Source organism: Hypanus sabinus, chromosome 9 (genome assembly GCF_030144855.1).
Source record: "Hypanus sabinus isolate sHypSab1 chromosome 9, sHypSab1.hap1, whole genome shotgun sequence".
NCBI lineage: Eukaryota > Metazoa > Chordata > Chondrichthyes > Myliobatiformes > Dasyatidae > Hypanus > Hypanus sabinus.
Genome location: NC_082714.1, coordinates 160,492,826 through 160,564,914, shown reverse-complemented (window position 1 = coordinate 160,564,914; position 72,089 = coordinate 160,492,826). Strand labels below are relative to the sequence as shown.

At 46.0% G+C, this 72,089-nt stretch overlaps 1 protein-coding gene across 1 annotated transcript; it reads right to left on the bottom strand.

Annotated features, from left to right (window-relative positions):
- Window positions 1–43,716: 43,716 nt before the first annotated feature.
- On the bottom strand, window positions 43,717–66,189 carry gdf5 (growth differentiation factor 5). Its single transcript, XM_059980983.1, has 2 exons — window positions 64,750–66,189; window positions 43,717–47,559 (listed from the first exon to the last, which is right to left on the bottom strand). Exons 1-2 carry the CDS (start codon window positions 65,204–65,206, stop codon window positions 46,688–46,690), a joined length of 1,329 nt encoding a protein of 442 aa, XP_059836966.1. The 5' UTR covers window positions 65,207–66,189; the 3' UTR covers window positions 43,717–46,687.
- Window positions 66,190–72,089: the final 5,900 nt, after the last annotated feature.

The following is a 72,089-nucleotide window of genomic DNA, read 5'->3' as shown; positions in this document are numbered from 1 at the left end:
CTACAAGGAGCTGCCAGTTCGTTGGTTGACTCCAGTGTGAGTAACCTTGTTTCATGGTTCTTAGGTTCTAGTTCCTACCAGTTCTAGGTCAAGCATCGCTCCTGGATATTGACTCCACATTCACTACATTAATAATGCCTCCCGACTCTGCCTCCATGCCTGTGTTCTGCAGTTGGGTTTGTTTCCACTGCCAAGTCCTTGCAACAGAGGAAGGCTTCGGGAGAAAACCCTGAGGGAAAAATCCAGAGCTGGAGTCCCCAAGGCTGTCCCTCGTTGACTTCAACACTGACTACATCTCCTGCGATGCTGCTGGTGCTGAACTGTATCAGTCTCTGCCGCTCCTTTGCGTCCACCAGATGTGTGGAAAGGGTGAGTCTGCTGCATAGACAACAGCTTGCTCTCCATATCGCACTTCTCAAGCTTGCATACCTAGATAGCTAGAACACAACATCCATGTTTGACCCCAAATGATAGGGGGCCTCTAAAGGCTGATAGTGTGGTTAACAGGATGAGTAAGTTTGTGAATTAAACCACAAATGTGGTGTAGTGAGTGGACAGTCAGGAAGACTATCAAAGCTTGCAGTGAGATCTGGACCAAATGGAAAATAAGTGCTGAAAAATGGTGGATGGAATTTAATGCTAACAAGTTTGCTAACTTACATGATAGATAATCAATGATAGGTAAGCAGAATAAGGTTTATTTTGGGGTGCCACAATAGTGTAGCGTTTAGCATGATATTAATAGAGTTTGGGGTATCTGGATTTGGAAGTTCCATTCTGGTGCCATTCCATGAGGAGTCTCTGTACGTCCTCCCTGTGGAATACATGGGTTTCCCCCATCTGCTCCGGTTTCCTCCCACAGTCCAAAACCATACTGAGTAGGTTAATCGGTCATTGTAACATGATTAGGTTAGCTTAATTAGGGTTGGTGGGGGTTGCTGGGGTGTGGTGGCCCAAAGGACCTACACTGTAAGTTAATAAATAACCACTGGCATATGTCATGAAACTTGTTGTTTTGCAGCAGCAGTACATTGCAATACATAAAATATATTACAATAGGAAATGTACATAAAATTAAATTAAATAAGTAGTCCAAAAATAGAAATTAAAAAGTAGTGAGGCAGTGTTCATGGGTTCATTGTCCATTCAGAGATCTGATGGCAGAGGGGAAGAAGCTGTTCCTGAATCGCTGAGTGAGTGTCTTCAGGCTCCTGTACCTCCTCCCTGTTGGTAACAATGAGCAGAGGGCATGTCCTGGGTGGTGAGGGTGCTTCATGATATAGGCCATCTTTTAGTAAACTGGGTCAGCAAATTTGCGAATAACCCCAAGATCAGGGACTCTGTGACTTCTTATCTTCTGCTATATTACACCTAGAAGCCAGCCTTCTTGTCCAAGTCCCAGACTGTCTTCCTTAAATAACACTTCATCTTGGTGCCAGTCAGCTTATTTTTATACTTAGAGATACAGCGTGATACAGGCCCTTCCTGCCTAACGAGACACGCCATCCCACCCTTTATTCGTTATGTGTCGTATAACGTGAGTGATCACAGTCTTTGCAGGACCATGTCTGTTTTTGGTAAATTTTTCTACAGAAGTGGTTTGCCATTGTCCCCTTCTGGGCAGTGTCTTTACAAGACGGGTGACCCCAATCATTATCAATACCCTTCAGAGATTGTCTGCCTGGTGTCAGTGGTCACACAACCAGGACTTGTGATATGTACCAGCTGCTCATAGGACCGTCCACCACCTGCTCCTGTGGCTTTACTTGGCCCTGATTGGGGAGGGGGAGTGGTGCTACACCGTAGACTAGCAAAGGGATAGAGACGTATCTCTACTCTACCTCTGTCCTCCTATTTAACCTGAGGTGTTTGCTACCCTGACTTAAACAGGGTGGATAAACCACCAAGGCCAACAAGGTGTTCCCTTGGACCCTGTGGGAGGCAAGTGCAGAAATCACCAGGACCCTAGCAGAGATATTTAAAACATCCTTAGCGATAGGAGAAGTACCGGAGGATTGGAGAATAGCCAATATTGTCCCACTGTTTAAAAAGGCACTAAATAGAGTTCAGGAAACTATAGGCTGGAGAGTCTGACATCAATTGTAAGGAAGTTATCGGAAGATATTCTAAGGGAGCAGACATTTAAGTATTTGGATAGACGTGGAGGGATTAAGTATAGCCAGTGTAGCTTCATGTGTGGTCGGTCACATCTAACCAATGTTATAGAGTTTATCAAGGGAGTTACCAGGAAAGTGGAAGAAGACAGGACAGTGGATGTTGTCTACATGGGCTTTAGTAAGGCAGTTGACGAGGTCCCGCAAGGGAGGCTGGTCACGGGGGTTCAGTCGCTCAGCATTCAGGATGAAGTAGTAAATTGCTGGCTTTGTGGGAGGAGCTGGAGAGTGGCAGTAGAGGGTTGCCTCTCTGACTGGAGGCCTGCGCCTAGTGGTGTGTCACAGGGATCGGAGCCAGGTGCCTTGTTGTTTGTTGACTACATCAACGATCTGGATGATAATGTGGTTAACTTGATCAGCACCCGGAGGAAACACACGTCACAGGGAGAATGTACAAACTCCTTACCGGCAGCAGCAGGGATTGAACCTGGTTCACTGGCTCTCTAATAGTGTTCCACTAACCGCTACACGACCGCACTGCCTTTACTTGCACCTGACCACACCCTGTAGGGTCTCCTGAGGTACTTTTCCTACATTAAGGGACATTTTTCTTCAATAATATCAATAGCTCCCTTGTACGATAAGTTGGACTCTTGACAGATACTTTTGTGAACAGGGAGTAAGGTTAGTAATTTGTGAATGAGAAACGTGCAAGGTTTTTAGTAATATGCAGTAAGTTGGATTACATATGGTAAAGTACACTCAAGGTGCACCACAATCACTGGCACACTGGGGAATCGGTTTGCCGGTGTTTACGGTGTTTACTGGGTCGGATCAGAAGCTCTAACGATGCAAGCCCTACACTCAGTGGCCACTTTATTAGGTACGCCTGTACACCGGCTCGTTACTGCAGCTATCTAATCAGCCAATCGTGTGGCAGCAACTCGATGCATAAAAGCATGCGGACATGGTCAAGAGGTTCAGTTGGTGTTCAGACCAAATGGGCAAGAAATGTGCTCTCAGTGACTTTGACAGTGGAATGATTGCTGGTGCCAGACGGGGAGGTTTGAGTGTCTCAGAAACTGATGAACTCCTGGGGCTTTCGCAAACAACAGCCCCTAGAGTTCGATGTGAAAAGCAAAAATAAAACATCCAGTGAGCAGCAGTTCTGTCTTGCTACTGAGAGAGGTCAGAGGAGAATGGCCAGACTGGTTCAAGCTGACAGCAAGGCGACAGTAACTCAAATAACCATAGGTCACAGCTGTGGTGTGCAGAACACCTCTGAATGCAGATCAGTGGATGGGCCATGGCAGCAGAAACCGTGACAAACACACTCAGTAGTCACTTTATTAAATACCTTCTGAACCTAATAAAGTGGCCACTGATTGTATGCCGGAATTGTGCAGAACACAGCATCAGGAATTGTGTTAAATCTCCAGTCTGTTGGGAGTGGCTGATCACAGTAAGAGCATCGCGGCCGTCTGCTCAGTGTTCCGACGGGGAAGGGTGGGAAGGACAGTTCACAATCTGGCTGGAAGTCTACGTATGTCTACAGATGCTGTGCATCCAGCTCAGTGCGCCTGTGCGTGCAACGGGAAACTGCTTCAGCTCTTCGGGGAGTCTGCGACTCGGGGTTACTGACAAAAAATTAGAGCCAGCTTTCTCAGTGAAATTAGGAAACTTCTCGACACACAGAGGCTGGGGTGCGTTTGGCTCTCTTTCCTGTTGCTGGTGGGTCAGGTGCCACTTTTTTCCCTCGGCACGTTGGGTGTTTGAAGGTCTTATTTTTTTGGGGGGTTCTATTGAGTTTCTTTGTTTGTGGCTGCCTGTAAGGAGACAGATTTCAAGATTGTATATACCATACATACTTTGATAATAAACGTACTTTGGTTTTGATTTTGAAGTCTGAAGCTGACAGATTGTAGCTGTTGACAGCAGCTATATTTCACTAGGAGTTTGAGGAGATTTGGTTTGTCACCTAAAAACGGAGATGGAGGTGGAGTAATGATGGTGCTAAGCGACGACTCCTTTGCTTGCATCTTCAGAAACAGCTCTATTTCCATCTTTTACATTTTATATTTCCTTTTCAAGGTTCTTTTGAAGACTCTGACCTGGAGTTACACACTGACTTCAGTTCTTTGTGGGAATGGGAAAGAAGGGTTTGACCTGAGAGTCCAGCTCAGATTTGGAAGTCAAAGATCTCGAGGCTCTGGAGACAGGGAGATTGAGGGTCAGTGTGTCATTGGGAGAGCTGGAAAATCTACTGCTGCTGTGGGCCCAAAGACCTGGGATCTTTGCCATCTTCTGGCACAGAGCTTGGAAAAAACGACATAACGGACTTTTAGCATCGTAAACCAACGAATCGTTTGTTTTGTCTCCCCACTAGCTGAGGAAAAAGTGGAAACACCTCCTTCTCCCTTTTTAGGGAGAGAGAGAAAACCTGTAGTGTGTTGAATACCGGGTATAACACAAAGTCTTTGGGGTAACTGCAAGTCTGTGTCTTTGCTATTGCTTCGCTCATGCTTGAGTGCTCGGTGCTTGCTTTTTTGTGCCAGTTGGGGGGAGGAGGGATTGTTGCTCGCTGACGCTTATGCGCGGGGTGAGGGGTTGCTGGGGAGATTTTGGGGTTCCTACTTATAACTGTCGTTCATTCTATGGGGCACTTCTCTGTTTTCGTGGACGTTTGCAAAGAAAAAGCATTTCAAGATGTATATTGTATACATTTCTCTGACATTAAATTGGACCTTTGAACCTTTAAAACACTCAAACTTCTACAGACATACCATGGAGAGCATTCTGGCCGACTGCATCGCTGTCTGGTATGGGGGTGGGCAACGGCACAGGATTGAGCTAAGATGTAGAAAGTTGTAAAATTAATCAGCTCCATCATCTGCCTAGCCTCTGTGGTATCCAAGACATCTTCAAGGATAGATGCTTCAGGAAGGCAGTGTCCACCATTAAGGACCCCCACCTTAATGGATATGGGTGTCCATATCCATGACCCCCACCAGCTAGGATATGCCGTGTTCTCATTGTTTCTGTCAGGAAGAAGGTACAGGAGTCTGAAGCAAACACCTTCAGTGATTCAGGAATAGCTTCTTCCCATCTGCCACCCGTGAATGGACAGTGAACCCATGAACACTATCTCACTACCTTCTTTCATTTCTGTTTTTGCACTACTTCTTTTTCTTAACTATTGAATATATATGTATATAATTATGGTAACTCAGTTTTTATTCTATATTTATCATCCATTGCATTGTACTGCTGCCACAAAGTTAACAAATTTCACCACTATGCCAGTGGTGTTAAACTTGATTGTGATCGGGAGGACTCGGGGCTGCAGCAGAAGGCAAAGGGTTTTTGATGCTCATCTCTGATCTCTGTGAACAGGGTTGGGGTTGAATGGCTTCACGCCACTCCACTGTTCCGTCATGTGCGACAGCTGAGATTCAAAGTCAAAGTTAAAGTTGGAATTACTGCTACATGTTATACACAGGTGCAATGAAAAGTTTACATGTAGGAGCATGACAGGCATGTAACATCACTTCAGCAGCACTCACAAGAAAAACATTAATTAAGCATGAATTATACACTAGTTTTTACACAAAAGAACACAAGCAGAACAAAAATAAAGCCCATCTTAGTGCTAAATGACCAAAGTGGCCATAGGATACAACAAACAACCTGCTTGTAGCATCGCAGCAACAGCATCTGATAAGCAGCGTTCACTAGAAAAACAGAAACTAATCATAAATTATACAACATTTTTATTACGAAGAACACAATTAGAACAAAACAAAGCCCACACTGAACTTTGATTTTAGTTCAAAGTAAAACTATGTTGCTACACTGTGGCGATTAGGTTTGTGCCAGTTGGTTCAAGAGCCAAGTGGTTGAAGGGAAGTAGCTGGTCTTGAACCTGGCTGGTGTGGGACTTGAGGCTTCTGTGCCTTCAGCTGTGAGAAGATGGCATGACCTGGATGGTTGGGGGCTTAGATGATGGCCATTGCCTGCTTGGTCAGTCCTGACAAAGGGTCTCGACCCGAAACATTGACTGCTCCTTTCAACGGATGCTGCCCGACCTGCTGAGTCCATCCAGCCTTTTTGTATGTCTTGATCTGACCCCAGCATCTGCAGTTTACTTTGTGTTTACTTCTTGAGGCATTGCCTGCTGGAGATACTACTGAGAGCGCGGAGGGATGTGCCCTCAATGCATTGGGCCGAGTTCACTGCTTTCGACAACTTTTCGTGTTCCTGTGCATCCGAATTTCCATGCCAGATCAGGGGGCAGCCGGTCAGGAGTTCATCCGTGGGAGTTGGTTGGGGAGCTTGGCCTTCACAGATCCTGTGATAGTCCGAGAGTTCTTGCTGCGTACACAGAGGCAGTGAGCGCCAAGACATCCCAGTGCACTCTGAGCTCTTCACCCCTTCCTTCCTTCCTGTTTTGTACCTGACGATAGCCACGGCTGCCTGCTATGGATTCCCGGAGCTGCAGCGTATCGCAGTACCCTCACAGTAAGAAGAAGGTTCCCTAAAAGTAGGATACAAGTTCTGTTTACAATCAGAGTCAGTTTTAATATCACTAGCATTTGTCATGAAATTTGTTGTTTTAGGGCAGCAGTGCAGTGCAATACAGAATAATAAAATTTATATAAATTACTACGAGAGGTGTATGTGGAGTCCAGGGAGAGGCAGCACCTCCGGTGAAGGGGCTTGTCGTGCCCATTCTGGGGCAGCTCACTCACCTTCGGTCCCCACCAGACGCTCAGCTCTCCCGTGTGGCTCCATGTAGCTGTTTGCATGTGACAGCGGCCACACCACTTCGACAAATCAGGTGAGGGTAGCCGGTGGGCCTCAAACCTCGGTGAGTTAGAGACATACCTGTGCTAGCTCTGGCAGACTGGGCAGATGAGATGTGAAGGCGGAACTGCAACGCTCCGTGGAGAGCGAAGAGCGTGACGGGGCACGGAGGACGTCAGGGTCATCCGCCGCGACCAGGGAAGACCCCAGTTTGTGGCGCTTGTTCGTACCACTGGACCCGGACTGAGTCGGGAGAGCAGCACTGTCCCAGTGCAACAGCTTTTCCACTTTTTAAAAACTTCCCCGCACAGTTTTTCTGCCTCGCCAGCCAGCCACAGCCACTATATATATATGAAGGCATTACTCTCCCAACGCACGTGCCAGAGGTGGGATGGTGAGGGGGTTGGTAAGTGTTTGAAGGCGGGTTTCTGTGTAGTGCGTGATAAGGGCAGCCGTAATCAGTTCAACTCTTTCACAGAACCGTCATGTTATACTTGTTCAAATGTTTCACAAATGGGGAACATATGTTCCCAATATCACCAGCATTGCTTCAATCTCCACACTTGCAGTCTGGATGAATAACATCACTAATTGACTGTTTGAGAAGTTCCATAAGCTCTATTTGTATTAAGTGGATGCTCTTTTTTTTTCAACTTTGGCAACATAATGTTGTTAGGCTTGAAGTAACAGTTTGCAGCTACACTTGAAGTGAAAGTTCTTCTGGAACCCCACTGGGGTGCTTGGAACAGAGGAAGTGTGTGCGGTTTCTGCTCCGGCAGACCTGTCTCAGACATTTCCAGGCTCATTGTATTATCTGCAGGTCACCCATGGCCTTTGGGGGATTGAATTCAAGAGCCACGAGGTAATGTTGCACCTTGGTAAAACTCCAGTTGGACCACACTTGGAATATTGTGTTCTGTTCTGGTTGTCTCATTATAGAAATGATGTGGAAGCTTTAGAGAGGGTATAGAGGAGATTTACCAGGAGGCTGCCTGGATTAGAGGGCATGTCTTATGAGGACAGGTTGAGAAAGGGCTTCTCCCGTTGGAACAAAACAGAATGAGTGATGTCTTGATAGAGGTGTACAAGATAATAAGAGGCATAAATAGAATTGACAAGCAGAGACTCCTCCTCAGGGTGAAAATAGCTAATATCTGGAGGCATAGCTTTAAGGTGATTGGGGGAAAGTATAAAGGGGGGATGTCAGAGATAGGTTTTTTACAGAGAGCGGTGGGTGAGTGGGACACACTGCCAGGAGTAGTGGTAGAAGCAGATACACTTAAGAAACCCTTAGGTAAGCACGTGGATGAAAGAAAAATGGGGGGCTATGTGGGAGAGAAGGGTTGGATTGATCTTGAAGTAGGTTAAAGGTTGGCATAATGTTGTGGGCCGAAGGGCCTGCATTGCTCTATGTTCCTCAGATTCCAGCTGTAGATCAAGGGACTACCCTTTCGCTTTAGTGTCTGGCATCGTGGGTTCCTATTTCATAATTAACACATGGTTTTTATGCAGGTACAGCGAGTAATTGAAAAAATAAGTGAACAGAATGTTTTAGATTTATTGTTTTGGGATACAAATACAAAAGTGAGAGGAGTGGGGAAGGGTATGGTTTAGTTATAGGGCACGTTGGTGAGATGACATCCTGCATCTGAAGCAGTCTGTATAGCATTCATAGAACAGATACAGCCCTTGGCCAACAATGTTGTGTCAAGCTGCCTAAACACCTACTAAACTAGTGCTACACAATGTCCATACCCCCTCCATGCTCCACATGTTCATGTGCCTGTCTAAGAGTCTCTTAAATGCCCCTGTTGTATTTGCCCTACCACCACTCCTGCCAGCACATTCCAGGGATCCAGCAGTCTTTGGGAAAAGAACTTGCTCCGCGCTTTCCCCTCTGATCTTAAATGCAAGCCTTCTGGTATTAGATGGGTAGCACGCTAGAGTACTGGTAATCGCAATGCTATTAATGCACAAGTTCAGTCCCATCACTATCTGTTCTCCCCATGCCCGCATGGGTTTCCTCCTGAAGCTCTGGTTTCCTCCCACTATCCAAAGACGTACAGAGTTGCTGGTTAATTGGTCACATGGGTGTAATGGGCCAGTGCAGGCTTGTTGGAAACAGAAGGACCTGTTACAGTACTATACCTCTAAACAAACAAACAAACAAACAGATAAATACATTTCAGTCCTGGAAAAAGACACTGTCTGTTTTCTCTGTCTATACCTTTCACAATCTTATAAACCAGTATCAGATCTCCACTTAGCCTCCACCACTCCAACATCCCAAGTTTGTCTGATGTCCCCTCATGCCTTTTGTAAGCACGTTGGAAACAGTTCAAAGTTTAAAATAAGTTTGTTATCAAAGTCCATATATCACCAGGTAATATCGTGAGATTCATTTTCCTGTGGGGGTTCACGGTAAATGTGAAAAACACAATAGAATCAATGAAAAACCACCCTCCACCCCCAACAGGACAGGTAGAAAAACAATGTGCAAAAGGCAGCAAAACGAAAGAAAAGAAAAAATAATTATAATAATAAATAAATAAGCAATAAATATTGAGAACATGAGATTAAGAGTCCTTGAAAGTGAGTCCATAGGTTGTGGGAACAGGGTGAGAGAAGTTATGTGAAGTTATCCCTTCTGGTTCAAGAGCCTGATGGTTGAGGGATAATAACAGTACCTGAATCTTGCGGTGTGTGTTCTGAGGCTACTACACCTCCTTCCTGATGGCAGCAGTGAGAAGAGAGCATCTCCAGGGTAGCGGGGGCACTGGGTGATGGATGCTACTTTCCTGTGACAGCACTCCGTGTAGATGTGGGTCAATGGTTGGGAGAGCTTTACCTGTGATAGACTGGCCTGTATCCACTATAGTAACTAGTTAATACATTCTCCACCACACATCTATAGAGATTTGTCTAGGTTTTAGATGTTATGCCAAATCTTCGCAAACTTCTAAGGAAGTAGAGGTGCTGTTGTGCTTTCTTCATAATTAGACTTGCATGCTGGATCCAGGACAGACCATCTGAAGTGATAACACCGAGGAATTTAAAGTTGCTGACCCTGTCCACTTCTGATCCACCGATGAGGACGGGCTCAAGGACCTCCTCTTCCTGGAGATAATAATCAGCTCCTTGGTCTTGCTGACATTGAGTGGGAGTTTGTTGTTGTGGCACCACTCAGCCAGATTTTCACTCTCTCTCCTGTATACTGATTCTTACCACCTTTGACTTGACCAATGACAGTGGTGTCATCAAAAAATTTAAATAAGGCATTGGAGCTGTGCTTCGCCTCACAGTCATAAGTGTAAAGTGAGTAGAGCAGGGGGCTAAGTGCACAGCCTTGTGGTGCACTTGTGTTGATGGTGATCGTGGAGGAGATGTGTGAAGAGAAAGAGAAGATTGGTATCTCAGATTGGCTGCTTGTTTGTAGAGATGTTTGCCGAGCTGTGGTTTAGCTTGGAGATGTTTCATCACCAGATGAGGTGACGTCATCAGTGCACAGTTGAGTGTTGCTTCTGCCAAGGGCTCACATTTATATTGGTCTGACTCATTATTCTGATTGGTATATGCTCAGTGGTAGGTCGTTTTGGGCAAGCTGTCATGTAGAAAGAAGAGCTGCTCACAATCGGAGGCTTCCCTGCAGGCAAAGTTCTCCCATTGCTGAGCCGTTGAGAGCCCGGAGTTGTTGGAGAAGATTGGTAGCTTGGGTTGGCTGTTCGCCGAGCCTGGAGACGCTCATGCCAACCTGAACTGAGAAGGGTCTGGAAATGAGGAAATCAAGGATCCAGTTACACAAGGAGGTATTGAGGCCTAGGTCTTGGAGCTTATTAATTAGTTTTGAGGGGATGATAGTACTGAATGCTGAGCTGTTGTCAATGAAGAGCATTCTTATGTATGCATCTTCACTTCCCAGATGTTGCAGAGTTGAGTGAACAGCCAATTAAACAGCATCTTCTGTTGACCTGTTTATTTATTTAGTTCAAGATATAGCATAGAGTATGTCCTTCTTGTCCTTTGAGCCAGCAACCCCTGACACCCTACTTAACCCAAACCTAATCACGAGACAGTTTACAATGACCAACTAACCTACCTGGTATCTCTTTGGATTGTGGGAGGAAACAGGATGACCCGGAGAAAACCCATATATTCCATGGGAAGAACGTGCAGAGATGCCTTGCGGAGGATGACAAGATTGAACTCTGAACTCTGACACCTCAAGCTGTAATAATGTTGCGCTAACTGCTGCACTCCATGGCACCTGTGCCTGTAGGCAAATTGGAGTGGATATAAGTTGCTGCTCAGGCAGGAGTTGATATGTTTCATCCCTAACCCCTCAAAGCACCTCATCATAGTGGGTGTAAGTGCTACTGGGTGGTAATCATTGAGGCAGGTTACCACAATCTTCTTGGGCACGGGTGTAATTGAAGCCTGCTTGAAGCAGGTGGGTATGTCAGATTGCTGAAGAAAGAGGCGAAAGATCTCAGTGAACACTCCAGCCAGTTGGTCATCACAGGTCTTTCGTGTCCAGCCAAGTTAGAAAGACAAATACCTGAAATAGTTAGGTTGTCTTAAGGAAAGGTTGAACAAATTGTACTTGTATTTACTGGAATGTAGAGCAACTAGTGAGATTCTGGAGAAATGCACTGGTTTGGCTGCATCTGTGGCGAAAAATAGGCAGAAGATATTTTGGATTGAGGCCCTGGATCTTGACTTGTGTCTCTTGGGCAACTATGGAACATGGGGACATGACCAGAGAGTTGTCAGCATGTACAGTGGGGTTTGCAGGGGCTGGTCTTCACTAGCTCCCATCTCCATGCCCTGACAACAGCACAGCTAAAGAAAACTGGAGTTTGAGTTAAGCAGAATTGCTGCCAACACAATTGGTCTGGACTGGCAGGTTTGCAGACATCAGACTTCTCACCCCCGGATAAGCTGACCTAGGGCTTCAACCTTTGGGCCTCTACCTCCAGAATTGCCAACCTCTGGACTTTGACCTTCAGCTTTGCCCTCAGGACTTTGCCAATCCTGGCTCTTTGACCTTCTGGCTTTGATTCAGTACTCACCAATCAAAGGTTTGACCTTTGGGCCTTGACTCCCAGAATCAGTCAGATCTCCAACCAACAGTCCCTCTAATTTTTTTGCAGCTGAGCAGGAAATTTTTAGCCAGCCTGAAAACTGTGCAGCACTTTAATTAGTTTTTTTTAAATATGCACATCAAAGAAACATAAAGCACAAAGTAAAATGTTTTGACTAGATGGCATAGGCATTCAGCGGGCTGGTGGTTTATTAACAAGAGCTACCCACTTCCATTCTGTGTTTATTGTTACAATTTGTAACATTGTTGCAACTTGAAACACAGACAATGTAAGTGCGCTGAAGCTCCGAAACATTTCAAAGGAAAGGTTGTAGTATGTTTATTATATTTAGAAAACTTACAGTGTTACGGGTTCATTAAAGCATAATTATTTAAAGGATATTTCACAATTATATTAACACAGACTTCAAAATTATATTAGCATAATTTCAAAATTATATCAACATTATATGAAAGAAAATTCCAGCTTTCTGACAACAAAGGCTACGTGTGCAGGAGCGTTTCAGTTACTGTGCAGTTGCGCACCCACGTAGCTTAGAGGAAACTGTGCCTCCGACCCTGCAGACAATTTACAGAACACTCACCTGCTACCATCCTGTACAATCCTGGACTGCATGCGTCCACCTACCTGCTCACTCTCTCTTCTCCCCCTCCTATCAGGCAGAAGATACAAAAGCCTGAAGGCACAGACCACTAGGTTCACAGACAGCTTCTACCCCACTGTTATAAGACTATTGTCTAGTTCCCTAGTACGATAAATTGGACACCTGGCCTCACAATCTACCTTGTTAAGACCTTATTGATTAACTTCACTGCACTTTCTCTGGAGCTGTTACACTTTATTCTGTATTGTTTTACTCAGCTATCCATTCGAGTGAGGCTGAGCTGTTGCCTTCTCCAAGTTTCATATCCACTTCTGTTTGCTTACTTTTACTGTTTGCACTATTTGTTTTTCTCTCTCTCTCTTCACATTGGAATTTGGCGGTCTTCTTTTTCTAAGGGTTCCTTTGGGTTTCTTTGCTTTTGGCTGCCTGTAAGGAGGCGAAGCTTGGGGTTATATAATGTATACATACTTCGATAATAAATGTACTTTGAAATGTGAATGTTGAGCTTTCTGCCTCAACGTACTGTGTGAACAGTACGGGAAAAGGGCAACACACACTCTAAGTGCTGGAGGAACTCAGCAAGTCAGGCAGCATCCATGGAGGGGAATAAACAGCTGAGGCTTGGTGTCAAATCCCTTCATGCAATCCGAGCTTTTCACTGTGTCTTGGTGCATGTGACAATAATAAACCAATTCCAATTCCAACACAGTACTGTGCCAGTCCTGACCTGCATTCACCTCTGAACGCGGTACAAACCCCAACCTGTACTTACACACCACAGACATAGTGTGCAAACCCTCGTCTGTATTGTCTTCAATACCTTGTTTAAACCTTGGCCTGTACTTACTTTCTATAATCCTGTTTCAACACTGGCCTTTATTCACTGTGCTTGGACCTGGCCTTGGAACTACTCTATACAGGCACAGGAGCGAAACAAAAATTGGAACAAACTGGGCCTTGTCTGAATTCGGCCCTCGTCTCACTGAACATCACAAAGTCACAAAACCTCCTTCAGAACTTGAAAGGGGAATGGAGAAAAGGGAAAACACACACAATTTAAAGCAGGAACTCTGGTAACTGGGACGTAGAGACAAGCTTCGCAGTTACAAATAAAGTTTCTGTGATGACTATGGGGGTGGGGCGGTGGGTTCATTCTCTCGGCCTTCACCTTTGGGACTGAGTACGAATCCAGCACAGATGGATGGGAGAAAAATAATCTCTCTTTTCTTGACGTATGTTGACTTTGGTCCTTGGTGAACTAGATTAGGGGCAATCTCTGTATTACACCCAAGAGGTATGAGTCCACAGTACAAGACTGCCTATAATTCACGACTAATTGCCACTAAGTTGGCACACAGGCTCAGTGAGGTCATACGATGGCTGGTGTGAGGAATGGAGACTGTCACAATGATGCCATACCAAGTTTCAGAGAAAGAAAGCAGAAATAGTTTAACCCTATCCCACTCACACTCTGCCTAAGTGGACTGCGATGTTGCTGGTATAACATTTACACCTTGATTTGACACAGCACAGAGGGAAAGTAAGATGACATTCAGCCCCTCGACTCAATCCCTGCTGACTCTATACCATAGCTCACCGCCATCTTAATCTGTATATTCATGTAATTTTAAACAGTTCAGCCCAGGAATAGGGCAGTATGGCAGTGTAGTGGTTATTGTAATGCTACTAAAATGCCAGTGACCCCAGTTTGATTCCCAGAACTGTCTGTAAGGAGCTTATACGTTCTCCCTGTGACCGTGTGGGTTTCCTCCAGGTGCTCCAGTTTCCTTCTGAATTCCAAAGGGTTTGGGTTAGTAACTTGTGGGCATGCTACGTTAACACCAGAAGCTTGCGGGCTACCCCAGCACATCCTTGAACAGCGTTGGTTGTTGAGGCAAATGACACATTTCACCGTGTGGTTCGGTGCCAACCTCCATTCAGGGCCCCAAACAGTCCTTCCAGGTGAGGCCACACTTCATCTGCAAATCTGCTGGGGGTCATCTATTGTATCCGGTGCTCCTGATGTGGCCTCCTCTACACTAGTGTAGAGTCATATACTGTGGGGCAGCTTTGTTGAGTACTTCCACTCTGTCAGTCAAAAACAGAAATTCTTGTTGGCCAAACATTTTAATTCCCATTTCCGTTCCCACTCCCACATGTTGGTCGTGGCCTCCTCTTATGTCGTGATGAGGCCACCCTCAGGGTGCAGGAGCAACACCTTATATTCTGCCTGGGTAGCATTCAACCTTATGGCATGAATATATTTTCTCCTTCCCCTCCCCTCTTCTTCTAAGAACATTGGAGGACAATAGCCTCTTACCTGTTCTCTACCTGCCTATCACCTCCTCCTCTTTGGTGTCCTTCCTCCTTCCCATTCTCCTATGGTCCACTCTCCTCTCCTATCAGATCCCTTCATCTCCAGTCCTTTATCTTCCCACCACCTGGCCTCACCTATCACCTTCCAGCTATCCTCCTCCTCCTCCCCCACCTTTTTATTCTGGTATCTTCCCCCTTCCTTTCCAAACCTGAAGAAGGGTCTCGGTCTGAAACATCGACTGTTTATTTATTTCCATAGATGCTGCCTGGCCTGCTGAGTTCTGCTAGAATTTGGTGTATGACACTGTATGTTTTGATGTAGGTATGACAAATTAAGCCAATCTTTGAAATAAATTATTTTATCTTACCATCTGTCTGCGTATCGATCTATCATGCCAGTGTACATTTGTGAGTTATGTGCTGTGAAGCATGAAGTGGGCAGTCATGGTCTTTCCATGACCATTACTGTTCTTAGCAAATTTTTCTACAAAAGTGGTTAGAGTTGGATTGGTGGGGGAGATGCGTCTCTACCAAAGGAGGTGTAAGGCACTCCTTCCCTCAGTTAGCCTGCAGGTCACCCTCGGTCAAGGTGTAGCATCGGCTCAGCTCCCGATCAGGGTCACATGAAGCCAGGGGAGCAGGTGGTGGATGGTCATATGAGCTTCTGGTGCAGATCACAAGTCCTGGTTATGTGACCTCTGATGCCAGGCAGACAATCTCTGAAGAGTATTGATAATGGCTGGGGTCGCCCGTCTTGTAAAGACAGTGCCCAGAAGGAGGCAGTGGCAAACCACAATAGTGTAGTGGTTTGTACAACGCTATTGCAGTGTGAGGGACATGAGTTTGAATCCTGCCACCGTCTGTAACGCGTTTGACTGTGTGCGTTTCCTATGAACTTTCTTTCCACATTCCAAAGTCATGGGTGAGTAGGGTAATCGGTCACATGGGTGTAATTGGGCGATGTGGACCCAGGCCAGAAGGACTTGTCTGCCTGTCTAGCCATCTGTCTGCCTGTCTAGCCATCTGTCTGCCTATCTAGTCATCTATCATGCTATTAGTTTGACAATAATAAACCAATTGGCCGATTTTGTATTCCATTGTCAAGGTCGTGTTAGGGTTGTACACATGCGTCCAAGATCGTGAAGGTTGTTGGGAAGTAGCTGTTCCTCACCCAGGTGCTGTGGGACCTCAGGAACATCAGGTCCAAGGTAAGCAGACTTATCAAATATGAAACAAAGACAACTGAGGTGCGGGATTATGTTCAGGAAGAAATGTTTCAATGCTTTGTGATTGCAAAAAGAATCACAGAGGCTGGTTGACAAATTAAACATCGAAAATTAATTAGATTTTGATTCGCATTCACTTACTTCTCACATACAGTGAAATGCGATGTTTGAGTTAAAAACCAACACGACATAAAGGTGTGCTGGGGGGAGCCCGCAATTGTCACCTTTATGTCGTGTTGGTTTTTAACTCCATCCTCCATTGGGCCTCCGACTTCCCCCGGGGGTTTGCAGACCCTGGTCTCTGGCCATCGGGCCTTGCCTTCCAGACTTCCTATCGACCTTCGGGCTATGACTCGCCAGTAAGGGAACCCCAAACTCCAAGTCTTAAACTCCCGACTCACTTAACTGGGCATCTAATTAGGTCAACCAAAACAAGAGCATTGTTACTTCTCCGTCGGGTAATGAAAGATCACATAACATTAATCAAAGAGGAGCAGGACATTTTGATTTATATTTTTGTCTTACTAATAAAAGAATCAGACAATCTACTCATTGTTACATTGCTGCTTTTTGGCACATGCCATGTGCCAACGGACTGTTGTGTCTGTCCAAAACAACAGCAACTACACATCAGGAATAAACACTTCACTGGCCGGAGTCTGTTTTGGGAAACCCTTGGGCTGTGAAAGACACAATAGCAATGAGACTCTCACTTTCTCCCACTCTCACTCTCTCTCCCTCTCTCTCTCTTTCTCTCTCTCCCCCTCTCTTCCCTTCTCCCTGTGTCCCTCTCCCTTTCTCCCTCTCTCTCTTCCTCTGTCTCCCTTTCTCCTTCTTACTTTCCTTTCTCTCCTCTCTCTGTTCTCTTTTTCTCCCTCTCTCCTTTTCTCCCTCTCTCCCCTCTCCCTCTCTCCTTTTCTCCTTTTCTCCCTCACTCCTTTTCTCCCTCTCTCCCTCTCTCCTTTTCTCCCTCTCTCCTTTTCTCCCTCTCTCCTTTTCTCCCTCTCTCCTTTTCTCCCTCTCTCCCTCTCTCCTTTTCTCCCTCTCTCCTTTTCTCCCTCTCTCCCTTTCTCCCTCTCTCCCTCACTCCCTCTCTGTCTCTTTTTCTCCCTCTCTCATCTTGGACTGATCAAGCTTGAGACCAGAACAGACCCCAAAACAAAGTAATCCCTTTGCTTCCAGTGGGGCACTTGCGGTGGTTGTTGCATTTTCTGACGCATATTGATGCAGAAGTGCATCACCAACAACTGGGATCCACAGGACTCAGCCATTCTGCCCATTATATTAAGGGTGGTGTTTAGCATTGCTGCACTTTGGGATTTTTAAATAAGCAAATTACACTTTGGCTGCAAAATCAGACTGGTTTTCTCGTCTGACATCAGCGTAACAGCAAAACAATGGCCCAAGCTGCCAAGCTTTCCTTTATACCCTTGCCATTCCCAGGGGGTGGGGTCCATTGAGGATGTTGATTGAGTAGTCCCATTCCGTGATTCCGAATTCACAGCTTTAGACAGAATTCCTTAGTTTCAGGGAACTCTGATCCAGCATCGAGAAATGATGCACGGTCTTAAAGCAGCAAGAAACTCAGGTTATTCAGGGGAGTTGGCAAGCTTAAAGAGTCAAGGTACGATATAAGAAGGTTGGGGCAGTGGGTAATTTGCAGTACAAACTTCCCTTCTTGTGATGTGAGCACGTGCGAATATCTGAAAGTCTAAAACCTCACTGTTGTTTTCTCTTTTGGGGCTGGGCAGTGGTGTAGTGGCATCAGCGCTGGACTTCAGGGCAGATTGTTGTAATGTGAGAATTGTTAAAAGTACGGTAATACTAATCGGGAAGCTGTTGGTAATGAGAGGCTGGTTCCGGAATCAGTGGGGTTTTTTACTCCCAGTATGCATTGTATATAGTTCCTCCACCCAGGCCGCACGAGGTACCTGGAAGCCTCTGTATTGTAAATATCATTTGCCGTCCCAGATAAAGATGCTCTTTTGGCCATCAAGTTGTCGAGTGGTCTTTTTGTAAAGTAGAAGTTACCACATATCTTTGGTGACGAGATAAACTGGTTTTGTGGACCCGTTTTCGATCAGGAGCTGTGAGCGGGTGAGGAGCCTTGTGTTCGGACGGCTGCGTTAGCAACAGTCGGTGTGTTCGACGAGCAAATCGAGGAGTGGCCAGATTTCGAGGAAAGGTTGGGCCACTTTTTCTGTGCTAATGGAATTACTGAGGAGGCTAAGAAGTGCTCTGTTCTCCTGAGTGTGTGGGGCAGGGAAGTACAAGCTGATACGGAATTTAGCTACACCGCGGAAACCGGGAGAAATTCCATACGGCGAACTGGTCAAGCTCCTGGGGAACCACCACAATCCGAAGCCTTCGGTGATAGTCCAATGGTTCAAGTTTCACAGCCATGTCCGGAAGCCAGGTCAGTCTGTGGGTGATTTTGTGGCGGAGCTTCGGCAGCTGTCGGAGCATTGCAATTTTGGAGCCGTGTTGGATGATATGCTCCATGATAGATTAGTATGCAGCATTAAGACGTACAACACCACTTGTTGGGGGAAACCCCACCGTTGACTTTCAAGACAACCCTAGAGATTGCTCAAGGCATGGAGATGGTTGCTGATAATGCCAGGGATTTACAGAAAGGATATGGGGGGTCGCAGTCGATGGCAGTGCTCCAAGTCAGGAGGGAGACTGGTGGACAGGAAAAGCGGGTGGAATGTTTTCGGTGTAGAGGAACACACTATGCAAGTGTTTGTAAATTCAAAGATACTGTCTGCCATGCTTGTAGCAAAAAGGGACATTCAGCTAAAAGTGCAGGGGCATAAAGGGTAAAGTTAAGCCTGGGCAGGGGAAAGCTCAACAGGCTCAGGCAGCCACACACCACCGAGGAGAAGCAGACGGAGAGGCAGCGTGTGCCTACAACATGTTTGGGGTGGAAACGGATGAGAGACCACCTGAACCATATTATGCCACAGTCACTGTCAGGGGAAAGGACATTAAGTTCGAGATTGATTCAGGGGCTACTGCATCAGTCATTAGTGAGGAGACCTACAGGAGGACACGGGGATCCAACCTGCCTCCCATCAGACTGTCTAAGCTCAAACTCAGGACGTATATGGGGCAGCCCATACCTCATTTGGGGGTGTTATATGTGGATATTTCAGCCAGGGGTCAGAAGGCTGAAGCCAGGCTGGCTACAGTGCGTATACAGTGGGCCCAGTCTTTTGGGCCGTGATTGGTTTCGCAAAATGCAGCTCAACTGGCATGAAATTAAGTATGGACACACGACGGAGGACATTCTGCAGCGGTATAGTGATGTTTTCAGGGACGAGCTGGGCACACTGAAGGGTGTGACCGTGAAACTCCATGTCAACCCTGAGGCCACATCACGTTTGTTTAAGCCCAGGTCAGTGCCCTATGCCATGAAAGGCAAAGTCGAGGAGGAGCTGGAACGTTTACAGGAGCTGGGCATCATTGAGCCCGTCCAATGGGAGGTGGGCAGCTCCCATTGTTCCAGTTTTGAAGGCAGACAAAATGCTTGTTGCAGTAAATGAAGAACAAGAGGCGCAGCAGGCAGATGAAGTCGCCAATGGCAATGTGAGTGACAGGCGTAGTCCGGACACATTTGAGAGTGAGCTCGCAGCACAGCTTGCAGCTTTTCAGCCTATGACAGGAGCAATTGAAGTTACCCCCTCGGCACTGAAAGCCAGCACACCACTTCTAGTACAGCGAAGCAGTGACCCAGCTCTTGTACCACCTGCCCAGTTACAGCCAGGTGCATCTCAGCCTGATGATCCCGCTAACAGGAACCTGCATGTGAAGCCAATCGTAACAGTAACAAACGGGGTACCTACAGACAATGTAAGAACAGAGCCCCCAGGACCACCAGACAAGCATTCAGAAAGCTCTCTAACTGATTTGACAAAGAAGGTAGAATTTTCTGGAGTTGGTGGCCCCCTGGGAATCCATGTGGTGCCCTTTAACTCTATGCTGAGTAGAAGATTCCTTGGCCTGAGTATTTGTGGTATTGAAGAGAACAGCCATTCAAGGAAAGAGAACCTGCTCCAGGAGAATGAATGTATCATCAACATCAATGACTGTGATTTAACAGACAAGACCTTTGTTCAAGCACAAGAGGTTTTCCGAAACGCATTGCAATTTCCTGCTGTTGAACTCCAGATAGTTCCAAGTTATAACAAGGAACTCTATGAAAAATTTACAATTGGGTCTATTCTGAGGTACGGTCATGACGATGATTCAAAAACCAAAGTTCCTGCTTCAGTGCGTTCCAAGCCAGGCGGCAAACCTGCAGATGCCGTTTATCCCAGTAATGCTGAGAATAGATCGCCACCGATTTCAAAGAAGCTCAGTAGTCCAAAACAGTTAAGGAGCAATGACCTCGTAATGCATACCAGGAAAGCATGTCCACCAGTGACTTTGTCAGAGGGAGAGACACTGGCAGAGGGGTCCGTGTCCCCTGAAGAGGATGGACATTCTCACGCAGACACACAAACCCCTCTCATCTCCCCAGCACCAGATCCACCCAAAACATCCTCACCAGCGGTGCCTGCTGGGTCACCGGGGGTAGTGCGTAGATCGCAGCGCCCTCGCAAACCTCCTGACAGACTGAATCTTTGATTGGATAGTTTCTTTGTTGTTAGATTGAATGTTGAATTTGTCACGTTTTTAAGGTGTTTTGTGTTGGTAACCTGTTGCTAATGATACCACTGTTTTTATTTCCCAGTTCTTCTATATTTGGGGAATGTTGGATTTTAAAGGGGGAGAAGTGTTGTAATGTGAGTATTATTGAAAGTAAGTTAATACCAGTTGGGAAGCTGTTGGTAACGAGAGGCTGGTTCCGGGGTCAGCGGGTTTTTTAATTTCCGGTATGCATTGTATATAGTTCCACCGCCCATACCGCACAAGGTACCTGGAAGCCTCTGTGTTGTAAATATCATTTGCCGTCCCAGACAAAGATGTTCTTTTGGCCATCAAGTTGTCGAGCGGTCTTTTTGTAAAGTAGAAGTTACCACACAGATGGTCCTGAGTTCGAGTATCAGTGCGGAAGAAAGGCCTGGCAATCTACTTCTGTATCTTACCATGGAAACCCTACGGACAACTACACTATCCATAGGGTCAACAATGACTCGACGGCACTCAACATGAACAACAATATATATATATATTCTCTCTCTCTCTCTCTCTCTCTCTCTCTCTCTCTCTCTCTCTCTCTCTCTCTACATGTATATAGTGTGTGTGTGTAACGCACTGTAAGGTTTCACTGCTTATGTAATGGCCTCTCTGTAATGTTTCACTGGTAATGGAATGGTTTCTCTATACCAGCCATGTTTGGGTTATGACTGGAGATAACAGGGCCTTTGGAATGTGAGCTATCGAATGAGGGGCATGTTGTTCCTTCTTGTGGATCTGGGAGCAGGGATTTCGCGGTCTTTTGTTGGCGAGAGGTGAAGAGAGAAGACGCGAATAGAAAGAGTTGGTATAGAAAGAAACCGGTGGATGGAGTGGACTCGGAGTGAGGGTCTGATGGTCAGCAACACTCGGAGGAGGTCGATGGGGAGTGAATGAACAAATACATGAGCTCCAACATGCACATTAAACTGTTTCATTAAAATGGGCTCTTTTTCTTTTTATTTTCTTCACTAACCCTATAGTCAGATTAAGATTGATGAAGTTCAATTGTTCAGTTGCATATGGTGTACTGTCTGATATCTTGTGGGATGGATTTGTAACTGGGCAACACATCAGGCAGCAACCACACAAACGAGATTTTTCAGTTTGGCTGGGCCAGAGACTGTTTTCCCCTAGACTAACGTGTGCTGCCCAGACCTAAGGGTTACATATTTATTCTCGTTGTGACCTGTTGTTTTTTTGTTATGTACTGCACTGTCCTGTTGCCTCATGGGCATCAGCTTGCTCTCCTTCTTGTACTGCCCTAGCTTGCGTATCTAGACAGCTAGGACACAATATCTATGTTTGGCCCTGACCAACGGAGGCCTCAGAAATAGAATGATCGATATACACAGTGGATTCCGGTTCATTGGATTGTCAGTTTATTGGGACAGCTCTCAAAGAACAAAAACTAATCAAGAAATGGTGCATTGGCCTTCATCAACTGTGGGATTGAGTTTAAGAGCTGAGAGGTAATGTTGCAGCTATATGGGACCCTGGTCAAACCCCACTTGGAGTACTGTGCTCAGTTCTGGTCACCTCACTACAGGAAGGATGTGGAAGCCATAGAAAGGGTGGAGAGGAGATTTACAAGGATGTTGCCTGGATTGGGGAGCATGCCTTATGAGAATAGGTTGAGTGAACTCGGCCTTTTCTCCTTGGAGCGACAGAGGATGAGAGGTGACCTGATAGAGGTGTATAAGACAATGAGAGGCATTGATCGTGTGGATAGTCAGAGGCTTTTTCCCAGGGCTGAAATGGCTAAAACAAGAGGGCACAGTTTTAAGGTACTGGGGAGTAGGTACAGAGGAAATATCAGGAGTAAGTATTTTACGCAGAGAGTGGTGAGTGCGTGGAATGAGCTGGCAGCAATGGTGGTGGAGGCAGATACGATAGGGTCTTTTAAGAGACTCCTGGATAGGTCAATGGAGCTCAGAAAAATAGAGGGCTATGGGTAACCCTAGGTATTTTCTAAAGTAAGTACATGTTCAGCACAGCACTGTAGGCTGAAGGGCCTGTATTGTGCTGTAGGCTTTCTATGTTTCTAAAATAGCCGTGATTCCCTTTAATTATTTGGGATACAGTGCTGCTTAAATGGGGCAGAAGACTGTTTCCGAACAGTTTCTAACTAGTCTCAGTGGTATGTGCTTCTGTTTAAAAAGCTGTGATTTTTGTTACTGACCGTTGGTGAGTAATAAACAGCGAGACAGTTCAGAACTGATTTGCTCAGTGCAGTTTCAAACATTCAGACTTGGAGATGCCAGAAATGGCCAGGACTGAAAATGAAATGATTTCACTACTTCAACAACTTAGGGACCACAAAGATTTGAAGGTATCAACAATCATCTTGAATATAACAATGAAAATGAAGATCCCGAGGATGCAATTGTCGAAAATTGTAAGAAGGCAATCCATTATTTACACAAAGTGAGAATGTTGCTTTGTTTTACACTCAATCTAACTATTACAGAAGTGCACACTCAGCTCCCACCTGTAGTTCCAGAGGGTTGTTCGCATGTGACAGCAGGCACACCCTGGAACACTGCTTCGATGGGTGGGCTAAACCTGCTAAGGGTAGCTGGTGGGCCTCATGCCCTGGTGAGGTAGGGACATGCCTGTCCCAGCATGCAAAGCCAGCTCTGGCAGACGGGGTGGGTGAGACCCAACGGCCAAGAAGGTTGTTCTCCAGTGCTCTGTGGAGAGTAAAGGGCACGACGAGGCAACAGAAGACATCGTGGTCAATCACATCATCCAAGGAAGATCCAGTTCTGATGATCTTCATAGCACTGGACCCGGCCTCCTGAGGTAAAGAAAGTGGAACTGTCGAAGGGCAAATGGCTTTTCCACATTAAAAACTCCCCCTCACGGGTTACCTGGCATTGTTGGATATGACAGACAACCACCAAACCAAGTATTAGGAACAAATACAAAGCTCTTTCATACTGTAGTAATATTGATCGTGTTTTAATTTGTTCTGTATTTTATTTAAGAACATATTTTGTGACTTGGTTAAACTGTAGTTTGTGTTTTTTAATACCTTTCTAACTATTTCTATGAAATTTCAGCTAATTTGGGCAGCTGGTTAATTGGACCAAAATGTACCAGTCTCAAGAAACCAGACCCATAAACCTCCATTTCTTTCTGTCCATATACCTATCCAATTTTTTTTTTAAACTGACAAAATCGAACCTGCCTCTACCACTTCTATTGGAAGCTCGTTCCACACAGCTACCACTCTCTGAGTAAAGAAGTTCCCCCTCGTGTTAACCCTAAATTTTGCCCCCTAACTCTCAACTCATGTCCTCTTGTTTGAATCTCCCCTACTCAATGGAAAAAGCCTATACATGTCAACTCGATCTATCCCCCTCATAATTTTAAATACCTTTATCAAGTCCCCCCTCAACCTTCTACACTCCAAAGAATAAAGACCTAACTTGTTCAACCTTTTTCTGTACCTTAGGTGCTGAAACCCAGATAACATTCTAGTAAGTCTCCTCTGTACTCTCTCTCTAATTTGTTGATATCTTTCCTATAATTCGGTGACCAGAACTGTACACAATAATCTTGTCAACTGAGGATGTAAAAGCTGCAAACAAATTCACACTCAGAATCGGTTTTGGCTGGTCTCCTGGTGCGCATCAGTTTTAATAAGTGGCCCCTTAATCTGAACATCAGTTCCATGTGGCCTTTCTGTTTGTTCCTACACAAGGTACAGGAAAAATTGGGTTTTGCGTGCCATCTACACAGATTATTTCATCACATCAGTACATTGAGGTAGTGCAGTGAGAAACAGTACTGTACCAGAATTCAGATCCCATTGACCCCCGACCGTCAGGCAGGAGGTACTGGAGCATGAGGAAAAGGTCTGTCAGGACAGGAAACAGCTTCTTCCCCCAGTCTGTGAGACTACTGAGCTCCCTGCCACCACTCAAATCTCATCACGTGTAAAGAGCCAGAAGCATTATAAGACCATCAGATACAGGAGCAGAATTGGGCCCATTTGCCCATTGAGTCTGCTCCGCCATTTCATCATGGCTGATCCAATTTCCTCTCAGCCCCAAGGTCCTCCCTTCTCACCCTGAGCAATCAAGAATTTATCAACCTCTGCCTTACATAGAACATAGAATAGTACAGCACATTACAGGCCCTTCGGCCCACAATGTTGTGCCGACCCTCAAACCCTGCCTCCCATATAACCCCCCCCCCACACCTTAAATTCCTCCATATACCTGTCTAGTAGTCTCTTAAATTTCACTAGTGTATCTGCCTCCACCACTGACTCAGGCAGTGCATTCCACGCACCAACCACTCTCTGAGTGAAAAACCTTCCTCTAATATCCCCCTTGAACTTCCCTCCCCTTAACTTAAAGCCATGTCCTCTTGTACTGAGCAGTGGTGCCCTGGGGAAGAGGCGCTGGCTGTCCACTCTGTCTATTCCTCTTAATATCTTGTACACCTCTATCATGTCTCCTCTCATCCTCCTTCTCTCCAAAGAGTAAAACCCTAGCTCCCTTAATCTCTGATCATAATCCATACTCTCTAAACCAGGCAGCATCCTGGTAAATCTCCTCTGTACCCTTTCCAATGCTTCCACATCCTTCCTATAGTGAGGTGACCAGAACTGGACACAGTACTCCAAGTGTGGCCTAACTAGAGTTTTATAGAGCTGCATCATTACATCACATCTCTTAAACTCTATCCCTCAACTTATGAAAGCTAACACCCCATAAGCTTTCTTAACTACCCTATCTACCTGTGAGGTAACTTTCAGGGATCTGTGGACATGTAACCCCAAATCCCTCTGCTCCTCCACACTACCAAGTATCCTGCCATTTACTTTGTACTGTGCCTTGGAGTTTGTCCTTCCAAAGTGTACCACCTCACACTTCTCCGGGTTGAACTCCATCTGCCACTTCTCAGCCCACTTCTGCATCCTATCAATGTCTCTCTGCAAACTTTGACAATCCTCTACACTATCTACAACACCACCAATCTTTGTGTCATCTGCAAACTTACCAACCCACCCTTTTACCCCCACATCCAGGTTGTTAATAAAAATTATGAAAAGTAGAGGTCCCAGAACAGATCCTTGTTGGACACCACTAGTCACAACCCTCCAATCTGAATGTACTCCCTCCACCACGACCCTCTGCCTTCTGCAGGCAAGCCAATTCTGAATCCACCTGGCCAAACTTCCCTGGATCCCATGCCTTCTGACTTTCTGAATAAGCCTACCATGTGGAACCTTGTCAAATGCCTTACTAAAATCCATGTAGATCACATCCACTGCACTACCCTCATCTATATGCCTGGTCACCTCCTCAAAGAACTCTATCAGGCTTGTTAGGCATGATCTGCCCTTCACAAAGCCATGCTGACTGTTCCTCATCAGACCATGATTCTCTAAATGCCCATAGATCCTATCTTTAAGAATCTTTTCCAACGGTTTTCCCACCACAGACATAAGGCTCACTGGTCTATAATGACCCAGACTATCCCTACTACCTTTTTTGAACAAGGTATACATAATATACATAAAGACTTGGCCTCCACAGTTGCTTGTGGCATGAATTCCACAGATTCACCACCTGCTAGCTAAAGAAATTAATCCTCTTCTACATTCTGAAAGGACACCCGTTGTGTCCTCTGATCTTGGATATCCTTAACACCTCCGCTCTATCAGGTCCTTTCACCATTTGAGAGGTTTCAACTGAGATCACCCCTCATTATACTGTCCACTTTTTTTTATTAGTTTTTTTATACATTTTCTACATCGCTACAAATAAAACAACCCCAGATCAAAATGAAGAACATTGATACAGTGCAAAAATAAACATACAATAATAATATGATACAAAGAAAGATAATTGAAAAAGCACCCAAATTGAAGACAAGTAAAATTAGTATCCTCCCCAAGCCCCACAACAACAAAAAAACTCCAGACCAACCACAACACAATATAGAGAATATAAATCAGGACAATCAAACCCCCAAAACTGTAAATACACTTAGCAACAGAAGATATTAATGCCTACTACCAAAAAAAAGAGCTGAAAGCAAGGGACCGAAAAAAAACCTTAGTTAGGAGGAAGGTTATGAAAGTACTCAATAAAAGGTCCCCAGACCTTATGGAACTTTAAATCTGAATTAAGAACTGAATAATGAATTTTTTCAAGGTCCAAGCAGGCCATAATATCATTAAGCCATTGAGCATGCGTGGGCGGGGCAACATCTCTCCATCTAAGGAGGATTAAACGTCTAGCCAGGAGAGAAGCAAAAGATAATATTCGACACTTAGTCGAACTCAGACGTAAATCTGTCACGCCCCAGAAACCAAACAAAGCAGTTAAAGGGTTTGGTTCTAGGTGGTGATTCAGAATATATGATAATGTTATGAAGACATCTTTCCAAAATTTCTCTCAGCTAGGACAAAACCAGTACATATGAATGAGAGAGGCCTCGCCCCTTTTGCATTTATCACAAAGCCGACTAATGTTAGGGTAAAATCAAGATAACTTAGATTTAGACATATGGGCTCTATGAACAATCTTAAACTGTAAAAGGCAATGGCGAGCACAAAGAGAGGTTGAATTAACCGATTTGAGAATTGAGTCCCAAGTCTCATCAGATAAGGAGATATTTAAATCATGCTCCCATGCCATTTTAATTTTATCCACAGGGGCACGTCGTAAGGCTGCTAATTTATCATGAATAAATTATATTAAACTTTTACCTAGTGGATTAATAGAAAGAAATAAGTACATAACATTTTTCTCATGCATTTCAGGGAAGTTAGGAATTAAAGGAGTAATAAAGTGTCTAATTTGGAGATATCTGAAAAAATGAGCATTGGGCAGATTGAACTACTGTCCACTTTTTAACTTGTGTCATTAATGCACTTTATTATTTGTTAATTCATTTATGGTATTGTTGTATGTGTTGTGGGTGAGTTTATGTACTGTGCTGTGGGCCTTGTAACGTGTATATCAGCAAGTAGCATTTGCTGATATACATGTGCATGTGGTTCAGTGACAATAAACTTGAAGTTGAGAGTAATCATTCTGTTGTTGTGCATAGTCACTGTACTTAATGGTGTATTATGTGTACAGTGTTCTTGGCCAGCTTCACTGTGTAAGGTTTTTCAAAGTGCCCTGGTGTATACACAGTATTGCGATCACTCGAGTTGCATTTGATGTTCTCCCAAGGTGTTGTCTGTTGGTAGGTCTCCAGGTTGCTGTAGGCCGATCCAGAATCCACATCTCCTGGACTAGAGGCTTCCAGACCTCACAATCCTGCCCCTACGCCATTTGATGATCGCCACAGGACTTAATTCGGGATGATAGTGTGCAATGGAGAGTGCCTGTGTGTGACTTTGCTTTCCGTGGGGAGTCTGATGTACGGGCAGCCAACACACAGACTGGGGTCAGGGTCCAGTGGCATGGAATGCAGGACAACTGGGGACCCTTCACTGCCATTGTGATATGTCATCATCTCCTGCCAGCTCCACCAGTGAGGTCTTGGCTTAATCACTCTTTGCCTGGGTAGTGGCAGGGAGTTCAGCAGTCTCAAGGACTGCTTCTCATCTAACAGTCTTTGTCCTCATGCTACGGTACCTCTTGCCTGATGGTGGGTTTGGTGGGGGGGAGGTCAAAAAGATTGTTGTGTGGATCTGCTTCTGCTACTGTCTTTCACTTGAATTAATCTTCCATGAACATAGCTTTTACTTCTTTCCCCCCACACTACCTCCATGCACTGATGTGATGAAATAATCTGTATGGACCTTACTGTCATGGGTGAACCCACCAGCAACTAAATGCCAGGTGGCTAGATTCCGAGCAGCATCACTCACAGGATCTCGAACTCACAAGCCTCTCCACCACGACAAGGTGATAATCCTCGGAGAAGGATGCACGACAATAACTGTAACTGTCTGTCCACCTCTTCTTTCACGTAGATGGCACGCCATTTTGCAAAACATGAAGCTCTTAGTCCAAGGAACATTTTCCCTCCAGAACCTAATCTGAATTAATCTTTCATGTGCATAGCTTTTCAGATTAGATCAGATTCAGCTTTATTGTCATTGTGCCGAGAACAGATACAAAGCCAAATGAGATACAACTAGCATCTAACCAGAAATGCAAAGAATAGTGTTATTTACAAAATAACTGTGAATAAAAAGTAAGTGCTACAGCACACAGATATAAAAGTACTGAGACAGTACAATATGGGTGCAATACTGCTTAGCGCTGTGATGTGAGGTTCAGCAGGGTCACAGCCTCAGGGAAGAAGCTCTTCCTGTGCCTGCTGAGCGGAGGCTTCTGTAGCGCCTACCGGATGGGAGGAGAGTTAAAAAGTCCATGGTTAGGGTGAGATGCATCCTTGATAATGCTTTTCGCCCTGCCCAGGCAGCGTTTATGGTAGATGTTCTCAATGGTGGGCAATTGGGTGCTGATAATCCGCTGGGCAGTTTTCGCCACTCGCTGGAGTGCTTTGCGGTACGATACGGGGCAATTACTTTCTTTACTTCTTTACATCACCACTCTGGATGGTGGAGGGAGATACATCTCTACCAAAGGAGGTGTAAGGTGCTCCTTCCTTCCGCAAGCCTGCGGTTCACCCTTGAGCAAAGTGTAGCACCTACTTAGCCCCCAAGCAGGGTCATGTGAAGCTGTGGGAGCAGGTGGTGGATGGTTGTACGAGCAATTGGTGCAGATCACAGTTCCTGACACTGACAATCTCTGAAGTGTATTGATAATGGGTGGAGTCACCCATCTTGTAAAGACACTGCCCAGAAAGTGGCAATGGTAAACCACTTCTGTAGAAAAACTTGCCAAGAACAATCATGGTCAGGAAAAGATCACAATCATCCACGTCATACAACAAGGCACCGAATGAATAAACATCAGCAGCAGGTGACAGGGCCAATTGGATCTATGTCTGGATGAGAGGGAGAAATTGCCTCTGACACCACATGATGACTGGTAAGTGGAGGCACAAAGTACGGAAGTGTGCGTGGGAGCATTGTTGTGAAACGTTAGCATGTTCTCTCTTTTCAGATACAACTTGGCCTACTGAGAATTCCATCATTTCCTGCTTTTATTTTGGGTTTCCAGGAGTTTGCTGACGATTGCAGCCCTGAGCCGGGTTCAGTTGAGTAAGCCATTGGCCGGAGCCCACCGATTCAAGGCCAAGTTGGAATTTGGTTGGAATAATTGAGAAAGAAAAATAATCAGTTTGTTTCTCAAGATGTTGAGAGGTGATGGCAGTGTACATTGGGTGTGCGGCTTCTCTGAAGTATCTCTGCCATTCCTTACACACACACAGCATCATAGACACATACAGAGACCTACACGCTCACAAAATCACATACATAAACACACTAGTACACCTACACTCACTCATACACACTACATACTCAAAAACTTATATTCATATACGGTATAAAAACACATACACACACCATCAGCGATGAACAGATAGAAAGTCATGTGCATCTGGAAGATTACAAGTACACACATGCAAAGCATGCCAACAGACACATTTCAGGTCAAGATCCTTCATCAGGACTGGAAAAGAAGGGACAGAAGCCGGAATAAAAAGGTGGAGGAAGAGTAGAAGCAATCAGGTGACCAGCGATAACTTTGTATGTGTTTCAAGATTTCTTCATCTGCAGACAACTCTTGCATTTTTGGAGTGATTATTCTGGCTTCTGTCCCTTTTTTCCAGTCCTGATGTGTATTCCTCTCCAGAGATGCTGCCTGACCTGCTGAGCTCCTCCAGCATTTTGTGTACGTTGCTCTGGATTTCCATCATCTGCAAAATCTCTTGTGTTATGCAATACTGAACATAGAATATTGTACTCAGAACATAGAATATGCTGGCAGGGAGGTTTGCTAAGGCTATTGGGGAGAGTTTAGACTAGAATTGCTGGGGGGGGCTGGGAACCGAACTGAAGAGATGGAGGAAGAGGCGGTTGGCTCACAAACAGAGAAAGCTTGGAGACAGTGTGAGAGGGAGGATAGGCAGGTGATAGAGAAGGGATGTGCTCAGACAGATGGTTTGAGATGTGTCTATTTTAATGCAAGGAGTATCATGAACAAAGCGGACGAGCTTAGAGAGTGGATCAGTATTTGGAGCTAAGATGTTGTGGCCATTACAGAGACTTGGATCGTTCAGGGGCAGGAATGGCAACTTAGAGTGCCAGGCTTTAGATGTTTCAGAAAGGACAGGGAGGGAGGCAAAAGAGATGGGGGCATGGCACTGCTGATCAGAGATAATGTTACAGCTGTAGAAAAGGAGGAAGACATGGAGGGATTGTTTATGGAGTCTCTGTGGGTGGAAGTTAGGAACAGGAAGGGATCAATAACTCTACTGGGTGTTTTTTATAGACCACCCAATAGTAACAGGGACATCAAGGAGCAGATAGGGAGACAGATTCTGGAAAGGTGTAATAATAACAGGATTGTCGTGGTGGGACATTTTGATTTCCCAAATATTGATTGGCATCTCCCTGGAGCAAGGCATTAGATGTGGTGGAGTTTGTCAGGTGTGTTCAGGAAGGTTTCTTGACACAATATGTAGATAAGCCTACAAGAGGAGAGACTGTACTTGATCTGGTTTTGGGAAATGAACCTGGTCAGGTGTCAGGTCTCTCAGTGGGAGAGCATTTCAGAGAGAGTGATCACAATTCTATCTCCTTTACCATAGCATTGGAGGGGAATAGGAACAGGCAGGTTATGAAAGCATTTAATTGGAGTAAGGGGAAATATGAGGCTATCAGGCAGGAACTTGGAAGCATAAATTGGGAACAGATGTTCTCAGGGAAATATATGGAAGAAATGTGGCAAGTGTCAGGGGATATTTGCGTGATGTTCTGCATAAGTAAGTTCCAATGAGACAGGGAAAGGATGGTAGGGTACAGGAACCGTGGTGTACAAAGGCTGTTGAAAATCTAGCCAAAAAGAAAAGGTAAGCTTGTGAAAGGGTCAAAAAGCTAGATAATGATTGAGGTGTAGAGGATTATAAGGCTAGCAGGAGGGAGCTTAAGAATGAAATTAGGAGAACCAGAAGGGGCCATGAGAAGGCCTTGGCGGGCAGGATTAAGGAAAACACCAAGGCATTCTACAAGTATGTGAAGCCCAAGAGGATAAGACATTAGAGAATAGGACCAATCAAATGTAACAGTGGAAAAGTGTGTATGGAACCAGAAGAGACAGCAGAGGTATTTAATGAGTACTTTGCTTCAGTATTCACTATGGAAAAGGATTTTGATGATTGTAGGGATGACTTACAGTGGATTGAAAAGCTTGAGCATATAGACATTAAGAAAGAAGATGTGCTGGAGCTTTTGGAAAGCATCAAGTTGGATAAGTCACTGAGACCAGATGAGATGTATCACAGGCTACTGAGGGAGGTGAGGGAGGAGATTGCTGAGCCTCTGGTGATGATCTTTGCATCATCAATGGAGATGGGAGAGGTTCCAGAGGATTTGGAGGGTTGTGGATGTTGTTTCCTTATTCAAGAAAAGGAGTAGAGATAGCCCAGGAAGCTATAGACCAGTGAATCTTACTTCAGTGGTTGGTAGGTTGATGGAAAAGATCCTGAGAGGATCCAAGGGGACATTGCTTTGTGGATCTAGAATTGGCTTGCTCACAGAAGGCAAAGGGTGGTTGTCGATGGGTGATATTCTGCATGGAGGTCGGTGACCAGTGGTCTGCCTCAGGGATCAGTTCTGGGACCCCTTCTCTTCGTGATGTTTATAAATGACCTGGATGAGGAAGTGGAGGGATGGGTTAGTAAATTAGCTGCTGACACAAAAGGGGTGTTGTGGATAGTGTGGAGGGCTGTCAGAGGTTACAGCAGGAATTCAATAGGATGCAAAACTGGGCTGAGAAGTGGCAGATGGAGTTCAACCCAGATAAGTGTGAAGTGGTTCATTTTGGTAGGTCAAATATGATGGCAGAACATAGTAAAACTTTTGGCAGTGTGGAGGATCTTGGGGTCTGAGCCCATAGGACACTCAAAGCTGCTGCGCAGGTTGACTCTGTGGTTAAGAATGTGTATGGTGTATTGGCCTTCATCAATTGTGGAATTGAGTTCAAGAGCCAAAAGGTAATGTTCCAGCTGTATAGGAACCTGGTCAGACCCCACTTGGAGTACTGTGCTTAGTTCTGGTCGCCTCACTACAGGAAAGATGTGGAAGCCATAGAAAGGGTGCAGAGGAGATTTACAAGGATGTTGCCTGGATTGGGGAGCATGCCTTATGAGAATAGGTTAAATGAACTTAGCCTTTTCACTTTGGAGCGACGGAGGATAAGAGGTGTATAAGATGACAGTAGGCATTGATCGTGTGGATAGTCAGAGGCTTTTTCCCAGGGCTGAAATGGCTAGCACAAGAGGGCACAGTTTTAAGGTGCTTGGAAGTAGGTACGGAGGAGATGTCAGGGGTAAGTTTTTTACACAGAGTGGCGAGTGCATGGAATGGGCTGCCAGAGACGGTGTTGGAGGCTTTACCCATAACCCTCTATTTTTCTAAGCTCCATGTAGCCATCCAGGAGTCTCTGAAAAGACCCTATCGTATCTGCCTCCACCACCACTCAAGATGGAGGGATATGGATATTGTGTAGGTAGGAGGGATTAGTGTTTGGGTGCTTTTGATGTGCTTTTAGCTGGTTCAGCATAACATTATGGGCTGAATGGCCTTTTCTCTTCTCTAAGATCAATCAGGCCCTTACCTCCGACATAGCTACACCATATTCCTATCATCAGTGTGCCTCTCTAAGAGTCCCTAACACCTGCCTCTACCACCAGTCCTGGCAGGGTGTTCTGTGTAAAACACAGAACCTCTGGCACCCCCCTATCTTTTCCTCTATTCAAAACAATGGCCTCTCATGCTCACCATTTTCATCCTGGGGAAAACGCCTTTGCCTATCTAGATGATCTGTGCCTCTTATCAACTTGTACACTTTGATCATCACCTGCTATCCTCCTCCACTCCAGAGAGAAAAGCCCCAGCTTGCTCAGCCTATCCTGATAAGACGTGCTCTCTAATCCAGGCAGCACCTAGGTAAACCTCCTCTGCACCCTCTCTCAAGCTTCAACACCCTTCTATAATGAGGCGACCAGAACTGAGCACAATCCTCCACGTGTGGTCTGCACTTGATATGTACTTTTTTGTAAATTCTATTGTATTTCTTTATTTTCCTGCAAATGGCTCCAAGGAAATGAATCTCGAGGTAGTATATGGAAACGTGTATGTAATTTGATAATAAATTTTACTTTGACTTTGACATACGATGTGAAATTTGTTATTCTGCGGCAGCAGTGCAGTGCAAAGATATAAAATTACTACAAATTACAAAATAAATAAATAATGCAGAAAAATTTGAAAAACGAGGTAGTGTTCATGGGTTCACGGACTGTTCAGAGCTCCGATGGCGGAGGGGAGGGGGCTGTTTCTGAATCACTGAGCGGGGTCTTCAGGCCCCTGCACCTCCCTCCCAATGGTCGTGAGCAGAAGGTGGTCAGGGCCCTGGGAGAGGCAGGCTGTCTTGTGCCTCTTGAAGATGTCCTCAGCGGTGGGGAGGGGGAGGGGAGCTGGCTGAGTCTACAACTGGGCTCGGAATTGCAGTCAAATTGCAGTCAGCGGGCCCTCAGTGGCGAGTGAGTTATTGCTGCTGAACATTCAAGTTCAAGTTCGAGCTTATTGCATACATATTCAGGGTATAAATGCCATGAAAAATTAGCTGTCACATGTCATGAAAGTCTCGGTAATGTTGGACGAAGCGCAGGGGTAGAGGAAATCTGGCTGTGGCTGGAATTTGGCTTTTGCATCGAGAAGGAATCCTATGCCTCTGCTTCTGACATCACCTCTTGCCCGGTACCAGAGCCTTGGTCTGGGAGCAGGCAGCGTTCCGATTACATCCCCTGGGTGGCTGCACCACTCACGTCGATTGCTCCTTCCTGAGTGACACCTGGCCCGTGGCCCAGCCTGGTCCGAAGGGATTCAGAACACCTTCTCTTTAACGCGTCACGGCGGATTGCAGATCCCCTGCCTTGTGTTGTTTCATGAAGCACTGGCAAATCACACACATTAGCTTGTATTTATGATTACTTGTTTCACTTTATTTTCACAGTTTGTCTTCGTTTGCCTAATGTCTCATTCTGTAGAATATACAGCCACACGTGGCTGTAGAGGCCAAGTTATTATATCAGAATCAGAATCAGGTTCAGCACCATATGTTTAGTCACAACAATACATAATAATAATAACTATAAATTATACACATTAAATTAAATAAGTAGTGCAAGAAAAGAGGAAAAAATACTGAGGTAGTGCTCATTGTCCATTCAGAGGTCTGATGGCAAAGGGGAAGAAGCTGTTTCTGAAATGTTGAATATGTGCCTTCAGGCTCCTGTACCTCCCCCTTTACGGTAACAGTGAGAAGATGGTACATTTGAAGATTAAATATTGGCTTCATTTCTCATACGTATATTGAAACATCCATTGAAATGTGTCTTTTGTGTCCAGTATAGATGCAAGTGTCAGCATGCTTCCAGCATCGACAAAGCGCGCCCACAACTTTTCAATCTTCTGTTAGCACAGAACGACATGTTCTACAGTATGTTTCAAGATTAAGGATTCAATATATGATGCACCATCAATAACTCACACTGAGACGTAGGCGAGATATCGGCTTTTATTGACTGGAAGAAGGAACCAGGAGTGAGTGTCTATCATACAAGGTCCTGGAGACTGAGGCCGATCTTCAGGCCGCAGGTCTCCTTTATACAGGGGGCCTGTGGGAGGAGCCACAGGAGCAGTCAGCAGGGGCGTGTCCCGACAGGCACATAGTTCACCACAATATATGACATATTTATCGTATGTGTTTATTTATCTTTGAATCATACTGTGAAATGCGCCATTTGCATCAACTACCAACCCACCCCAGTGTCGCCACACATTCTGGTACCAGCATAGCATGCCCACAATGCCTGGCAGAACAACACAGAACGCAACAGTGCCAGGGTAGAGTAGTGGTTAGCGCTATTTCAGCTCAGGGCATTCCTGAGTTTGGAATCCAATTCCATTGCCGTTCCACAAGGAGGACATTCCTCGGGGTGCTCCGGCTCCCCCCACAGTCCCGAGGCATACTGGGTGGGTCATTCGGTCCTTGTAGATCATCCTGATTAGTCTGGAGTTGAGTTGAGCGTCGCTGGGGGGTGCGACTCGTCGGGCTGGAAGGGACTGTTCCGCGCCATATCTCAAGGTAGGTATAACTCGCAAGCATCAGAAGAACAGCAGCAAGTCAAGCCTCGTCCTCCCCTCCCACAGCTCTCTAACACCAGGGCGGGCATATTCCAGCCTCCAGTGAATCTGGCCTGCAGACACTGGGCTTCCACTTCCCCAGCCCAGCGGATTCACAGAGACTTGCAGACTCTGGAATCAGCCTCCGGATTTCTGAATCGTCACTATGAACATGTGACAAATGATGTGATAAGTAAGGTGCCAGAGTCACGTGGCGGATAATTACTTACTGACCGTTATGCCACTGGAGGTTAGGGCAGCAGTGAAGGCCCTCCATCTCTGTCTGTCCACAGAGTCACACTCAGATGCGGAAGGATTCCTCATTGCTGTCTCCATCACAATTTTGTTTGACTATTCAGGATTGTTCGCCCTGAGCTGAACCCTGAACGTGGAGGACTGGGGACCGCTCTTAGGCTGGCCTCTACCCTTTGACCTGTTTGGCATGGATGACCCTGCCCTGAGCCCAAGCACAAGGCCCTGTCTCTAGCCAACATCACTCTCCAGATCATTGAGGCATGTGAGCCTCCAAACCCTACAACAAGGTTGTGGTCCTCTTTTAGAGGAGTGTGGAGGTTATTGTGACACTATTACACCCCAGGGCATTCCAGAGTTCATTTCCGGCGCTGTTCTGTGAAGAGTCTCTGTATGTCTTCCTCGTGGAATGTGTAAGGTTTCCTCAGGTGCTCCAGTTTCCTCCCACCGTTCAAAGACGTACCAGGTAGGTTAATTGGTTGTCGTAAATTGTCTTGTGATTAGGCTAGGGTTAAACTGGGTTTGTCGGGGGTGCTGGCACAGCATGGCTCAAAGGGCCAGAAGGGTTTGCTCCGCTAGATAAACAAATAAATAAATAAACGAAATCTGAATCTGAACGTAGTCTCACTTGGCCTGTTCTATTAAGGGGTAAATTCTTCAGGCAGCATCATTTAATATTATTACTGGCTCCTACCCTCTCCCCTCCACTCCCCAATTGCAAATAGTGTTATTTCCTCTCAAGGCTACTTTGTGGCTGTTTTAATGAGTATTTTTAATGTTTTCTCACATGCAGGAATGTGAAAATGAAAAATACAAAGTTTGTCTAAAATAACTACACATATATCCCGAAGAAAAAGTCTCTGCTTCTTCACAGAAAAGAGCAAAATAGTTATACTTCAATTAAAAAATATGTGTTTGGATTCTGAAGTGTACCTGTGATTGGAGATAGACTAGAACAATTTTTTTTGCTGTGGTTATTAACAATATTCCTTTTGGCAGAAGAAATATTCTCCAAAGAAGCCTGATATTCTTGGCTTGCTTCGCACAGACTTTTCCCGTGTGGTTATGTAGTGTGATTTGCAAGTGAAAACCCAGGAAATCTTAGAAGGTGCATGTTGTCTGCACAAAGTCTGCATTGTTACTAGTTCGCAGCGACCTGCAATACAAGCCCAGTGGTTTTACTGTTTGTCCAAGAGAGAGGCCAGGTGAAGAAGGACACAGAGTACCAGGGTCTGGCTGCGAGGTAGTGCCCATGAACCCAGGAACACTACCTCACTATTCCTCCTTCGCCCTATTTATATTTTTATATTTTGCAACTTACAGTCATTTTTAATGCCTTGCATGTACTGTTGCCACAAAACAACTTTCATGACAGAGTGGCACTGTCATGTAGCGGTTAGCGAAATGCTATTGCGGCACCAGTGACCTGGGTTTTATCCGCCGCTGTCTGTAAAGAGTTTGTACATCCTCTCTGCGGCCACGTTGATTTCCTCCCGGTGCTCTGGTTTCCTCCCACAGTCCAAAGGCGTACAGGCTGATGGGTTCGTTGGTCACGGGGTGTAATTGGACAGTGCGGGCTGGAAGGAATCTCTAACTCAATAAACGCCAGTGATAAAAAACCTTACTGCAAACATGGACGGTCCCAAGCCCCGAACGGAAGAGGCCAGTAAAAACCCAGAGCTACAGAAATGCCAACAGAAGCTCCAAAGTCCTCATCCCTGGGAGAGGAAGGATCTTCGCTTGAAGACGTATATGTCATGTGGTGAAAGTGGAACCCACCGGGCCAATCAACCGTCAGCCCAGGACAGAGGACTCTGGCGAGCTGCTGTCTCTGCCCCCGTACAGATGAGGGGCTAAAACGAAGAAGAAGATAATAAACCTGATTCTGATTCTGATTTTGACAGGAATTGAGTGATCGTCCAAGTGCAGAGGGAGAGACACAGACGCGGACTGAACAGTTCGCTGAGTTTTAGTAAGAACTGCACAGAACAAAGGAAAGTATTAAACATTGGCCAACAGGGTGCTAACTAAAACTCTCAAACTAACTAAAATCTAACGCCATCATTGTGGCTCAAAAGCAGTAACCTAGAACTAAATTTATATCGCTCCTTTAACAGCATCTATCTAAATCACTAATCTTTGTTCCCAAAACGTGGACCAAGGTATACAGGGAGCGTTGTCATCACCGTGCTTCGATCGAGACTCGACAAACTGATAAAAAAAAGGAAGAGAGCTAAACACAATTACACAGAACCCCTAATTTCATTCTCATGTGCATGATTGCCATCTTCTTTCAGCTGCCCGCCTGTAGGAGCGGCCCGACTCCGCGGCAGTGTCCGAGGCTGTGACAGCCAGCACTGGCTCTGTGATTAGCTCACGCACCTGTGAGACAGAATTGTGGGTTCATACCCTTCTCCTTCGACCAAATCTCCAAAACCGCTCTGATCTGAGGCTGATTCAGATTCTGGATGGATGAGGGTATTTATCTGCAGAAGCCAGAGGTGAAGGCAAGCACTCGGGGGCCATGCCCCACTGAGGGGTCTGGGGTAGAGTACCAACTGACAGCGGAGGAATGAGTAACTTGGGGAGTGGGTTCCGAGGGTGGAGAGCAGAAAGAGCTGCAGACCTGCTAACCTGTGTTCCACTTGTGAAAATCCCATCCCCTCCCCAGTAAAGCCTTGGAAATGGTCCACGTGATTACGCAGGGCTCTTGCTATTGTGGATTAAATACCAGAACAGCCCCTGATGGGAGGAAGCACATTGCAGCAATTACAGGACAAGCCCTCTCCTGTACTGTTATAATTCTTTGACGGAATTGGAGCTGGGAATAACAGAAGCTACTTATTACTGCACCAAATTGTGTGTTTATTTGAAGCCCCGATTTCACCAAGCTTAAGGCCTAAAACCTGGCGATGTTGTAATTAAGTTTGCAAATAAACTTGTGTAAAACTTTCCCCCCTCTTCCGTCCTCGGCTCTGGGTAAAGCCTCCACTGCTCTCTCTCGCACCTAGAAATCTTTTGCAGCTCCGCTCAGCAAGGTTGGTTAGAAGGGTGGGCTTTTTTTTACACTGGGTGAGCCAAAGCAACAACAGAATTTATATCGACGTACTAGAGTCCTGAAGAAGGGTCTCAGCCCGAATCGTCGACTGTTTATTCATTTCCATACGTGCTGAGTTCCTCCTGCATTTTGCATTTCTCCAGAGTTCCAGCATTTGCAGAATTTCTTGTGCGTAGCAGTATTTATATAGCACCTGATATAAGGCCATAAGACATAGTAGCAGAATTAGACCATTCAGCCCTTTGGGTCTGCTCCAGCATTCAATCATAGCTAATTTATCTTTCCTCTCAACCTCATTCTTCTGCCTTCTTCCTGTAACCTTTGACACCCTTCCTTATTACAAACCTATCAACCTCCGCTTTAAGTACACCCAATGACTTGGCCTCCATGGCCGACTGTGGCAAGGAATTCCACAGACTCACCACCCTCTGGTTAAAGAAATTCCTTCTTGTATCTGTTCTAAATAGACGTCATTCTAATGTGAGACTGTGCCTCTAGTCCGTCTCCTTCTCTATTGGAAACATCCTCTCCACATCTGCTCTACCTAGGCCTTTCATCATTTAAGTTAAACATCAAGACAGAAATGGGGCATCAGGACAAACAATCAAAGGTGTGCTCAGAGGGCAGGTCTCAAGGAGATCCTAATTGTTGGGGAGAACACTAAGGGAAATGTGTGACAGGAAGCAATAAACAATGCACTGGGGGAGCTCAACAGGCCGAGCAGTATCAGGAGGAGGAAAGGAATCGTTGATGATTTGAGTCGAAACCCGAATGTCCTGATGAAGGGTTTTATCCTAAAACGTCAACTGTTTACTCTTTTCCATAGATAGAAACATAGAAAACCTACAGCACGATACAGGCCCTTTGGCCCACAATGCTGTGTCGAACATAGAACATAGAAAACCTACAGCACGATACAGCACAACACAAAGCAGTGCCAAACATGTCCCTACCTAGGCTTTACCCATAGCCCTCTATTATTCTAAGCTCCATGTAGCCATCCAGGAGTCTCTTAAAAGACCCTATCATATCTGCTTCCACCACCATCACTGGCAGCCCATTCCACACACTCACCACTCTCTGAGTAAAAAAACTTACCCCTGATATCTCCTCTGTACCTAGTTCCAGGAACCTTAAAACTGTGCCCTCTCGTGCTAGCCATTTCAGCCCTGGGAAAAAGCCTTTGACTCTCCACACGATCAATGCCTCTCTTCATCTTGTACACCTCTATCAAGTCACCTCTCATCCTCCGTCGCTCCAAGGAGAAAAGGCCGAGTTCACTCAACCTCTTCTCATAAGGCACGCTCCCCAGCCCGGTGAGTTTCTCCAGCATTTTGCATATGTTGCTTGGATTTCCAGCATCTGCAGATTTTGTCTTGTTTGTGATTGGGAGTCTGTGTGCAGGATTCCCTCAAGTTTAGTTTGCAGGTTGAGTCGGTGGCGAGGAAGGCAAATGCAACTGCCAGCATTCATCTTGAGAAGACTAGAATATAAGAGCAAAGATGTGATTCTGAGGCCTTATGGCACAGGTCAGACTTCACTTGGAATATTTTGAGCAGTTTTGAGCCCCTTATTTACAAAAAGAAGTGCTGGCATTGGAGAGATTCCTGAGGAGATTCACAAGAACGATTCTGGGAATGACAGGGTTAACATGTGAGCAGAGGTTGGTGGCTCTGAGCCTGCACTTGCTGGAATTTAGAAGAGTTGGGGGGGGATCTCATTGAAACCTATCAAATATTGAAAGGCCGAGATAGAGTGGGCATGCAGAGGATGTTTCCAATATTGAGGCAGTTTAGGAACAGAAGACAGCCTTGGAATATATCCAGATGTCCCTTTATAAGAGAGATTAGGATTTTCTTTAGCAAGGGGGTAGTGAAGCTGTGGAGACAGGTCAGTGGATATATTTAAAGCAAAGGATGATAGGTTCTTGATTAGTAAGGGTATCAAAAGTAATGGGGAGAAGGCAGGTGGATGGAGTTAAGAGGGATAATAAATCAACCACGATGAGTTACCAGAGCAGACTTGATAAGCCAAATGGCCTAAGTGTGCTTCTTTGTCTTATCGACAACAAAGCGCACAAGAAAAGCCATTGTGTGCACTACCCACCCAGCAAACTGCCCACTCCAAAATCTCCCTTCTGCAGAGTGCTATAGGGTTATTAAAACAAAAGATCACACCATACTAAAAGCTTCTTCCCCCACCCCCAGGCAGATAATCTGATCAACCACTCTAACTGACCCCCACCCCCTCTATCTATTACTTTAGTCATGCACTGTATCGTAAACACTTTAAATCACTTTTAATAAAGCTGTTTACATTGTAAATGCACACAGGAATTTATGCATTTATGCACATTTTACTCCATATCCATACTTTATCCCCTAACTTTATTTTTATAGAATTCTTTATTCTTTATAATTGTTGAATGTTGTTTTTTGTTGCATGTCGCACCAACGCTCCACAGCAAATTCCCAATACCTGCGGTGAATAAAGTTAGTCCTGTTCCTTGATCCTGATCATGTTGAGTTTTCAGAGCATGGGTCCTTGGCAGCGGGGGACAAGGCAGCCACATTGGTGAAAGGAGGCATGGCGTGTGAACCGAGGACTGCAGCCCAAAGGCTGAAGTTGCAAGTCTGGAAGTTGAAGCCTTGGGTCTGTGAGTCTGCCGGAGGCAGGAGGCCTGCTAACCGCCCGTTGCGGGATTGGAGCCCTGTCTGTGAGGGTGGGGGCACGAGATGGAGGAGAGGGATTTGATTTACTGTTATTGTTGCTTGTGTTGCTCTGCAGACCATCGTGGGCAACAGAATGTGAGGCGATACCTAGGCTGCATTGGGTGTGAATGCAAACGATGCATCTCACTGTAAGTTTTGCTGTACACGTGTTAAATAAATAAATCTAATTAAAGAAACCTGGTGGTAACAAGACAACATTAAACACCTCAGGGAAGGATCCAACCTGCATCTTCTCCTTTAGCTGCAAGGCAAACCTGCAGGAGAAAGGAGGAGGACGGCAATATAAGATTGTCAGCTATTGAGCTTTTCTCTTTGGGATGGAAGCGTACAGGAGAGAGGTGATAGACAGAGTGGACAGCCAGTGGCAATAGAGGGCAAAATTTTAAAGTGATTGGAGTGGAGGGAAACACAGGTGGGAATGCCAGGGGTAGACAGAGCTGCCAGGGGTGGGGGGTGGTTGTAGAGGCAGATAGATCATTAGAGACATTTACAAGACAATTAGATGGGCACATGGATAAAAGGGAAATGGACAGTTATATGGGAGGGAAGAGTTAGATAGATCTTGGAGTGAGTGAGTTAAAGGATCGTGGGCCAAAAGACCTGTACTATTCTATGTTATATTTTCTGATAAATCCAAAAGGGAGTTCCAGAGAGACTGGAGAAATAGTGAGGTCAAAATCAAGTGAAGATGAACGGTGAAGGTAGGTTTGTGGGAAGGCTGGTAAACAAACGTAGAGGACAAAGACAAGGGAGTGTTAATAGAATGAAGAGGGGTGGGAAGAACCCAGGTTCTGTGTTGAGGATGCATAGAACCACAGGAGGAGGCCATTCAGCCTATAGGACCCATGCTGGTTCTGAATCGAAGTCCCTCTCAGTTGCATAAACTAGAGACGTTGCAGAGGCCGGATATCCAGAGTAACATACCAGACGTGACGGAAGAACTCAACAGAACAGGCATCATCTATGGAAATGAATAAACAGTTGGCTGCCTGACCTCCAACATGTTGTTTGTGTTACTACTCTCAGTCCTATTCCCCTGTGCTTCCCTCCACAGCCCTGCACTTCATTGTCTCAAGCATCTATCCAACTCCCTATCAGAAACCCCTGAATGTTTCCACTGGATCCACAGGTAGTGAGCTCCCAATTCTAACTCCTCTGCCTTGAGTCAACAAAAGATTTCTTTGCCTGCCTCAAAGCATGTGCACAGATCTTTAAATCTGAACGCTTGGCTAACGGGAGCAATTTTCCTCGATTTGCCCCATTTAGATCCATCATGGCCTTGTGATTCTATGCAATTTGTGTAGTTTTTGTTCATTTAAGATTTTTTTTGCAGTCAATATATTTTTTGCCTGCACAGTGCACGACATGCATTTTGAATTATACTTTATTATTGGTGGTAATGCTTTGTTTTATGTGCTGTGACTGATAGATGCTGTGTGGGTGCACCGTGGTCCACAGGAACATTGTTGCATTTGGTTGTGTAAACGTACAATCAGGTGACGACAAGCATGAACTGGAACTATTTTTTTTATATCTTGAACATCCCCATTTGTTCAGCTTCTTGTGCAGTACAGGGATTCAGGAAAATTCTGACAAATTCCAATTTACAGTTACATTTATGAACAAGTAACAGATTCCTCATTGTACACACAGTAAACAATTCACATAACCATTTTCGTTCCAACATGCACTGATTACATCTGTGGCTGTTTCCGAAAATTAAATCTCCCCTTCCCTCCCAAGAGCAAATTCTATACAGTATTAGAGTTTACTTTATAGGGCAGACTGGCACATGAAACCATTTGATAGCCACGTGTCCACTGGTACCACTTGGCACATTGGTTGTTGTCCATTTTGTGTGGGGTTTAGCATTGATTCTATTGTGTTTCTTTGCACTTACTGCAAATGCCTGCAAGGGAACTAATCTCAGGGTTGTATATGGTGACATATATGTACTTTGAACTTTGAACTCTGGTATCCTTGCTAACAGTGAAGTGTACCATCGAACATAAGTGTAACACAGTGTTGAGCAGAAACGTATGAGATGTTCATCGAGTTAAGAGGAGGTATAACAGCACAGAAAACGGAAAAAGGCCTTTTGGGCCCACCGAACATAATAATCCTGTTTTCCTTTCTCATTGCCCTCCCCACTCACAAGACTGCAAGGAATCGTAGGGTAGTGGACACAGCCTCGCCCACCACAGAAACCAGCTTCCTTTTCGTGGACTCTGTCTGCGCTTGCAGCTGCCCCAGGAAAGTAGCCAACATAATCAATGACCCTTCCCACCCTTGACGCATTTATCAGAATCAGGTTTATTATCACCAGCGTGTGTCGTGAAGTTTGTTAACTTTTTTATTGTCGTTTGGTAAATGGTGAGGTAGATTTGTGGCCTTTATTTCCATGGATTTCTTTGTTTTGTGGCTGTCTGGAGAAGATAAATCTCAGAGTTGCATACAGCATACATAATTTGATAATAAATGAAGCTTTGAACCAGTACTTTAAAGCCTGGTCTCATCCAGGTTGCCAGCATTTATTGTCCATCCCTATTCGACGCTGACAAGGTAGTCCTTACTGTCCAGCTGCAGTCCTCCTCACAACGACAGAGGAGCTGGGGTGGAAACTCAGTGACTAAGACCCAGTGACAGTGAAGGATATGTCTCCGAGTCAGGATGGGGGTGCGACTTGGGGGCAACCTGCAAGAGGCACTATTGCCCTGTACCCGTTGCCCTTGGACCACATAGGTGGCAGAGGTCACCGGTTAGCACGGGTAACAGCAGCTCACTGCACTGCAGCCACGGTGCACTGGTGCCGAGGGGAGATCGGTGCTGAAGGGATGACAACCGAGCAGGCTGCATTGTCCTTGCTGTGGCCACGTGCACACAATCAAACTTCCCGGCTCTCACTTCTAACAGGACTTGGTAGGGGTGTACAAGATGATAAGAGGCGTAGACCGAGTGGATGGCCAGTGCCCTTTTCGCAGGGTTGAAGTGGCTAAGCTGAGGGGAGCCTAACTTTAAGGTGATTGGAGGAAAGTTAAGCGGGGTAAATTTTTTACACGGAGAGGGGTGAGTGTATGGCGAGCACAGGGGTGGTAGTGGAAGCAGATACATTAGGGACATTTAAGAGACTCTTAGAAAGACACATGGATGAAAGAAAAATGGAGGGCTTGATTGTAGATTGATTATAGAGGGCTATGGGTAACCCTAGTAATTTCCAAGGTGGGGACATGTTTGGCATTACTTTGTGGGCCAAAGGGCCTGTATTGTGCTGTAGGTTTTCTACGTTAAAATAGTTTAGAAGGTCAGCACAACATTGGGGCCAAAGAGCCTCTACTGTGTTGTACTGTTACATGCTCTAGGTATGTTCTAGGATCCCATTCTATTTGGAAGCTGCTGGCCTGTTACATTTCTCAAGGTTGCTGGATTTACATGGCCACTGGCTTAAGGGGGCCACTGCCTCATGCACTGTTATCAAGACTGCTCAAGGGCTTTTAATTACGGGTGCTACGCTAGCATAGTAGTTAGCAAAATGTTATTACAGCGCTGGGCATTCCAGAGTTCAGAGTTAAATTCCAGCGCCATTCTGTAAGGAGTCTGTCTGTCCTCCCCCATGGAATGTGTGCTGTCCTCCAGGTGCGCCGGTTCCCTTCCACAGCCCAAAGACGTACCGGCTACGTCAGTTGGGTCATTGTCATTTGTCCCGTGGCTTGGTTAGGGTTCATTGGATTTGTCGGGGATTGCACGGTGTGGCTCAAAGGGCCAGACTGGCCTGTTCTGTGCCGTATCGCTAAATAAAAATATTTAAACAGGATATGCCTTGCATGAGATTAGAATGTCAGGCGAGGAGCCCTGCTACACTGGAGTCTCGAATGGCTGATGATCCTCACCCAGAGAGTCAGTGCAGCTGCAAACCATTCACTGCTAAAATGCTCTCCTGTTTTCCCAAGGCTACACAACTGAGAGCGTCTCTCAGTCTGTCAGTGCTCCCTGGATCTAATCTGTGAACTGTCCCAATGGGATCACTTCGATGGTGATGGATTTGCTACAAAATCGGCCATATTTTCATAGGGTTTAGTGAAAAGAACCTTCCCGGAGCTGTCTCGCAGATTGACCTCTCTTCCGCCCCCCACCCTACTCTCTCCAGCGTCTTGCCCATCTGTCTGAGTTAGGTAAGGTAGTGAGTGGTGTGGCTGTATTGCACTAAATGTGTTCTATCTGTCAGCCTTAGATATTGGCACCAGGCGTCTCGAGGAACTGACTCTCCATTAACTAAATCTCACTGGGGCCGTTGTGGTCAGTTGGTTAATTGTAAGCTGCACTGTTGCTCTTTCAGCACCACCACAGAACATCTCCTCCGACTCCCTACCGATAGCTTATGGCATCTCGACTGCAAATGAGAATACCAGGAAACCAACTGTACCTGCTGCACTCAATATGGTTCAAGTCCCAGTGTGCACCTCGTACTGGTTGCCTGGCAACACAGACCAATGCTACCTACAGCCACAGGACTCTACCACCATATCCTCGTACTGTTTGTACACCACATTATTGGCTGAGTCTATGTACAAAATACTAATGGGGCTTAGTTTCGTCGGTACGCAGCAACTTGGCGGGGTAGATTCCGGATCCATAGAGTTCATGAGCGTCTGGATTATGGCATGGTTTGTGGGCTCCAAGTGAGAGCGGAGGGGGAAGTCACAAACCCCCTCGCAGTGATATGCTTCATAGTCCAATGGTGCGATGATCCAGTCATCCCAGCCCATCTCCTTAAAGTTCACATGGAGAGGTCTTCGTGTGCACCGTGGTTTCGTTTTCTTGCCTTTAGACTGGCGGCTCATGTGAGGGGCTCTCCTCTTTCTTCTCTGATTGAACAGGAACTCGTAAACTGTCTTGTCATCCTGCCCGGACCTGGCTTTAACCTCGTTGAAGAACAAGTCCCGTTTTTTGGTCCTACCAAACACGAGTAGCAGAGCTTTCTCTTTGGTCTGGCGTCCCACCCTGCCAAAGCCCAGGCTTCTCAGATCCACTGTCCTGCCTCTGTCCAAGGCTTCCAGCTCAAAGCAAAGTTGTGTCAACAGCTGGTCCTTCCTGGATGTACGGAAGAGCTTCCAAATGTTAAAGACCTCCCACTTTGGTGTGTCCAATGGGTCAATGGACCGAGAGTCAATAACAATGGGTTTCTGCCTGTCCGAAGGGCACTTGGACAATCGGAGAGTGTACACATTCCCTGGAGTCCGCACTCTCCTCCCGTCCACCGGCCTTGTTCTCAGGATCCGCAGCTCCGCACCCAGCAACCCTTCCTTCTCCATTGCACTGATGTTGAAGATATACTTCTGCTTCCTCACAAAGGGGTGGCGATCATCTGGCAAAAGAGAACAAGACAAATGAGTTACACAAAGGATTCTGGAAAGCCAGAGTAACACACAATATCCTAAAGGAACTCAGCAGTTCAGGAAGCATCTATGGAGAGGAAGAAACAGTCAACAAACGTTGGGCTGGGGCCTTTCATCAGGACTCAGGAACAAATCTGTTGATGCTCAGAAGGGAATTAATAATTGAGTTAATGAGGTAGCAGCCCAGAGGAATGAAGAATTAGAACCTCTGCCTTTCCATTAGACTGAGTTCTCGTAGTACAGATTGAAAAACAGACTATCACCCCCACAATCAGTAGTCAATACTTATCCCACTGAATATGTTACATCATGAGATGGTGACCTTGGAGCCATCTTACTGGAATTGGGATTGGTTTATTATAATCACATGTACCGAGATACAGTGAAAAGCTTGTCTTGCAAAATCACACAGGTCTGATCATCACACAGTGTACTGAGATAGTACAAGTCGAAACAATAAGAGAATGAAGTGTTACAGTTACTGGGGAAGTGCAGTGCAGATCAACAATAACAGGTTATACTGTGAGGGCAAGAGTTCATCTGATTCTTCCCTCCCACATAGCTCTCCACTTTTTTTTAATCAATTCTCTTATCTGAGTCTCTTAAATGTCCCTGATGTATCTGCCTCTACAACCACCCCGGCAGGGCATTCTAAGCACCTAGCATCCTGGTAAATCCCCTCTGCACCCTCTTTAAAGCCACCACATCCCTCCTATGGGGAACTGTACCCAATACTCCAAGTGTTCACACAAAATACTGACGGAACTCAGCAGGTCATCCAACAATATTTGCAGGCTGCCCAGCAGAATCCTCGCTGACTCGAAGCATTTCACTGTGTGTTTCAATGTACGCGTGACAAATAAAGCCAATCTTCTGTCCTTTCAGGAGGTAGTGGTATCTGATGCAATAATTATATATTTATGAGGCATTTGGACAGACACTTAAATAGATGAGGCATAAGGATGCAGACCCACTGCAGGCAACTGGGATTTGAACAAATGGGAGGAAAAGTTGGCACGTACTGTACGTGATGGGCTGAAGGGACTGTTTCAAAGTTCAAAATCCAAAGTAAATTTTTTTTACCAAAGCAGGTATAAGTCAACCTGAGATTTACTCTGTTGCGAGCATTTGCTGTAGAACAGAGAAATACAATAAAATCAATGAAAAAGAACACAGACGGCCATTGGGCAAAAGAGGAGAAAATGTGCAAAAATTTTTTAAAAATCACAAATAATAAATAAATAAACAATCAAATAAATAATAGTGAGAACATGGGTTGCAGGGACTGTGAAAGGGAGTCCATAGGCGGTGGAACCAGTTCTGAGTGGAGGTGGCTGAAGTTATCCACACCGCTTTAGGAGCCTGATATCTCCGTGCTGTAACTCATTATTACTGACTGGTTTTGACGTACGAATGATGCTGCCAGGCTCGCATCAAACACAGAGCATGTGCCCTTCCTACCACTGCCCAATTCACTGACTGGCACCGCTGCCACAGTGAAAAATTCCATGTGCCTGTGCAAGCTAACAGACTTCTCTCAGTCTCTGGTGCATTGAGAGACGCTCCCTTAAGAACAGTGGTCAGAACCATCCAAGTGCAAAGTGATCCCTGTGAGTGACTAGAAGACGTAAGCAGGCAGAATGTTACAGTAAATGAACATTTTAAAAAAAAACAACGGCAGATACTGGAAATCTAAAATAAAAACATATGGAAAATAAAACCATAGCGAAATGGAAATACTCCTTGTGGGCTCCCCCAGCCCTCCCCACCGCTGGGGACATCAACAAGAGACGATGCCTCAGAAGGGAGACAACCATCATCCAGGACCCCCACCCTCCAGGCCGTGCTCTCTTCCCAACGCTGCCATCAGGGAGGAGGTGAGGAGCTTGAAGACCACTTCTCAAGGCTCAACAACAGCTGCCACAGGCTTAAACCTCAGATAATCCAAAATTGGGTTATTAAGAATCTTGAGGAACATCTGAAGGGTTAACTAAGTTTCAACCACAGCCCCCACCCTCCTCCCCAAACGGTAGCCCTGGTGTAGAATGTGTCTGGGATCCGTGGAGCCGAGTGGTTTAATTTGACAGAAAGCCATCCTCCCCTGCGGTGAAGTGCTTGGTTTTACTTTCTGGTTGAAGGGCCACAGTTCACCAGTAAAACAGGCTCTTGCCTACTTGACACAGCACCACAGTTACGGGTTAGCAACAGCATGCAGTTTTTGGAGGTGACGTCAGTGGAGGTACCTCCTGCCTGTAAACTATTACTGCAGCAATCTGCACACATTCCATTACTTGGGACTAACGGCTGAGCAGGGTGCAGAGTCCACCACAAGCTGAACGTTTTCCATGGACCTGCCAACCATCATGGCAAACCAAACGGACAATGAAGAATGGATCACATTACATAATTCTTCAACTCAACGTTGACTCCAGACCGGTTCATGGCCTTGTGGTTGCTACCCTCTCTGACAACATCACCACTAAGATGTCTACCAGTGTCGCAGTGGATTGGGGAAACCACAGACCTGGTCTCTTCTCATTCACCCTTTATTGTGGGGATATTCTGAGTCAGTGAAAGATAAGCATGGCCACACATTCCAGCACCAACATAGCATGCCCACAAGGGTGTAGCATTCAAGATTGTTCCCAGTTCATGAGTGTAAAGCAGAATTAAATAATTGTTACTCGGAATCCTATGCAGCACCAAAAAAAAAACAGAATAAGGCAAAGAACACAATAATAAAAAACAATAAATATAAATAAACAAGAGTAAAATCTGCAGATGCTGCAAATCAAAGCAACGCACATGAAATGCTGGAGGAACTCAGCAGACCAGGCAGCATCTATGGAAAAAAAGTACAGTTGACATTTTGGGTCAAACCATTCAGCAGGACTGGGGAGAAAAGCTAAGTAGTCAGAGTAAGCAGGTGAAGGGAGGGGAGGAAAAACCACCAGGTGACAGGTGAAACCAGGAGAGGGGAGGGATAAAGTAAAGAGCTGGGAAGTTGATTAATGAAAGAGATACAGGGGTAGAGAAGGGGGAATCTGAAAGGGGAGGACAGAAAGTATGTAAGAAAGAAAAGGGGAAGGAGCACCAGAGGGAGGTGATCAGGTGAGAGAGAGAAATGAAAATTGGGAATGGTGAAGTGGGGGGGCATTACCAGAAGTTCGAGAAATCGATGTTCATGCCATCAGGTTGGAGGCTACCCAAATGGAATATAAGGTGTTGTTCCTCCAGCCTGAGTGTGGCCTCATCATGGCAGTAGAGGAGGCATGGACTGACATGTTGGAATGCGAATGGCAAGAGAAATTAAAATGTGTGGTCACTGGGACATCTTACTTTTTCTGGTGGACAGAGTGTAGGTGCTCGGTGAAGCAGTCTCCCAATCTGCGTCGGGTCTCATCGACACACAAGAGGCCACACTGGGAGCACCAGTTACAGTAGATGACCCCAACAGACTCACAGGTGAAGTATCACCTCATCTGGAAGGACTGTCTGGGGCCCTGAGTGGTAGTGAGGGAGGAGGTGTAGGGGCAGGTGTGACACTCATCCTGACAGCAGATGCCATGGAGACGGAGGAACAGACAGAAGGTTATGGCGTTTTTACAAGTAACAGTGTGAAGAGGTATAGTCCCAGGTAGCTATGAGAATCAGTGGTTTATAATATACATTGTAGGTAAGCTGCCTCCAGAGATAGAGACAGAGAGATTGAGAAAGGGGAGGGAGGTGCCGGAAATGGACCAGATAAATTTGAGGGCAGGGTGGAGGTTGGGGCAAGGTTGGTGAAGTTGACAAGCTCTGCATGGTTGCAGGAAGCAGCACCAATGCGTTGTTGATGTGGTGTAGGAAAAGTTGGGGAGCGAAACCAGTGTAGACTTGGAGCATAGACCGTTCCACATAGCCGACAAATACATTAGATAGCTTGTAATATACAGTATATAGACTGAGTGTATGTCCATAAAGTGACGCTAGGCACAGGAGTGTCTGTACATAAGGTGACTGTGACAGGAAATGATAAAGTAATGATGATGGAGGGTGGGGGTGGGGTGGGTTAGCGGGCGAAGAAACAAGGAAACATTTTAAAGTTTCTAATAAACTGATAGAGGGTTTTGATAATGTTGCTTGTTTACTTACACTCAGTGGCCACTTTATTAGGTATTTGTTACTGCAAATATCTAATCAACCAATCATGTGGCAGCAACTCAATGTGCAAAGCATGCAGACACAGTCAAGAGGTTCAGTTGTTGTTCAGACCAAACATCAGAATGGGCAAGAAATGTGATCTTAGTGTCTATGACTGTGGAATGATTGTTGGTGTCAGATGGGGTGGTTTGAGTATCTCAGAAAATGCTGATCTGCCACACAACGGTCTTTAGAGCTTGGTGTGAAAAACAAAAAAAAATCCAGTGAGCGGCAGCTCTGTGGGCAAAACTGCCTCGTTAGTGAGAGAGGTCAGAGGAGAATGGCCAAACTGGTTGAAACTGACAAGAAGGTGACTGTAACTCAAATAACCATGCATTACAACAGTGGTGTGCAGAAGAGCATCTCTGAATGAATGCACAGCACTTCAAACTTTGAAGTGGATGGGCTATAGCAGCAGATCATGAAAATACACTCAGTCACCACTTTATTAGGTACAGGAGATATCAACAAAGTAGCCATTGAGTGTGCGTCAGTGTCAATGAAAATCTACCCCGGTTGCTTGAAACACTTACAGTAACATACAAACACTGGGACACCACTGAAAGGAGATGTCCTGGACAAATTTTTTACCTACAGAGTGGTATGTGTGTTGTGTTCTGGCAGGGGTGGTGATGAATGCAAATACAAGAGAGGTGTTTAAGAGGCTCATAGATAGACACATGAATACGTGGAGAATGGAGGGATATGGACATTGTGTGGGGAAAAGGGATCCGTGTAGTTTGACATTTCATTTATTTAAGCATTTAGTTAGCTCAGCACAACATCCTGGGCTTAAGGGCCTGTTCCTGGGCTGTTCTGTTCAATGTTCTAAATTCCTAGGTCATTGTCCAAAATAGATTCTCTCTAAAGACTACACTAAAAGATTTCTCTTCCCCTCCCTCTCTTCTATTCACCACTCTGATCTCTTTCCTTTTCTCACCTGCCTGTCACCTCCGACTGGGTCCCCTCCTCCTTCCCACTCTCCTCTCCTGTGAGATTCCTTCTTTTCCAGCCCTTTACCTTTCCCACCCGGCTGGCTTCGCCTACCACCATCCAGCTACCCTCCTTCCCTCCCCCCACCGTTTTATTCTGGCATCTTCCCCCTTCCTTTCCAGTCCTGAAGAAGGGTCCCAGCCCAAAACGTTGACTGTTTATTCAGTTCCGTAGATGCTGCCTGACCTGCTGAGCTCCTCCGGCATTCTGTGTCTGTTACGAAAGGTTATTGATTGCTGTGTAAGCACTCCAACTATTTTGAATGATAAATCTACATGCAATTGCAGTCAGCCTGTGATGTAAATGGATATTATACACAGGATACTAAAGTTTCCTAAACTTTACTCTTAAAAAAATAAACCAGTCATACTGCAATCTCACAAGCCTTCAGCTCAGGAAGGAAGCCTCTCCTATAACACCACCACTGAATATTTTTTTAAAACAGTGTTCCTGGCCAGGCCGGTCTATATTATCCAGGTCTCACTTCCACGAGTGAAGGTGCTACTCCAGCTCAGAGGCCTTCTTATTAACTCAAAACTAACGTTAGGGTAGATCCAATTATTGAGAGCAGGACCTTAATGAATTTCACAGGGAACGCACATAAAGTGCTGGAGAAATTCAGCAGGTTAGGCTGCATCTATGGAGGGGAATAAACAATCTCCCCCTCCTTCTCTCTCTTTCCCTTTCTCATTCTTGCTCCCCTCTTACCTCTTCCTTTCTCACCTCCCCCGGTGCCCCTCCTGCTTCCTCTTATTCCATGGTCCACTTTCCTCTCCCATCAGATTTTCCTTCAGCCCTTTACCTCTTCCGCCTTTCACCTCCAAGTTTCTTACATTATCCTCCCTCCCCCACCTATTTACAGTTCCCTTCACCTGTCACCTGCCAGCTTGTACTCCTTCTCCTTGTCAAAAATGTCCCAGCTCACACAACCGATCTTGATAAGACATGTCTCTGGTGGATCTCCTCTGCACCCTCTCTAAAACTTCTACACCCCAGGCAAGCAGAACCCAATACAATTCTCCAAGTGTGCTCTAAGCAGGGCACTGTTGATTTGTAACATTCCCTCACTGCTCTTGAATTCCTTTCTCACCCCCTCCCTCCCCCACAATCACTGAGTGTGTGCCTTCAGGCTCCTGTACCTCCTTCCTGATGGTACAATGAGAAGACGGCATGCCCTGGGTGACGATGGTCCCTAATGATGGACAGTGCCTTTTCGAGGCATTGATCCTTGAAGATGTCCTGAATATTAACCAGAACATCAAAAAAGCACTTTATACCCTCCTGAGAGGGCAGAGAGGACCTCAGTTTAATACCTCAGACGAGAACCCTTCCACCTGAACATTCACCTTTGCATCAGATTGGAAAAATTAAAATAAATCCTGCTGCAAATCCGTCAGAGGAGGACCAAACAACTGCTTCTCAGAGCATCCTTGAATATTCAGAATTAAATTTATTATCACTGAAGTATGTGGGGAAAGTTGTTTTGTGGCAGCAGTACAGTGTGAGACATAAACTATTACTATAAAGTCAATAAATAAACAAATAAACAAATAGTACAAAAGAGAAATTGTGAGGTAGCATGACATGGGTTCATGGACTATTCATAAATGTGACGGCAGGAGGGAAAGAGGCTGTTTCTAAAGATAATACAACATCAGTGGAGAAGAAGCTGCTCATAAAACATAAAACCAAATCCCCATCGATCTGTGGAAATTCATGACTTGACAACCTCACAGTGTCTTGGCCAGGACCATGGGGGCGCCCACGGGAGGAGCGCAGACTCTCCTGAGTGACATGATAGTGTAGCAAATGGTGTAACACTATCATGGTGCCAACGACCCGCGTTCAATCCCGCTGTTGTCTGGTAATTGAACCCCGATCGCTGGTGCTGTAAAGCATTACGCTAGCCACTATTCTACAGCGCACTGTGCCCTAACCTGACTGTAACCCAAACATCACAGTCCTGTCTACCTAGAGAATGGTTATGTTCTTGCTTACCATCTGCTTTGTAAATATTGAAAGTCCTTTCTGTGATTGCTGTATGAGGAAGAGATTTCCAAAACCATTATCCTTCAATAGGAAAGATCTCATCGCATCTGCCATTTGCAGTTGTATGTGACACTTGGAACATTGTGTTCAATCAGCTTACTATAGGAAAGACACGCCCTCTTCTCATTGCTTCGATCAGGGAGGAGGTATAGTTGCATCCCAATCTGTATGGGGGAGAGGCCACCGCACAAGATCGTAAAAAGCTGCAGGAAGTTGTGAACATCATGGGCACGAGCCTCCCCAGTATCCAAGACACCGTCAAAAGCAATGCCTCAAAAAGGTTACCCCATCACCCAGGACATGCCCTCTTCTCTTTGCTGCCCTCAAAGAGGAGGTACAGGAGCCTGAAGATACACACTCAACATTTTAGGAAAAGCTTCTTCCGCTCTGCTATCAGATATCCCTAACTGTGAATCCCCCATCGTGCTGGAGCCTCACCAACCAGGACAAGACCTACCCGCATGATTACCATCATGAGGAGGCACAGGAGCCTGAAAACACTCACTCAATGTTTCATGAATGTCTTCCCCTCTGCCAGCCAATTTCTGAATGGACAATGAACCAATGAACATTACCTCACTATAGTTTTGGCACTATTTAATTTATTTTACATACATATGCTTTTTTTAATATATTCCACTGTACGGCTGCTGCAAAATAACAAATTTGACAACATACAGCCGTGATAGTAGACCTGATTCTGAAAAATGTTACTGAACTGAAAAAGGAGACGAAAAGATTTACAAGAATGTTGCCACTACTTCAAGACTGGCTTACAGGGAGAAGTCGAACAGAGCAGAATGTAGGAGAATGAGAAGCAATATTACAGAGGGGTATAAATTCATGAGGGTGAATGCATACCGTCTTTTGCCAGGATAGGGGCATTATGAACTAAGTGGTAAGGGTAGAGTGAGAAGAGAGAATTGAAAGGGACTTGGGAAGCAACGTTTTTACACAGAGGGTGGTATAGTCTGCCAAAGGAGGTGGTTGATGCAGGTATATTAATAACATTTAAAAGATACTTGGAGAGGTACATAGGTAGGAAAGGTTTAGATCAGGGATTCCTGACCTTTTTTATGCCATGGACACCTACCTTTAACCAAGGGGTCCATGAACTCCAGGTTGGGAACCCCTGGTTTAGAGGAACATGGGCCAAACCTGGGCAAATGGAGCTCGGTTGGATGGGACTGGGTCAGCATGGATCAGTTGGGCTGAATGGTCTGTTTCTGTCTTGCATTATTCTATGATTCTATGACATCACTGTCCGAAAGGAGTGAGCACTTGCTTTCAAACAATGACCCTTATTTCAGGATGCTCTGACAAGCTGCAACATTGACTCCACAGTGATCCTGCCCAGACGTCTCAGGAAGAAATGCTGCCAAATATTTCCCAGAATGACAGGACAAAACAGCCCATGTATTGCTGGTTGGAGGCATTTGTTAGATCGCCACCATTTTGCTACTCTGTGCTTTTTCTGTTCTTAATCTACAGCAGAGGTTCCCAAGAACATTTTGTATGTCATGGTCTCTTATCCCTAACAGAGAGGCCCATGGAGCATACAGAGTCTGTCAAAGACAGGCACAGTGTCCACGTCTCAGTATTATCACTGGGAACATAGGTCTGTTGGGCAAAGACTCTCCCAGTTTAGCCTTGGAAAAGATGATGAGTGGACGTGGAGAAGATGTTCCCTACAGAGGGTGAAAACAGGACCAGAGGGCATAGCCTCAGAAGAGAGGGGCATCAATTTACAACAGAGATGAAAAGAAATTACTTTAGCCAAATCTGTAGAATTCATTGCCCTGGATGGCTGTTGAGGCCAAGTTATTGAGTATATTTAAAGCAGAGGTTGATAGGTTCTTGATTTGTTAGGGTGTCAAAGGTTATGAGAAAAAGGCAGGAGAATCGGATTAAGAAGGTTAACAAATCAACCATGATGGGATGGCAGAGCAGACTCGATAGGACCAATAGCCTAATTCTTCCTCTGTAGGTTTGGAACCATGGCTTAGATGAGGTGGAAGGTAGCAGTCTTCTCCCCAGGATAAGGGTGACCAAAACTAGGAGGCATGGTTTAGGCTGAGGGGGGAAGATTTAAAATGGGACCCGAGGATCAACTTTTTCACACAGAAGGTGGTGGTTGTATTGACCTCCAAGAGGAAGTGGTTAAGACGGGTACAATAGTCTCATTTAAGAAACATCTACAGAGTTTCCTGTTTCTCATCTAATAAGCACTTGGAAAGGTACATGGAGGGATAGGCCGACTGCAGGAAAGTTGGGACTAGCTGAGTGAGCGCCATGTTTGCATGGACTAGTTGGGATGAAGGCTCTATAACTGGGACAAACCTGCTTACTCTCTCCTCTACCATCGAGGTAAGCGTTGCTCTGTGGGACATGGACACAAAGTGGAGAGTATCCAGTACCACGGGCAAATCCATGATGTAATCACTTTGTCAATTGCATCATCAGATCCGTCCATGTGTTACTCAGTCGGCTGAAGGATCTTGAGCTCCTCTTAGTGGTCTGGATGTGGAGCAGCAGCACTACAAGGGCTGGGTGTAGACTGGGTCTGTATCATAGCAATTACATTACTGTGATCGGACCAGTAACTCAGATCCAGGGACCAAGATCAACGCTCACCAAAACCGCCTGAGGAATTTTAAATCGATCTGGAATCAAACTGTTACCGCAAGACTAGCAGATCTTTGGAAAATCCCATTTGGTTTGCTAATGATTGGGAGGGAAGTTAAACCGCCAAACCATAAAATCATAAGACATAGGGACAGAATTAGGCTATTCAGGCCATCATGTCTTCTCCTCTATCCTATCATGGCTGATTTATTTTCCCTCTGAACTCCATTCGCCTATCATCCCCCCATAATCTTTAATATCCTGACTAATCAAGAACCTATCAACCTCCGCTTTAAACGTACCCAATAATTTGGCTTCAACAGTTGTCTGTAGCAATGAATTCCACAGATTCACTACCTCTGGCTAAAGGAATTTCTCCTCATCTCTGTTCTATTTAAATTCTGTGTGTGTATTGTGTGTATGTATATATTGTAATTTATAGTTATTTATTATTTTGTATTACACTGTACTGCTGCCACGAAACAACTTTCGTGACAAACGCTAGTGATATTAATCCTGGTTCTGATACTCTTTCTGCTTCTTTTATTTTTTAGTTCCTCGTTACACAGAAGACCACTCTCCATTGGCGAGGGAAGGGTCAGCTGTGGAGGTTTTAAATGGGCTTATTTGTTGTTGCTGTTGTTTAGATGGGTTATTTGTCGTTGGCCACGCTTGTTGTGGATATGCAGAGTGTGGGGAGTACATGCAGTCAGTCACCACAGAAAGTAGTTGAGGTGAGTACAATAAGTGCTGGCTCTTAGACGAGGTGGAAAAGTAGCATTGTAAAGCACAATGCTTTACAGTACCGGCAACTGGGGTTCATTTCCCTCCTCCGTCTGTGAGACGTCTGTTTGCTCTCCACATGGCCATGTGCGTTCCCAAGATTCAAGATCCAAGCTTATTTATCACAAACACATTGAAATACACTGTGAAATGCTGTGTTTGCATTAACAGTCAACACACCCAGGCATTCGTTGAGAGCAACCCGCAGATGTCGCCACATATTCCGGCGCCAAAATAGCTTGTCCAAAGAGACATGCAGATTAGAGTTAGCCAGTTATTGGCATGCTTTGTTGGCACTGGTGACATGGCGACTCTTGTAGGCTGCTCCTGGTCCCTGTTGGTCGTTGATGCAAAATGATGCATTTCACTATATATTTCGCTGTCTATGTGACAAATAAAGCTTATATTTACAATGATAATATCTAAAAGACATTTGGATAGGACAGACATTTGTAAATTGATGAAAGGGATTTAGAGGGATATAGGGCAATTACAGGCATATAGGGCAGTTTAGCTGGGCTGAAGTCAGCACAGGTGAGGTGGACAGAATGGCCTATTTGTGTGACATATTACTCCGTGGCCCTAACACCGATGACTTTCTAGAATTCACTTCTTGCATATTTATTTATTTGGAAGAGCTACGACAGAAAACAGTCGCAACAGTCTGCACCACCCAGCAGCCCACCGACTTAATCCTAGCCTAATCACAGGACCATTTACAATGATTAATTGACCTAATAAGCTGTACGCCTTTGGACTGTGGGAGAAAACCGGAGCACCCAGAGGAAACCCACACAGTCACGGAGAGAGCATACAAACTCCTTACAGACAGTGTCAGAATTGAACTCTGATGCCTTGAGCTGCAACAGAATCACGCTAACTGCTATGCTACCACGGTATAGATGGGATGAGAAGATTATCTTATGCTTATAATGACTCAGAAGGCCACTTGGCCCCAGTTCCATTCCTGCTCCAAGGAGAACTATCCCATCAGTCTTGCTCCCCCTCTCCTTGCCCTGTCGCAATACAAATTATTCTCCCTCAGACACGCCAGATCATTCCCCCCAGTTGACTGGCTGCCACTCACCTACACTGCCGGTAACTTGCAGGACTCATTAGCCTATCGGCGCACCTTTGGGATGTGGGAGGAGACCGGAATTTCAGTGGAAAACCATGTGTTCTCTCTCGGCGCAGAGACCGGAGTTTGGGGTCGAGCCCAGGTTGCCGGAATGGTCAAACAGCAGGAGTACCTGCTGTGCCACTCCCACACACTGACAGGGATCCGACCGCCAAACAGTAGCTGTTCTGAGCGAGCCACACCTGTCCTCCATCCTGTGGTGGGCACCCTAGGGTGACTTTCTGTGTGATAAAGGTGAGCTCTTGATCTCACAATCTTCCTCATCAAGGCCCTCGGATCTTATTGTCTAGCTGCACGGCACTTTCTCTGTAATATTCTGCATTCTGTTATTGCGATTCTTCTTTACTGCTTCATTACACTTACATTTACAATGACCAGTCTGGATGGCATGCAGAGAGAAGTTTTTCGCTGTATCTCAGTGCATTTGACAATAGTAAACCAGTTCAATTCCAGTTCCACCCCTTAGGTGAATTAATCTCAAATAAATCAATCCTGGACTGTTGGAAAATAAATCCACTGGTCCTCCAGGTTCAGGGGTTCAGCTCAGGGCTAACAACCCTGACTGGTCAAACAGCAATGAAGAACCCCTCTACATCTGAGTGTGACGGTATTCCTGAGTCTCCAGCTGGAACTTGCATGTCTGACAGTACTGAGAACCGAGAGGAAGCTACTAGCGTGATGAAGGAACACCGCCAGAGATGGGGGTCCTTCATTGCTTCTCTAACCCCAGTAGGTGTAATGGGCAACAATAAGTAAATCCTGGGTGGCATTTAAACTGACCCTTGTCAATTTCAACCTTCCTGAATATTACCCCTGTTTCTACAAAGGGTCAGTTAAGAATTCAGTGCATGTGGTATCAAAGAAACATGAACCACAGATAAACAAGCGATCTGCTGGAGGAACTCAACAAGTCGAGCAGCATCTGTGGCGAGAGAGGGATTGTTGACATTCCTGGTTGAAACTCTGCATTGGGACTGGTGCAGGGTTTTGAAAGAAAATGCCAGCAATTCCTATTCCCCTACAGGCACTGCTTGCCCAGTGAGTTGCCTGGCCAATGGGCTGCCTGCCCAATCCTCCAGCAGATTGTTTGTTGCTTCAGATTCCAGCATCTGCTGCCTCTTGTGCCCCCAGGGGCCAGGGATATCCAGACACCGTTCTGCAGAACCTGATGCTCTGGGTCTTGCAGCATGGTGGCCTTGACAATTATCTTCCACTCCCCAACCAAAGAGGACAGTTTCAACTTAGATCCTGAGCAGGTAATTGATCATCACTGGGTTATCTCTCCGGCTTCAGGTAGCTTTTCTTCTCCCCTTCCCTCCTCTTCCATTCCTCACTCTGGTTCCCCTCTCACCCCTTCTCTTCTCCTCACCTGCCTATCACCTCCCTCTGGTGCCCCTCCTCCCATGATCCACTCTCCATCTTCTTTGGCCTTTACCTTTTCCACCAATCGCCTCTCAGCTTCTCACTTCATCCCACCCACCTGGTCTTACCTATCACCTTCCAGCCAGCACTCTTCCTCCTCCCCCATCTTCTTATTCCGGCTTCTTCCCCCATTCCTTTCCAGTCCTGAAGAAGGGTCTCAACCCAAAATGTTGGCGTTTTATTCCACCCATAGATGCCACCTGAGCAGCTGAGCTCCTCCAGTGTTTTGTGTGTGTGTGTGTACTCTGGATTTCCAGCAGCTGAAGAATCTTTTTGATCATACTAGGATTGCATTTGACTGCAGTAGCCTTACGAATACAGGTCAGCTTCCTCAAAGACTTTCCACCATTTACAGGGCAAAAGTCAGGAGAGTGGTAGAGTCCTGGATGAGTGTAGCTCCAACAAGACCTGCAAAACTTCAGACAGGGCAGTCCATTTGTTTGGCACACAGAGTCGCCACCTGAGCATTCACCCCCTCCACCACAGACACACTCAGGCTGCAGTGAGCATTATCTACAAATACTCTCCAGCAACTTATCAAGGCATCTTTGACACCTTCCCAAACACATGACGTCTACCACCAAGAAAGATTAATGCAATACATCAATTTCTCTCTCCCTCTCTTTCTCTTTCCCTCTCTTTCTCTTTCCCTCTCTCTCCTTCTCTTTCTTTCCCTCTCTCCTCCTCTCTCTCTCTCTCACACAGAAGCAAATACACACACACACACACACATGAGTGTGAAAATATGGTTTTCATTCTTAGAATAGTCTGTAAGATGGGAATGATGAAACTTGCATGGGTTACTGGTCCTGCCTGGGGATAATATTTAATAATAAACAACCCAATCTGTAACAGCATCATTAACATGTCTGAACATCTTGCGAGATTAACCTGAAGCCACTTTGATGGATCTTGAGACAGGTGACAGAGCTTGATCAAAGATGTCAGCATTGTGCCTTAAAGAAGAGATAGGGCTTATTCCACAAAAGTTGGTGACACTAAACACCCACTGGTTGCACATTTGTTTTAGCCAATGCTAACTCTATCCAGGTTCTCACAGTTGTGGGAGGTAGTGAGGGTAGGCTCCTCCCCTATTAAATGCTCCCAATGGCATGCATCTCAGACAGCCTCTGACATCCAAGTCCAGTTTCTGGCCTTCATGTGTGCCTTAGTTATTAAGCCTGGTCAAACCATTTCACCAGGAGAAAAGGCAAAGCTGGGCTCTTGTTGCCTTAAAAGTATTCTTACTAACAGGAGAAGGGGTAAAACCAGTCACTTCAGGCAGATGGGGCTCATCGGCCATAGTTGGCAGCTCATCTAGGAAAACTCTGATCTCATATCTCCACTGTCCTGCAGGTATACCCACTCATTGGGAAGGCTCCAGGAATTAACCCCAAGGAAATATCCAGAGCTGGGGTCCCTAAGGCAGCCCTATGTTGAGTTCATTGCTGACTGACAACTCTTGTGACACTGTTGATACCAAACTATATCGGTCTCTGCTTACTCTCCATCGTACTGCTAGGACACAACATCCATGGTCAATTCTGACCAATGGAGGGCCTCAACTCTAACCAAATCATCTAGTGGCTGGTGATGAGACCTGAACAGGTGACATGTCACCGTGGAAATGGATACCACTGCACACTGCATCTTTTAGTCCTTTGTTTTTCGTGATCTGGAGAAACCAGGGTCAAGTTAATGAGTGTGTGAGGAGAGCAAAGAGAAAGAGAGAGAGAAGAGGGTAGGTGCAGAAGGAGACAGGGCAGAGAAGGAGGAGATGGGGAGAAAGGACAGAGGCAGGAGATGAAGAGGGGGGATAGAGATGGCTTCAATCCAGTTTAACCATCTAACTTTTCATGTTCGCCCTGCACCCTCTCACCTGTCAGAAGACTTTGCCCAAACTGACACTTCTCCCCCACACACAAACTCCTGCTTCTCCACCACTCTCACCCCTAGCCCCTCCCACACTCTCCCCTCCCCACTCTAGAAGCTCCCCTTCACCCCCACTGCACCCCCCCCCCACCATTCCAGCCCGATACCCTGACCTGAGCCTCTCTTTCTGCCTGCACCGGGTTGGTGCGGGTCTCCCCTGCGCCCACCCCGACTACCGGTGAAGCAGAAAGACGAGTCTTCACAGGAACGCCAACTATGGGCGGACTATCCGGGTCATGGTGACCAGCGCCTTCCCCACTCGAATCCGCCAGCTTCTGCCGGATGTAAGATTAGGGGAGACATTCAAAGAAATCTTAGCGCCGTGGGCGGCGTCAAGTCCAGACCAAAAGAGAGGACTCGGGACAATCGGTTTTACAATGCCCGACCTTCTCCCCGCCGCACCCTGGGCTCCCGGCGACGCGAACGCACCGCAGTCAGCCAGAGTCCGGGCGACTGGAGACGGTCAAAGGGTGGTCCTTTGCGGGGGGGGGAGGGAGAGGGAACGATTAATCTCGGCCGGCATTCAATGAGCTCCATCTGTCTGCCGACGAGGAGATGAAAGGGGTCTTAATAGAGGTGAATAAGATGGTAAATGGCGTGGAGAAAGTGGTCAACCAGATACAGAGTTACTTTTCCCCAGGGCGGAGAGGGCATAATTTTAAGGTGACTGGAGGAAAGTATGGGGGGGGGGGGGTCAGAGGTAATGATTTTTACCCAGAGAATAAAGGGTATATGGAACGTCCTGTCGGGATGGTGGATAGACTCTTGGTTGATGGAAAAATGAGGGCAATGTGGGAGGAAAGAGTCAGTTTGATCTTAGAGTAGGTTCAAAGGTTGGCACAGCATTGTGGGCCGAAGCGCCTCTCCTGAACTGTAACGTTTTATATGCTTTGTTCTATGTCATTGTACCCACACTCAGAGAGCCTTGCCACAGTTAAGGATAAAGGAACTGGGAGAGCGAAGAGTCAGAGTTAACACTGGCCGGTCCCTGTTTAATGCCGGCCGCCGGAGATCCCCAATGCACCAGTGTGAACCCCAGCAAAAGGTATCTGTTCTGTATTGCGGCCGCGTCCCCCGCCTCTCGAGCAAATGGTGTGTCAACCGGCTGGAACAATTGTCCCGGCTACACGGGAGAGGGGGGAGGAAGAAGGGAGGTGAGAGAGCTGAGCTTTTGTTACCCTGAATTCCAGGCACCCAGCGCGTGGGAGATGGGGTAGATGGGGTGACCCTCCGAACCACAAGCCTTCCGCGATAACGGGGGCACAGAGAGGTCGGAAGAGGCGCGAGAAGCGGTCTTAGCCCAACCCAGGAGGGGGTCGCTTCCCGACAGCGAGTGTCCAAGGTACCCCGGCTGGGCGGCGACCAGTCAGTCCTAGGGCTCCGGCGGTGGGGAGAATTTTCCCCTCGCCAACTCCGGCTTGCCTCAGGCAGCCTGGAATTTACCTCACGTTCAGACCGGCTAACCCCCCCACCTGCCCCGAGTCCGACAGATGGTGTGCCGTGTCTCCTCTCCTAACCCTCCAGTCAATTAAACTGCCGGATCCCGGGTAACAGAGGGGGTAAGCAGAGAGTATCGGGACCGCCAAGATTTACCAAATTAAGTTTGACATAGGGCAGAACTTTCTAACAGCTGAAGACGATGTCTGAATCGGCCAGTTCCCCAAAGAGTGTGTGTGTGTGTGTGTGTGTGTGTGTGTGTGTGTGTGTGTGTGTGTGTGTGTGTGTGTGTGTGTGTGTGAGTGAGTGTGTGAGAGAGTCTATGACTATATATGCCCCTAGTATGTCAGTGTGTGTGTGTCTGTGTCCGTGTGTGTGAGTGTATGTGAATGTGCTTGCGTTTGTGCGTTAGTGTGTCAGCGCGTGTCAATGTGTGTGTCACTGTCTGTCAAATTGTGTGTGTGCGTGTATCCGTGTGTCACTGTGTGTGTCTGACCATGTTACTGTAAATGTGTGTGTGTGTATGTGTGTGTGTGTGTGTGTGTTTTAGGGTGCATCCCCTCCTCCCAGCCCCGCGTCCGAACCCCCCGATTCTCACCTTGCCCTCTGTCCACTAAGCTGGTGACGGTGTTGGCCAGCGCCGCCGGCTGCTGCAGGCTCCCGTTGAAGCCGCTGCGCGAAGTGACGGACAGCGTCTTGTAGAGGAACAGCATGTAGTCGTGAGGGGTCACCTGCGGGCTGCCGCTTGCCCCCTTCAGGCGCCGCCAGCCGCCGCCCTCTCCTTTGCCTCTCTCCCCCTCCCCGGTCCTGCCGCTGCCTTTGCCCCTGCCGGCCACCGCCGCCCTAGCTCCTGCTGTCGCTCTGCCGAGCCCGGCGCTCCATCTCCCCGCTCCGAGGTTCGGCCCCCTCTCGCTGGGGTTCCTCTTGCTTGGCGCAGCTCCGGCGATGCCCTGTCGGAGCCCGGGCTGGCTCTTGCGGGACGGCTCGGAGCCGGCCAGGTTCCCGAAGCAGCCGAGGTAACAGACGAAGAGAGCGAGGTTCCTCAGTAATTCCATGCTCCGTTTTGGCCGGGGACAGATTCTTCCAGCTGCGCATGCAACGGCTCCCAAAACTCCCAGGCAAACTTCTTCACAACTTTCCTCCGAACTTTGTCAGTCTGTCCCATAGTGGAATTTTGTCACCCGCACACAATCCCGGATCCTTTCAGACTGCGGAGGACCCAGACTAACAGGGGCAGAGAGAGCGAGAGGGGGGGAAAAACACTTCCCTCGCTCCTACCCCAGGCCGGGATGACTCAAGCTCGTTTAAATCCCATATCCGAGAGGCAGAAATGGCGTGGCCCTGCCCAGCGAGCTCTTCTACAAACTTCCAAAGTTTTGAATCACATCCAGTAAAAATATTTCGCACTCAAGCTGTGGCCGCGGGCAGGTGCTTATGGACCTGCTCTCGCAGAACGTCAACCGTGCCGCAGGAGAGGGGAGGGGAGGGGAGACCCTCTCCATACTGACTTGTTGATGTTATATACTATTCTAAAGCTGTCTGTAGCTGTTGATGCAATATATTACCGTAGAATTATAGACAGGCTTCTGCAGCGGTCCAACCACGACGGCACAGTGACCAACAAAGCACACCAGCGCCTCAGGGAAATTTGGCATGTCCCCGTTGACCCTCGCCGATGTTTACCGCTGCACCATCTCCGGGTGCAACTCCAGAATCTGTCTGCGCTTCTCGCTGCCTGGGTCGGGCAGCCGGCATAATCAAAGGCCCCACCCACACAAGACATTCTCCGTTCTCTTCCTACTTCCCAAAGTCCAAAGCACCTGACCCAAGGGCGCCTTTTCCATCACCATCGTAAGAACATAGAACATAAGATGAATTCTTGAACCACAGCCTACCTTGTCATAGCCCTCGCACCTTGTTTACCAACTGCGGCGCTTGTTCTAGAACGGTAAAACTACACTCGATTGGCTACTTTTCTTAGATACCTCCTACATTTAATAAAGTAGCCTCTGAGTGTATGCTCATGGTCTTCTGCTGCTGTAGCCCATCCAAACTTCAACATGTTGTGCTTTCAGAGAGGCTCTTCTGCATGTCACTGGTGTAATACACGGTTATTTGAGTGACTGTCACCCCCCCCCCCCCCCACCCCGTCAGCTTGGCTAGTCGGGCCATTCTCCTCTGAGCTCGCTCTTTAACAAGGTATTTTCACACGCTGAAATTGAGCTCAATGGATGTTTTTTTTTCTTTTTATTCTCTGTAAATTCGAGAGACTTGTGTGTGGAAATCCCAGGAGGTCAGTAGTTTCTGAAACACTCCAACCCCCTCCGTCTGGCACCAACAATCATTCCACGGTCAAAGTCACTTCGATCACATTTCTTGCCCATTCTGATGTTTGATCTGAACAACGACTGAACCTCTTGACTGTGTCTGCATGTTTTTATGCATTGAGTTGCTGCCACATGATTGGCTGGTTAGATATTTACATTAAAGAACAGGTGTAGTTAAGACAGTGCACACTCAGTGTATATTCAGCATTCTGTTATTGCTTTTCCCTTGTTCTACTTCATTGTACTGATGTTTAGAAATGTTCTGTATGGACGGCATGCAAAACTAAGTTTTTCCAACTCCAATTTCAGTCGCAGCGTGAGAGATTGCAAAGCCAGGCCCACCTGTGTGCCTCGTCTTCCAAAATAAAAATTGCAAGGAGCTCAGATGGCAGATCTAATGTGTTAATAAAGAGACCCACTTACAATGAATGGCGATGCGTCTTTAAGGTGGATATCTCTAACATTGGATGACATGTTGAAAATACGCCAGTTCATCATTCTCTCCCTTCTACATCGATTGTAGAACAGTACGGCAGAAGAACAGGCCATTCAGTCAATAAAGTGGTGCTGAAATAATTAAAATAGTAGTTAAATGCCTAATTAAACTAATTCATTCTGTCCAGATTTTTCCATTCTCTGACCATTCATTTAAGAGCCTCTTAAACACCAGGGGTGGCACTGCCTGGTGCCAGGGGTGGCACGGACCCCCTGGCCACACATTCCTGACCCCCCATCTGATGAAGAGATGATGAGGCCTCTGTCCATCAGGGTGGACCATGGATGTTGCATCTTAGCTGTCTAGATACGCAAGCCTGGGTAGCAAGCTGTCGCCCATGTAGCAAGCTCCCCCTCTTCACACATCTGATGAAGACAAAGGAACGGCAGAGACCGATACAGTCGGGCACCAGCAGCGTCACAGGAGTTGCCAGTCAGAGTTGAACTCAATGTGGGACTGTGTTAGGGTCGTCAGCTCTGTGTGCTTCCTCCCCAAAGCCTTCCCCGTGAGTGGCAGCAGGTTTGAAATTAGAGTTTTCCTTCTCATAGGTGAGCTGCCAACCAGCCCCATCTGCCTGAAGTGACTGGTTTCAAAGCTCCAGTATCCCGCCTTTGCCCCTTCTCCTGTCAGTAGAAACAGTTCCACCAGCCACACGTGAAGACCAGGAGCTGGACTTGGTTGTCAGAGGCTATTTCAGGCACACGTCATTGGGAGTATTTAATAGGCAGTGGGAGAGTATTCCCATTGCCACCCCCAGCTATAACAACAGTAAGGAACCATACACCCACTGCTCCAGGCACCCATCACTCTACGTATAAAACCTGCCATGCATTTCTCCTTTGAACTCAACCCCTCTAACCTTAACTCCATGATCTTTAGTATTTGATACTTTGACACTGAGGAAAATAGAGTCATAGAATGATAGAACACTACAACACAGAAACAGGCCCTTTGGTCCATCTAGTCCATGCTGACCCATTGATCTGCTTAGACCCATCGTCCTGTATCTGGATCATAGCCCTCCATAAGACCATAACACATAGGAGCAGAATTAGGCCATCTGGCCCATCGAGTCTGCTCCGCCATTCAACCATGGCTGATCTTTTTACACTCTCCTCCTCAACCCCAGTTCCCAGCCTTCTCCCCGTAGCATTTGATGCCGTGTCCAATCAAGAACCTATCAATCTCTGCCTTAAATACGCCCAACGACCTGTGGCAACAGGACGTTGCCACAAATTCCACAAATTCACCACCCTTTGGCTGAAGAAATTTCTCCACATCTCTGTTTTGAAAGGGCGCCCCTCTATCCTGAGGTTGTGCTCTCTTATCTTAGGCTCTTCCACCATGGAAAGCATCCTTTTTACATCTACTCTGTCTAGGCCTATCAACATTCGAAAGGTTTCATCCTTCTAAATTCCAGTGAGTACAGACCCAGAGCTATCAAACATTCCTCTTATGATGACTCTTTCATTCCTGGAATCATCTTTGTGAACCTCCTCTGGACCCTCTTCAATGCCAGCACATCTTTTCTAAGATGAGGGGCCCAAAACTGTTCACAATACTCAAGGTGAGGCCTCACCAGTGCTTTATAAAGGCTCAGCATGGCATCCCTGCTCTGGTATTCTACACCACTTGAAATAAATGCTAACATGGCATTTGCCTTCCTCACCGCCGACTCAACCTGCCAGTTAACCTTCAGGGTGTTCTGTACAAGGATTCTCAAAGTCCCTCTGCATCTCAGATTCCTGGATTTCCTCCCCATTTAGAAAATAGTCCGCACATTTATTTCTACTACCAGAGTGCACGACCTTGCATTTTCCAACATTATATTTCATTTGACACTTTCTTGCCCATTCCCCTAATCTGTCTGTCCTGCAGCCTACCTGTTTCCTCAACACTACCTGCCTCTCCACCAATCTTCATATCATCTGCAAACTTGGCAACAAAGTCATCTATTCCATCATCAAAACCATTTATATACAGCATAAAAAGAAGTGGTCCCAACACCAACCCCTGCAGAACACCGCTAGTCACTGGCAGACAACCAGAAAAGGATCTTTTTATTCCCACTTGCTGCCTCCTACCAATCAGCCAATGCTCTAACCATGTTAGTAACTTTCCTGTAATACCAGGGGCTATTAACTTGGTAAGCATCCTCATGTGTGGCCCCTTGTCAAAGGCCTTCTGAAAGTCCAAATATACAACATCCACTACATCCCCTTTATCTATCCTACTTGTAATCTCCTCCAAGCCTATCATGTACCTATCCAAATTTCTCTTAAACTTTGAAATCAAACCTGCATCCATCGCTTGTGCTGGCAGCTTGTTCCACACTCTCACTGCTCTCTGTGTGAAGACGTTCCTCCTTATGTTCTCCTAAGACATTTCACCTTTCATCCTTAACCCATGACCTCACGTTGAAGCCTCACCCAACCCTACCCAACATTTTTGCATTTACCCTATTTATACCCCTCATATTTTAGTACTGTATACCTCTAAAAAATCTCCCTTCAATTTTCTATGTTCCAGGGAACAATGTCCTAACCTATTCAATCTTTTCTTATAACTCAATTCCTCAAACCCCAGCAACATCTGTGTAAATTTTCTCGGCAGTCTTTTGATTTTTTAACATCTTTCCTAATGGGAGGTATCCAAAACAGCACCCATTTCTCCAGATTAGACCTCACCAGTGTCTTATACAATTTCAACATAACATCTCAACTCATGTACTCAATATATTGATTTACGAAGGCCAATATGCCAAAAGGTTTCTTTACAGTCCTATCTGCCTGTGATTCCACTTGGAACAAATTATTGATCTGTATTCCCTGATTCCTCTGTTCCCCCACACTCCTCAGTGCCCTACCACTCACCATGTAAGACCTGAACTGGTTGGTCCTCCCAAACAGCAACACCTACACTTGTCTGCATTTAAATTCCATTTGCTATTTTTCAGCCCGTTTTTTCCATCTGGTCCAGATTCTGCTGCAAGCTTTGGTAGTCTTCCTCACTGTCCGCTCTTGGTGTCACCCGCAGACTTGCTGATCCAGTTCACCGCATTATAATTCAGGTCATTGATACAGACGATAAATAGCAACAGACACAGCACTGTGACACTTCGCTAGTGACAGGCCTCCAGTCAGAGAGGCAACTACCTATTATCAAAGCCGATGTTTAATCCAATCTCCCAGTATACTTGCTGTCTGCTCTATTAATCACTCCCATAATCTTGCAAGCTTCAGAATTACAACTAGATTCATTATCACTGATTTATATGACTTGAACATTGTTGTTTTAAGACAGCGATGCAGTGCAAATACATTATAATTACTATAAATTGATAAATAAACAAAACAAAATGAATGATGAGATAGTGTGCATGGGCTCGGGGATCATTCAGAAATCTGTTAGCAAAGAGGAAGAAGGTGTTCCTGAGACAGTCCTAATAGACGAATTTAGCATGAAATTGTTTATTTCCGTCGATAGATGCTGCCTTACTTGCTGAGTTCCTCCAGCATTTTGAGTATGTTACTGAAGATTTCCAGCATCTGCAGAATCTCTTGTGACCCTGAATCATGGAGTGTGTATCTTCAGGTTCCAGTACCTCCTCTGATGGTGGTAACAGGAAGAGGGCACGTGTGGGTCCTTAGTGATGCAGCCTTCTTGGGGATCCACCTCTTGAATATGTCCTCGATGGCAGAGAGGGATTTTGGGCTGGTGATGGAACTTGAATAACAGGTTGCTCAGTGTGAGCGTGTAAACTCGGACTCCTGTTTCTGACACTCCCTATGACCCCTGTTCATGAGTGTTCTCGTCACAGCGATCTGGCCAATGTGCACAGTAGTCACTTTTTAGGTGCGCCTGCTCATTAACACAAATATCTAATCAGCCAATCATGTGTCAGCAACTCAATGCATAAAAGCATGCGGACATGGTCAAGAGTTGTTCATTGCAAACATCTGAAAGGGGAAGAAACAATGACCGTGGAATGATTGTTGGTGCCAGATGGGGTAGCTTGAGTATCTCTCCTGGGATTTTCTCTGGAGCCTCTAGGGTTTACAGCAGTCTCTAGCATTTACTGAGAATAGTGCAAAAAAAGGCAAGTTAAAAAAATACAGTGAGCGTCAGTTCTGTGGGCAAAAAACACTTTGTTAATGAGAGAGGTCAGGTGCGAATGACCATACTAGTTCAAGGAAGGTGACAGTAACTCAATTACAAATTACAACAGGTGTGTGCAGAAAAGCATTTCACAATGCATCAAACTTTGAAATGGATGGGCTACAGCAGCAGAGGACCACGAGCATGCTCTCAGGTACAGGAGTACCTAATAAAGTGGCCACTGACCAACATTATCACCCATTCATGAACATGTTCAGTGAATAGTAGATTCCTCACTGAACAGGAAATTAGTTACTCATTCTCTCCCTACGTGTATTACTAGCATTGGGAACATTCGGTACAAATTACTACCACATCTGTGCACCATTTCTACAAATTATAGACAGTTTTAAACCAAAGATAAAAATCAGTGGAAATCTTGACCCTTACTGTAGATTACAGGGCATTCTGAATCATTAAAACAAGAGTCCTCATCCTTTACACAGATGACAGGATTACTGTGGATTAATATAAACAGGAGTCTTGGTCTTTACTGTGGATTATGGATTATTAGAGTGAGTTACTATAATATTGTTGTTTTTGGTCTTTATAGAGAGCATTGTTTTGAACTATTATAGGTAGGACAGTTTCTTATTGTACATCAGAGGAGTTATATAACCATATAACAATCTCAGCATGGAAACAGGCCATCTCGGCCCTTCTAGTCTGTGCGGAACGCTTACTCTCACCTAGTCCCACCGACCTGCACTCAGCCCATAACCCTCCATTCTTTTCCTGTCCATATAACTATCCAATTTTATTTTTTAATGACAAAATCGTACCTGCCTCTACTACTTCTACTGGAAGCTCATTCCACACAGCTACCACTCTCTGAGTAAAGAAGTTCCCCCTTGTGTAACCCCCAAACTTTTGCCCCTTAACTTTCAACTCAAGTCCTCTTGTTTGAATCTCCGCTACTCTCAATGGAAAAAGCCTATCCACGTCAACTCTATCTAT

What these genes read in the sequence shown, in the direction of transcription:
- gdf5 (XM_059980983.1), bottom strand. Translation starts at nt 65,206, where the DNA reads ATGGAATTACTGAGGAACCTCGCTCTCTTCGTCTGTTACCTCGGCTGC. An exon ending in CTTAGTGGACAGAGGGCAAG is followed by an intron (nt 47,560 to 64,749) that starts GTGAGAATCGGG and finishes CTCTTTTGCCAG; the next exon opens with ATGATCGCCACCCCTTTGTG.